Source organism: Henckelia pumila, chromosome 4 (genome assembly GCF_033568475.1).
Source record: "Henckelia pumila isolate YLH828 chromosome 4, ASM3356847v2, whole genome shotgun sequence".
NCBI lineage: Eukaryota > Viridiplantae > Streptophyta > Magnoliopsida > Lamiales > Gesneriaceae > Henckelia > Henckelia pumila.
In genome coordinates, this window is record NC_133123.1 from 130,354,656 (window position 1) to 130,415,603 (window position 60,948).

A 60,948-nucleotide genomic window follows, 5' to 3' on the forward strand; every position below is an offset into this window, starting at 1 on the left:
CGAATTAATCCATTGAATGAATTCAAAAATTATGTTCGGTAATTTAAAAATCCGATTTTAGTTCTAGAAAATTTTGGTTATTTCAGTTTGATTTTTTTTTTATGTAAAAAAGTTCGGTTAACCTAATTAACGAAATTATAAATAATTATATTTTTGTTTTTTATTAAACTTTACATATAATTTATGATATTTTTAAAATATTTATATATTTAATATTATACTTAATTTTTCTTATTTTTAATTTGCTAAGCATAATGTGTTTTATTATGATAAAAATCTCATATTCAATTATTAATTTTATGATTTTTATTGTTTAAAAAACAAATCGGTTAATATTTTTTAGAATTTAAATATAATTTATGATATTTTTAAATGTTTATATATTTAATATTGTACTTAATTCTTCTTATTTTATTTATGTTTAATGCAAAAAAAAAAATGTTCTCATGTGTTTTCATGACTATAGACATTTATTGGTGTAACAAAATACTAAATACATATAAATTATAAACCTATATAGTTTAAATTTGAGATGAGATAAACAAAAAGAAAAGAAAGTTGATGTTGTTTTTCATTAGACCCTATTTAAGGATTCTAAACCGAATGAATTCAAAAACTCGGTTCGGTTAATTTATACATTCGGTTTTAGTTCTAGAAAATTTCGGTTAATTCATTTTGATTTTTTATTTCTGTAAAAAATTTCGGTTAACCTAATTAACGAAATTATAAATAATTATATTTTGGTTTTTTATTAGACTTTACATATAATTTATGGTATTTTTAAAATATTTATATATTTAATATTATACTTAATTTTTCTTATTTTTAATTTGCCAAGCATAATGTGTTTTATTATGATAAAAATCTCATATTCAATTATTAATTTTATGATTTTTATTGTTTAAAAAACAAATCATTTAATATTTTTTATAATTTAAATATAATTTATGATATTTTTAAATGTTTATATATTTAATATTGTACTTAATTCTTCTTATTTTATTCATGTTTAATGTAAAAAAAAAAATGTTCTCATGTGTTTTCATGACTATAGACATTTATTGGTGTAACAAAATACTAAATATATATAAATTATAAACCTATATATTTTACATTTGAGATGAGATAAACAAAAAAGAAAGAAATTTGATGTTGTTTTTTATTTTCATTAGACCTTATTTACATATCAAATTTTTATTTCATTAAGGATTCTAAATAATATAATAGTATTCATGCATTAAGAAATTATATTATATCATTTTAATATCACTCAAAGTATATCATAACAATAAAATTTAAAACAAAAGAATTATTAATATTAAATTTTAAGATATTTTGTGTTTTATCTCAAACTTTGATAAAATTTTGGTAAAACAAAATTAAAGTTTCAGTTTTTATTATTAAAATTTAAGTTATATATATATATATATATATATATATATATATATATATATATATATATATATATATATATATTAATTTCTTGTCAAAGCGTAATTACCAAGAAAATAAATAATTATGATAAAAACATAATGATGATTAAAGTTTTTAAGTACCTATTTTTTGTTCCAAATTTTAAATTTGATTGAATGTTATCATTTAAATTTCAAATAATTTTTGTGTATCCATATATATGTGAAAATATCCATAATTTCTATCAATAATGATTTCGGTTCTCAATTTGAAATTTGATCGAATGTTATAATTAATTTTTTATTTCAACTAGTTTTTGTGTCCGTGTATCGTGAACATTTCTATAAATGTTAAATATGATAATATAAAAGTTTTCAGTTATATATTGATTGGATGTTATGACTTATGAGTACTTTTCTATGTATTATAATTATAATATACTAATTTTCATATTAAAATTGAAATTTGATAGGATGTTATCACAACTTTATAATTTCAAATAAATTTTTGGTGTGCATACATATTTGAAAATTTTCACAAATGATATATATAATAATGTTTTATTTTTTAATTTCATTTAATTTTTTGTGTCCACATATATATGTGAAAAGTTCATAAAATTTATATTTTATAGTATAAAAATTTTCGGTTCAAAATTTACAATTTGATCAGATATTATGACTAGTTTTAAATTTCAAGTAATATTTTTTTCCATATATATTTGAATATTTTCATAAATTTTATATGTTAGGAAATCACGTGTCTAAATTTCGGGGTTTGACAAACATCTCCGTACATCAATGAGAGCAACAGTAAATCGGAAGAGAGAAAGCGGAATAGTAGAAGAAAAAGAAGAATTTGGAGAGAAGAAAGTTGACCGGTAGTCAAAGCTGCGCAATTAAGCAAAGCATAAAAGAATTAATTCAGTAGGAGCAAAACAAAGGGGAAAAAATAGACCAGTCGAGTAGAGAAAAGTAGAAGCGGAAGAGCAGACAAGCAAAAGCTCTCTCTAAAAGAGTGAAATCTATTAACCCCAGAAGCATATTTCTCATTGAAATATTGTGGGGTATGCTCTGGGGGTTGGACCATGTTATTTTCTCCTTCAGGTCTCTGTCTTCTCGTGCACATCTCTCGATTTAAATTTCGCATGGACCGATGGGTCTCTAACTCATGCGATAATATTTAAAAATCTAATAAATTTATTATATCATATCAATAATTTTAGATAATTTTTTAAATACAATCTTTTCGTTTATACTAGTTGACATATAAAAAGAAAGTTTTTGTATTTGAGTTTTTAATTGAAATAAAAATTTTAACATTTAAGAAAAATATATTTGTTTTTAAAATATTATAATCCGTAAATTTATTCAATAAGCATATAAATGACTAAGCGAACCGAGTTTCAAAAACCATATAAAATAATATATATTCATGAGCCAACAAAATGAGCCGAGCCCAATCCCGAACCCAAGCTCAATCTTTGCCACTCAATGTACACAATAGGGGTATACTTTCCAAAATCCAAACTCGTAACTTGTTTAATATGATGATTTCTCATATTTATGGACTATCAGCGACTCTAATTCCACTCATATTTCAGAACATTTGAGTGCGAGATCGAGCACAACTAGTACGCAGAGATATGATAAATATTATTGATTCGAGAACAATCTGTTCCGATTGTAAGACACATATTGTGGGCCATGAGGGTCACACTCTCCTAGTGAAAGTGGCTTTGGATCAAAATGTCATGTATTAGGAACAATATCAGAATTATGCATAATAATCTATTTGATTTGGGGAACAAGAAGTCATGTCCATGTTAGCAAGCACCAAGATCCTATAAAACACTGCATCACACAAGTGCAGACGAGTTTTCAATACCTCGAGATTAGTGGAACCATCACCCGAGTGTTTGTCTTGTAATGTGTCTCGCCCTACTCTTGTCTAAGGTATAGGAGGAAGACATTGATCATTACCCAATGCGAGCACCATTTGTGGATGTTCATTGCCACTCAATGTACACAATAGGGGTATACTTTCCAAAATCCAAACTCGTAACTTGTTTAATATGATGTTTTCTCATATTTGAGGACTATCAGTTACTCTAATTCCACTCATATTTCAGAACATTTGAGTGCGAGATCGAGCACAACTAGTACGCACGGATGAGATAAATATTATTGAATCGAGAACAATATGTTCCGATTGTAGGACACACATTGTGGGTCATGAGGGTCACACTCACATTGACCAATCAAAAACTTTGACCACCATCTACCCCTCATTATTAAGCTCTGTCGGTACACTTCATCCCATCCACTCGCTTTTTGGTTCCAGTTTGGTTAGGGTTTTGCCTTTCAAAATAAAATTTCAGTTTTCAAGATCGAGCACAATGGAGATAAAGATTGCACCACAATGTCTATGTGGTTTCGGGGAAATGATATTACGAAGAGTCGGACCACGTTCAACCCGCCCAGGAGAGTTGTATTATCTATGTTCTCGTATCGATTTTTCTGGTACGATGATTATCACGGTGAATCTCTTCAGAAATCTTCTAAGTTGAAACCAACCCCAAGTAAGCATGGTAAAGAGAGTTGTTTGTATTCAATGCCTCAACAATCTGCATCCCCCTCCATCCATGATTCAACGGAACAACTAAATTACAAGCGTAATGAGCATTTGTCCTCTGATGCGCTACACAACCAGTCTATTAGTGCACCAGCGCCCGACCATATCATAAGAATATGTTGTTGTTTTTGTTGCACATGTTTTGTTCTTGTGCTAATATTACTTGTAGTTCTGTTTATTGTAATAATCAGACAATAAGTTTCAAATTTATGAAGCTTTATTCCATATTAAATACAAGTTGTTCAAAATACATATCAGTTAGTCTCTGACATATGAAAATTTAAAGCAACGACTTATTTGCTTAGTTAACTGGGAACACATTTTTCACTGAAACATTAATGACAAATATCATTTCTCAAATTAGAACATTACATATTTGTCCAATGTGTAGCATGATTGTTTTCCACAAACAAAGATGGTTTTAGAAGAACCTAAGACAACAAAATACACTTGACTACACTACAACCACAACTCAAGTTAAAATGACAAATCAGATGGTTCCACCAAAAGCCTGAAACCAAGCGCAATCCAGCAATGCTTCCACTCGAATGTGTATGCCTTTTCGATTGCAATTTGATGCTCGACCCACCTTTTAGTAATCGCTTTCTCCTGCATATTTGTAGAACAGTCAAGATTAATTTTTGAAAAAGTTTTATTAAAAATATTTGCTAATAAATAACAAATAATTGAAACACTATTTTTTTTGAAACAATTAAAGCTACTCTATAGGTTCCTTGCAACTGCGTCTGTTGTGTCCTCTCGCATGACAACAACCACGTGTTGAGACACGTGTATTAACTTGCGATGATATTCTCTTCGTACTTCTATGACCGGGCTTACTACGCACAGAAAGATCCTGGATTACATCGGATTCAGCAACACAAGACTCACTGATGTCAAAGGTTGGAATATGATTAATATGTACGCAACACGATACGCTTCGATCTTGAAATACTTGTCACAAAAATCATACACAGACAACACTTTCTTCTCAATGGCAGAGCAAACGTGCTTGCACGGAAGCTTATTGATCTGCCAAGCTCTACATGAACAAGACATATCCACTAAATCCACGACAAATGACTTTTCACCATCAACAACCTCAAACTTCCAATCACACGAACGCTGAACTCTTAATGTTCGGGATTCAATATATACATTTGCAACAGAATTTTCTTTTCTTAGACTTAATTTTCTGGTCATGAGTAAAGTTGATTCACGTCGTTGGTGCATCATTTTCATTATCTGCACGCATATGTGATCAACCATAGCAACAATAGGCAGATGACGAGCTGGCCTAACCCAACTATTCCAACACTCGGCTATATTGTTATTTATAACACCCTATCTATTACCAACAAACAATGTATTGACCCAACTCTGTGGATCAGAATTTACAATAAACCCTCTGGCAAGTGGCATTGACTCAAATATATTTTTTATATGTTGTTCGTACTCTTGAAAAGACGGAGCATACACAAATTTCTTGAATACCGAAGACCAATGCTTTTTGTTATGTCTGAGATAACTTCTCAACACCTAAAAATATTAATAACAATTTAGATTGAGCTTAAAAAATGATCATATAATATGAAAAAATTAAATTCAAATAGCTCAAGGATACGTAATTTCGAATGTACCTGCTTCACGAAATTATCCACTAAATGTCGGGAAAATTAGCGTTTTAGTCCTGTATCTTGGCTTTTTTTTGGTTTTGATCCTGTATATTAGCTTGTTTTGGAAAAGATCCTGTAACTCTGTTTTTTCTTTGGATTTAGTCCTATATGTTGATTGTTTTGGTTTTGATCCTATAAGTTGGCTTATTTTTTTGGTTTTGATCTTATACAAAGTCATGTTTTGAAAAAAAACACATTAATTTGGATTTTTTTAATTTGGATCTAATAGTTGACTTGTTTTTTATTTTGGTCATTGAAAAGATACGATTTTGACCAAATTAAGCCCGGTTAAGTTAGAATAAGCGTCTATGTTTTTTATTTTAAAATAATAAATTAAATTTAAAATTTAAATGTTGACTTTCCAACTTCACCGCTTAAATTTTTATAATAAATATTTTTTATGATTTTATAAATTAATTAATTAAGTTTAAAATTTAGATGTTGACCTTCTAATTATTTTTTAACATAATAATTATTTTCTAAAAGGTACAATAACTTGGTTTTTTTTTTTTTTTTGTATTTTTTCTCCGTCGCCGAAACTGGAGGGAGCAACAAGATTTTGTTTATTTGCAGTGTTCTAAAAAGCATGCTTAAGGATGTTTTAGTTGTTACTTTTTAAAATAACGAAAGTATGTTTTAAATATATTTTTAGTTTTTTTAGCTAATTTTGTTAATTTAGGTTGGAACTTATTTATGCCATATGATCATTAATAGGTGCTAAGTGGGCGACACTTAGTGCCAAATAAATAAAAAAATTAAAGTTACAGTGAGAACGATACAAATGAATGTTTGTTTGTTACTTTTTAAAAGAACAAAAGTATGTTACATTTAATACATTAAATTAACATATTTTAGATTTTATTAAATTATTTAGATTAAATAAAATTTAAGCGTAAAAAATATTTTTTTTATTAGTTAGTTGTAATTATCTCAAACCAATAAACAAATAAAACATGAAAGAATAAAAAATATTTTTTAATAAAAATAATTAGATATCAAATTCTAAATTTCAAAACATGATAACTTACAGGACAAAAACCAAAAAACAAACCAACTTACGGGACCAAAACCAAAATAAGCCAACATATAGGACTAAATCCAAAAACAAAACCGAGTTACAGGATCTTTTCCAAAACAAGTCAACATACAGGACCAAAACCAAAAAGAAGGCAACATACAGGACTAAAACGCTAATTTTCCCCTAAATGTCTCAAGTAATAAGCATGGCGACTCCCAACAAATACTTGATTCACTGCTTTGTTGATACTGGGATGTCTGTCCGAGAAAAATGTGATCTCGTCGAATGGAATGCATTGATAGTAAAGGAGCACATGACTCAAATGATAAAAAAACCAATCCCATTTCGAATCATTCTCCGCATCTACTATGACATAAGCAATTATGAACATATCATCGTTCGCATCTTTCGACACTGCAACTAAGATACATCCTTTATAATTATTCTTTATATGAGTACGATCCAAAAATATCAATGACCTACAACCACTAACAAAACCAACGACATATGCATGAAAACAAATGAACAACCGTCTGAATTTTTAGTCAAAAGTTCAATCTCACACTCTACAACACTACCAGGATTAGTCTTTTTAACAGCATCACAGTATCATCTTAATCTATCATAGCATCCTTCACCTGTGTCATGAATTTCATGCATCGCCAACTCTTTACCCTTCCACACTTTGCAATATTCTAACTCTACCCCAAAATCTCTTTGCAAGTCCATATGCATTGTACACGGACAATAAGAGGGCTCTCCTCTCAATTTTTCTTTCACAACATTCGCTATCTAATAATCATTGGCTCTAGGATGCCCTCTGCTACGTATATTATTCTCACCACATCTATGTTGCAGTTTACATTTTTTGATAGGAAAAAGATTGTCTCTTTTATGTTTCGAAGCATAAATTCTCCAATCGCAGCTCTTTTCACTACAAATCACAATAACCTTCTCGTTGTCATTTTTTTACATAAACAAATGAACGTCTTGCAGCAACAGAAAAGTTTTTCAAACATTTCCTAAATTCACGTGACCCTTGAATGTTTGTCCTACACCATGAAGGCAATTAATCCACGCATCTATAGTGTTGGAGCAAGGGGTCTGTTCAACCTCGTTACCACTCTTCGACTGCGTGTCTTCCTCATCAACCCTTATCAGTTTAATATACAATTAATAAGATAAAAAAGAACAATAACCACAAAAAAAAATTTAAAATTTTAAAAATTAATCTGGTTTCCAACGTCTAATTGATAATTTATACAAATCAATCTACAATATTTTAACTTTAATTTTTTTTATTAAACGTGTTACTAAACATATCAAAATAGGATAATGAAAATACGTCTAATAAAGTATTTTACCTCCCATCATTCAAGTTGTTGTAGTGTTCATTTCTTTTCTCTGCCCTCAATTCAATCTGTTGGAAAAATGTGTTCAGATCAATTAAGAATTGATACCCGGTGCAGCGAAAGTTTAAAAATTTTATTTTTATATATGGAACGATTCCATATCATGGGTATCAAAACTTTACGATTAAATTATGCAAGTAAAAATAAAATCACAATTAAATTTTTACCTCTTCAAGCAACGGCTTGATTATAGACACCAACAGAATTTAATCTGCTCTTTTTGTATATCCCGAGAACCGATGGCTTCACGATCAATCTCCGAAATCAGGTCCACGAACAAAAAACAGAAACCCTCTGATTGATTGCACTAGAAATCAATCAGATGTTTATCGATGAGAATAAACAGATTTGATCTGTCAATTCAGAATGTAATTTTCCGTAAAAATCACAAACTGAATTTTCTCAAAAAAGTGACAGAGGATTTCGAAAATCCCCTTGAAATAATATGAGTGATTTTCGAAAATTGCTAGAATGAATTCTTGTGATTTTCGAACACTACTCATCTATTTATAGATAATTTCTAGACTAGATTAAGTTATGATTGTATTAGGACTCTAACTCCTTACGGCCCACAATCCATAACTTAAGCCCAACAAGCCAAGCCCGTTATTATAGAAATTAATATAAAATTCATCATGACTCCGATTGATAAACCGATTTCACCAATGTGCACAGAAACCATTTCTGCACCTTTTATAATTTTTCTGAATTCGAATTCAGTGATTTCCAAAAATGCCCATCCCTATGTCATTTTAGGAAATTTCACTCCCTTTTAGTTAAGAAGTCCAACTTCTCTTTCATTAAACTTAACTCTTTAAATTTAACTATCTCAACGAGGTTTAGTAATCCATTACTTGTGTAACCCTCAATGGTTCAGGGATACAGCTAGCCATGGGCTCACAACTCCTTGTGACTCGGAACAACAATTTCCGACTTGCCCAACGAATCATGGTAAGAGCGTCTAGCAACATCGTCCCATGATTCCCTAGGTATCACTGATAGTGCCTGCAAGAACCAGTAGATTTTGGTTAGCGTACAGTACGGTCCTTTCATCCATATATCCCGATCGAATCAACAATCATTGGTGCATCGAGAGTCGTTCGAGATTCGATAACTATGCATTACATCTTGGAGATCAAATAGTGACATCGCATGTGTTACTAGGAAAACCGAGTAACCTAAAACACATCATGTACCCTGGCCAGAGATTCGTCACACTAATATCTCCTCAGATCGCATAGGATATCCACACTCGCAAGTATGTGGTGAATCCTTGACAACAAAGCATCGACTCCTATATGTGTCGTAACTGTACCCAATCCCGACACTTGTTGATCCCAATAGAGACGATAAACGAGTCAAAGTACAGTACTAGCATATAGAGTCTCAATGATGTTTCAAGTAGTAAGGACTAATGGTGTACAACCAAAACCGCGGACTTTATCCACTCGATAAGTGATAACCACTTGGAAAGTCCGAATAGGGTAGTTCGATCATTCATCATATGAATATCCATTTGCATGCTTTGAACATCTCCATGTCCATTACCAATGAAACATGGTACTTGACATCACAAATACTAGTCTCAATCTCGAGCGATCCTTATCCTTATTAGCAGACGGCTCAATTGACTAGGAACTGTATAGAATATACAGTGACTATAAGATGTGTTTCATAATAGTGATCTCTCTTTATTCACTATCTCATCTTACTTACACTATAGTATATTCAAGGTCTTTATCAAAACATCAATAGTATATCACAATATAACAATATGAAGAAAGACAAAAAAAATGTCATTAATGAATGTAAATTATATTAAACAAAGATTGTTTATACATAGAGTCACAAAAGCTCTTAGCCACAAGTTGGCTAACCGGGCACCCACTCTTTCAATCTCCCACTTGCCCTAAAGCCAACTAGTCACACTACGCAATCCCATTGCTTCGCGATGTTTGTCAAACAATGGTCTTGGCAAGGGCTTAGTAAGTGGATCAACGATATTGTCTGTAGAGGCCACTCTCTCGACAGTGATGTCACCTCTTTCCACAATCTTCCGGATGATGTGATATTTTCTCAATACGTATTTGGATCTTTGATGAGACCTTGGTTCCTTTGCCTGAGCAACGGCATCAGTGTTGTCGCAGTACACCGGAACTGAACCAACAGCTTCAGGAATTACGCCCAACTCTTGGACGAAATTCCTCATCCAAATGGCCTCTTTTGCAGCAGATGATACTGCAATGTATTCTGCCTCAGTGGTAGAATCCGCTGTGGTGTCTTGCTTGGAACTCTTCCAAGAGACAGCACCGCCATTGAGCATGAATACAAATCCAGAGGTTGACTTCGAGTCATTCACGTCGCTTTGGAAGCTACAGTCGGTATAGCCTTCCAATTTCAATTCTCTTCCTCCATAAACCATGAATATATTCTTAGTCCTTCTCAAGTACTTAAGAATATCCTTCACGGCTTTCCAATGCATTTGATCGGAGTTGGCCTGATATCTGCTCGTGACACTCAGAGCAAAGGCTACATCTGGTCTGGTAGATATCATCCCATACATAATACTACCTATGGCTGACGCATATGGTATGTGTGTCATTTTCTCTATCTTTTCTTCAGTCTTGGGACACATAGACTTGGATAGAGAAACTCCATGACACATAGGTAGATGTCCTCTCTTGGACTCATCCATAGAAAACCTTTTCAATATGGTGTCGATGTAGGTTGCTTGAGTGAGTCCTATCATTCTCTTAGATCTATCTCTATAGATCTGTATCCCTAGAATATAGGATGCCTCACCCAAATCCTTCATCGAGAATCTACCTGATAACCATATCTTTGTTGACTGCAACATCCCTACGTCATTCCCAATGAGTAGGATGTCATCAACATAAAGCACTAAGAACACCGCATCCTTAACTACTTTCTTGTACACGCACGGTTCCTCCGGGTTTTTGATGAAACCAAAGTCCTTTATTGTTTCATCAAATTTTTGGTTCCAACTTCTTGATGTTTGTTTGAGACCATAAATTGATCTCTGAAGCTTGCATACCTTATGCTCGCTTCCCATGGATGTGAATCCCTCGGGCTGCATCATATAGATTTCTTCCTTAATGCTTCTATTAAGAAATGCAGTCTTCACATCCATTTGCCATATCTCATAGTCATACCATGCTGCTATGGCAATAATGATTCTTATGGACTTGAACATTGCGACTGGTGAAAAGGTTTCATCATAGTCAACTCCTTGTCTTTGAGTATAACCTTTTGCTTCCAATCGTGCCTTGTAGGTAAGTACCTTACCATCAGGCCCAAGTTTTCTCTTGTAAATCCATTTACACCCTATTGAAACAATTCCATCGGGAGGATCTACTAAAGACCAAACTTGATTTGTATGCATCGAGTCTATTTTCGACTGCATAGCTTCAAGCCATAAATTAGAATCCGCATCAGAAATTGCTTCCTTGAAGTTTCTTGGATCACATCCAATGTCGGGTTCACTTTGATCCCCTTAAAAAAGAAGACCATATCGAATAGGAGGTCTAGATTTCCTCTCGGATCTCCTAGATATAGGCGTGTCCGTTGAAGGTTCTTGAGGTGTGTGGTCGTTATTTTGTATCTCGGGTTCTTCTCGAATTTCTTCGAGTTCCATCATCTTGTCTTTCTTATCTAATAAGAACTCCTTCTCCATGAAGGTGGCATTCCTCGAAACAAACACTTTTGTCTCATAAAGATGATAGAAATAATATCCGATTGAATTCTTCGGATATCCTACAAAATAACATAAGGTGGATCGACTATCCAACTTATCTCCCACTGTCTGCTTCACATAAGCAGGACATCCCCAAATCCTTAAGTACGAATACTTAGGAGCTTTGCCATTCCATAACTCGTATGGAGTTTTATCTACTGCTTTAGTGTGGACATTGTTCAACAACAATACCGCCATTTCAAGCGCATAGCCCCAAAACGAAGGTGGAAGCTTAGTGAAGCTCATCATAAATCGAACCATGTCCAACAAAGTTCGATTGTGACGCTCCGAGACACCATTTAGCTGAGGTGTCATAGGAGGAGTTTACTGAGAGAGAATCTCATTCTCTTTTAGATATCTCAAAAACTCGGTACTTAAGTATTCTCCACCTCGATCCGATCGAAGTGCTTTAATACTTCTACCTTGTTTTTTTTCTACTTCAGCCTTGAATTCTTTGAACTTTTCAAATGATTCAGACTTATATTTTATTAAATATAAATACCCATACCTCGAATAATCATCAGTAAAGGTAATGAAGTAGGTGTGTCCAAATTTAGTACCGATACTAAATGATCCACAGACATCTGTATGGATCAAATCCAACAGGTTTTGACTACGCTCAGGCTTCTTTTTGAAAGGAGATTTAGTCATTTTTCCTTTTAGGCAGGACTTACAAGTAGGTAGAGAGTTAATATCAGATATATCAAACATGCCCTCTCCCACTAGCTTGTTCATCCTCCTTGAGGAAATATAACCTAGCCTAGCATGCCAAAGGTTTTCCGGGTTTTGACTATCGTTTTTCCTTTTATTTGTTGTTACTATCAATATAATTAATTGGAACGTCTTTTAATTTTAAGTTATATAAATCATTTTCAAGTTGTCCATTTCCAATCAAACATTCATTCTTGTAAATATTGCAAATCCCATTCACAAAATTACAAAAAAAACCATCTCTATCAAGCATAGAAACAGAAATAATGTTTTTAACTAAATCTGGCACAAATAAAACATCTCTCAAAAATAACTTAAAATTGTTATGCAAAACTAAATAAACGTCTCCCACTACTTTGGCTTCAACTCTGGAACCATTTCCAAGCCTCAGCTGGGTTTCACCCATCCTAAGCTTACGACTTCTTGTCATCACCTGCAAATCATTGCAAATATGAGATCCACATCCGGTATCCAATACCCAAGAAGTAGTATTAAGTGAAACATTTATTTCAATGTAAAACATACCCTTTGCAGTTCGCAACTGCTCGAGGTATTCCTTGCAGTTACGTTTTCAATGACCGGGTTTCTTGCAGTGATGGCAAACATCTCCAGATATGTTCACGTTTGAAGCTTTTGTCTTGGCCTTCTTTTGTGGTACAATTTTTTTGGGTGGGGCAGAATGTTTCTTACCCTTTCCACTTGGCCCCTTCTTGGAGTAAGAAGAGGAGCCAACCAAGAGTACCGGTTTATCCTTCTTTAATGTGGCCTCATAAGACACAAGCATATTGACCATCTCTTCAAGGGTGGCCTCTATCTTGTTCATATTGAAGTTCACCACAAATCCGTCAAACGACGAAGGAAGGAAAAAAGCAACAAGTCCGCGTTTAGTTTATGCTCCAAAGTCAAATCGAGTGTTACCAATTTTTCAATGAGCCCAATCATGTGTACCCCATGCTCACGGACCGAAGTCCCATCTCGCATGCGGCATGTCATGAGCTCTTTGACGGTGGAATACCTCTCCGACCTTGACTGAGCTCCATAAAGTTTCTTGAGGTGCATGTGTATGTCAGCAGCATTCACGGCATCCTCAAATCGCCTCTGGAGTTCATCAGACATTGAAGCTTGCATATAGCATTTATCCTTGACATCATGGTCCCACCATTGATCAAGTTTTGCCAATTCTTCCGGACTTATATTAGCCGGTGCTTCCTTTGGAAGATTCTTTTCTAACACGTAGAAAATTTTCTTCGAGTTTAGAACAATCTTTAATTTACGGAACCATTCCGTATAGTTTGCGCCAGTCAATTTGTTTTGTTCGAGAATTGAGTATAGTGGATTGCGCGAATTCATTGTAATGAAATACTGAAAAAAAACAGACAATAATAAGTGATTGTTTAATTAATTTACTAAGACATAAAATATGACAAAATTTAATTTTATGAATTTCACTCCCACTATTTTAACGATTTCACTACCCTCTAGTGAACACGGAAAACTTGTTTCCTTAGTGGGAACATGGAGTCCAATTAACAAACTATAGTCCCGAATAATATTAGCTAACCATAATTTTCAAAAGGTAGAGCCCAATTGCTTCCAAAGCAACCCCCATGTTTTTACCTCATGTCCAATAAGGGCCCAATAATATGACGCCATTTAATGTGACATGTCAAGATGACCCATCAATATTAAGTTGTGATGGACGGTCGCCATGTGGATCCCCAATAATATGAGCCAATTCCATGAGAGTTCCACCCAACTTACAACATGTGTCGATCCAATGTACAGTTTTCCGACGAACGGGCCCCCCCCAATAATATGAGCCGGACCATGCCCGCGTGTAGCATCTCATACATTGATCGTTGATGGAAGGTAAGAATATTTAAACAATATTTCAATTCCCTTTTGTTTATTTTGATATCAATTTTAAATCATATTTAAAATGAGAGATTTTTAATTTTTGAAAATCTGTCTCATCATGCAATTTATGTATGCTTGCGGGATTCATACAATTTAGTCTAAACATGCATACATCAATAATATCATATATTATTTAAAGATGATCGATCCCATTATCTAATCGACCCGTGGTTGCCAATCACGAGTCTAAGTCCAATCCTAGGTGATATGCAAGTATGCAATGCAATCCTATTACATTGAGCTTCCATTTACATTTCTTCGGTCTTTATCGTCTGCTGGGCCCACCATTGTCTTCAAATCTTTATCTCCCACTAAGTCTAACAAATTTACAATAAATTTCGATGACTAGTAGGGGATACATATTTAAGGGGTGGGAACGGACCATAAACCAAGCCCACTTTTTATTACAAATGACAATTCAAATTGGGCTATAAACCAAGCCCATTAATAAAACCCAACAACAATAAAACCAAATGTAAATTACCTAACATACACCTAAAACATTGGTCATGACAATCGATCATCCCTTATCCAATAATTAAATAATTGGATAACATGCAATGTCATCATAATTAAAAGATAAAATTAAATTTTATCTTATCCTTTCATAAGATCATATCTTATCATCAATTGTACCAAAATAATTGATTTTATAAAATCTAATTTAACGGATAAAATTTATAAATTTTCAAAACATTCAAATTTATCCAAAAATCAATTTTAAAAATTTCGGACTCGAACAATTCGATCTGATGCCTCGTGAACCAATCAAAAACAATTTTCGATTGGACCAAAAATTACAATTTCAAAATTTCAAAATTTTAATTAAAAATTGAATTTTAATTTTTCCCGGATTGCCCGGGACATTCCCGGGCAGCCCCCTCCTCCACGTGGGACAGGGCTGCCCACATGGAGGCGGGCAACTTCGTCGGGCAGCGACGATCGCTGCCCGATGCCCCTGTTCCGTCAAAATTTTAATTTTAAAATTCGTTTTGTTTTTCAAAAAAAAAAACCGAGGCCAAATATTTTTTACAATCGATTAATTTAATCGTTTGATCTGAGCAACCTGTCTCTGATACCACTGTTGGAAAAACGTGTTCAGATCAATTAAAAATTGATACCCGGTGCAGCGAAAGTTTAAAAATTTTATTTTTATATATGGAACGATTCCATATCATGGGTATCAAAATTTTACGATTAAATTATGCAAGTAAAAATAAAATCACAATTAAATTTTTACCTCTTCAAGCAACGACTTGATTATGGACACCAACAGAATTTAATCTGCTCTTCTTGTATATCCCGGGAACCGATGGCTTCACGATCAATCTCCGAAATCAGGTCCACGAACAGAAAACATAAACCCTCTGATTGATTGCACTAGAAATCAATCAGATGTTTATCGATGAGAATAAACAGATTTGATCTGTCAATTCAGAATGTAATTTTTCATAAAAATCACAAACTGAATTTTCTCAAAAAAGGGACAGAGGATTTCGAAAATCCCCTTGAAATAATATGAGTGATTTTCGAAAATTTCTAGAATGAATTCTTGTGATTTTCGAACACTACTCATCTATTTATAGATAATTTCTAGACTAGATTAAGTTATGATTGTATTAGGACTCTAACTCCTTAGGGCCCACAATCCATAACTTAAGCCCAACAAGCCAAGCCCGTTATTATAGAAATTAATATAAAATTGATCATGACTCCGATTGATAAACCGATTTCACCAATGTGCACAGAAACCATTTTTGCACCTTTTAAAGTCAAGATAATTTTTCTGAATCCGAATTCAGTGATTTCCAAAAATGCTCATCCCTATGTTATTTTAGGAAATTCCACTCCCTTTTAGTTAAGAAGTCCAACTTCTCTTTCATTAAATTTAACTCTTTAAATTTAACTATCTCAACGGGGTTTAGTAATCCATTACTTGTGTGACCCTCAATGGTTCAGGGATACAGCTAGCCGTGGGCTCACAACTCCTTGTGACTTGGAACAACAATTTCCGACTTGCCCAACGAATTATGGTAAGAGCGTCTAGCAACATCGCCCCATGATTCCCTAGGTATCACTGATAGTGCCTGTAAGAACCAGTAGATTTTGGTTAGCGTACAGTACGGTCCCTTCATCCATATATCCCGATCGAATCAACAACCATTGGTGCATCGAGAGTCGTTCGAGATTCGATAACTATGCATTACATATTGGAGATCAAATAGTGACATCGCATGCGTTACTAGGAAAATCGAGTAACCTAAAACACATCATGTACCCTGGCCAGAGATTCGTCACACTAATATCTCCTCAGATTGCAGAGGATATCCACACTCGCAAGTATGTGGTGAATCCTTGACAACAAAGCATCGATTCCTATATGTGTCGTAACTGTATCCAATCCCGACACCTGTTGACCCCAATAGAGTCGGTAAATGAGTCAAAGTACAGTACTAGCATATAGAGTCTCAATGATGTTTCAAGTAGTAAGGACTAATGGTGTACAACCAAAACCGCGGACTTTATCCACTCGATAAGTGATAACCACTTGGAAAGTCCGAATAGGGTAGTTCGATCATTCATCATATGAATATCCATTTGCATGTTTTGAACATCTCCATGTCTATTACCAATGAAACATGGTACTTGGCATCACAAATGCTAGTCTCAATCTTGAGCGATCCTTATCCTTATTAGCGGACGGCTCAATTGACTAGGAACTGTTTAGAATATACAGTGACTATAAGATGTGTTTCATGATAGTCATCCCCATGTACTACCACATCTTACATACACTATAGTATATTCAAGGTCTTTATCAAAACAACAATAGTATATCACAATATAACAATATGAAGAAAGACAAAGAAAATGCCATTAATGAATGTAAATTATATTAAACAAAGATTGTTTATACATAGAGTCACAAAAGCCCTTAGCCACAAGTTGGCTAACCGGGCACCCACTCTTTCACAATCATCGTAAGCTTTACACGCATATGAAGATGAATCATATTAAGGACATTATCATCATCATTCAATGACACAAACATCTTATGCAATGGAGCTACGTATTGAAGAATAATGAATTTCGGAGATATTTCTGCACATTTTTTGCTCAGACTCGCAAAAACATCCATCAAGCTACAACCACTGAAGATTGAGATGACAAACAACTGCTTCTTGAATTTGCAGCAACCCAAAAACGAAAGATTGCAAGGACCACTTTCAGATTTCATTCTCATACTACAAAATGGGAATGTTCATCAATACAGTAAATCAAAGCATAATACATTCTTTCATAATATATTACACACAAACAGTACAAAATAACAATTTTTCAGAATATTAGATTTTAATTCTAATAATTTCATTCACGGAATAAATGTAATAGTACAACACTAAAACCCCCAAATTAAGAATTAAAATTTTATAATCGAGAACAATACGAAATATCAGCTAATCTATCACAAATGCTCATCAAATGAACTGCATTTCCAGCAACATACGTAAAAATTGATATTGGTAAGCTAATCTGTAAAACTAACCCAATGCACGAAAACTCAACACCACCTCTATAATCATAAAAAATCTCAAACAATTCTATCAATTCAACATTTTAAATTTGTAAGACATACATCAAGTTATGAAAATAATTTATTCGCCCAAAATTTAAAAGATTTCAAATCTTAAATCTAACCTGCAAATCTGTGAAAATTTCACCTTGAGCACAAAGATGGACAATTCCCTTCAACCCACGTCAATGCAGATCTTCAACATTGCCGGAGTAAACACAGATCTGCGATATTTTTGTTGAAGGATTAAAATATTAAGACTGACGGAGAAAGGCTCGAGAGAGGAGAATCAAGAAGAAGGATCGAGGGAAAGCAACAATTTCTCAGCAGAATAAGGTTTTTTTTTTTTTTTTAAAAAAAAACAATATCAGTGTATTTCGGTAAATTAGCCAAAATAGGAAGTTGAAACAAAGAGCAGTTTTTTGTCAGGGATTGAGAACAAAGTATTTCTCAAACAGGGACCGAGAAAGTATGTAAGTTTGCAATTAGAGATTTATCACAAATTTCTGAATTTTTAATTATATTTTTAATTAAATATTTAAAAATACTCTAGTTTTGTATATTCTGATTTATTGATGAATTTTATAGTATTAATATAAATGATAATACTATAACATAAATAAAGAGAAAAACTTCATTTTATTATATATTTATAAGTTTTTTATATATATTATTTTTGAATATATAATTTATCAACTGTTATATATATATATATATATATATATATACAATGATTACTATTTCTTTATTATAATATAAAATTTAAATAAAAACAAAATATTGAAATTAAATAATAATTGGGTTGGGCCTTCTTGATGTGTAAAAAAGCCTGCTTGATAAAATATTGTCCGTCGTTGTGACTGTGTCAAAATGGGTTAAGTTCGTCGGATAACCAGTTTTATTATGCAAAATTGATAGGTAAGGTTGACATTTTCTCAACTGGCCTAAAACGAGGGCCGACTGGCACGGTCCCGCTTAACCATAGGTTGTGGTGACCAATTTACACATAAGCTCGTAGAAATGGCTGGTCTCGTGATTTAAAATAGGTGAGTGAGTTGGGTTGGTGTTTGGCAATGCACCTAAAGTGAGCCGACCAATCTCGTTCGTTCTGACACCTCTAGTTGTCTTCATCGGTTTTACTTTCACGTACATGTGCTCTCATTCCCGTCTCCACGCAGCAGCCATGGAAGCAAAAATTAGGGCAATCGGATTTTCTCTCCCAAAGAACATTCCATTCGGAGAACCTTCTGTTCCAGGTATGAACTTTGTATCGGCCACTGCCGTTCCGGTTTTGGATTTGTTCGTTCTCGTTTTTTTTTAAAAATTGTGAATCTGTTTTTGATAACTATTCTCTTGCTCTATAGTTTGCGATTAAGTACCCATTAGTTTTTGTATCAATTCCCAGTGAATATGGTTTTTGGTGTTTCCTTTAGAGCTTAGCTGTTGTAAACGCAAATTCCAGATTGCACAAAAAACTCGAATCTCCATTTTCCAATGGATCGCACAGCTGAGTTTGAATCAAGACTTCAATCAGTAACTTTGAACGCAAGAAGTGATTCAAACTTTAATGCAACAAGAAGGTGGTCGAGTAGAGTGGAATAAATAAAAAAAACGATCAGTTTGAAGGGAATGAATTGTTATTGAGTTTTTCGCGAAACGCCTGTGATCCTATTCTCTGTTGAGTGCACGAAACTGAAAAATGAAGCATCTAGTTCAATTTTTTTCATTTTCAAGTAGTTTAATGAACTTATGTACCTATCCTTCTAGATTGTTTTTGGGAATTGCTTCATCTCAAACTATTTTAATGTCTGGTGCAGCAAAATCAACTTTTGAATTCCTACAGATTTATCCTTTTAGACTATCTGCATCTGCCAATCCAAGTCTCTGATTACTGGTGGCATGAAATATGCATCCACATGAGTTTAGCAAAGAAAAGTGCATTCACAGGTATCGGGTCCTTTTTAAGAACCAAGCTCCCTCCAAGAACCACCATTTCTTGCTCAATTTTGGACTCTTTACTGCAACAATGCCAAGATTTCAAGTCTTTCAATCAAATTTTGTGTCAGATGGTCAACACCGGGCTAATCAAGGACACTTATGCGGTGAGCAGAGTCCTTAAGTTTTCCACTGATTCGCCCTTTGTTCACATTGACTATTCTGACAAAATTTTCATCAACATTGAGAACTCGAATGGGTTCATTTGGAACACCATGTTGCGGGCATATGTGCAGAGAAAGAGTGTCCAAGATTCGGTCTTTCTGTACAAAACAATGTTAAAGAATGGTTTTTTGTGCATCGACAATTATACTTACCCAATCTTGATACAGAGCTGCTCTCTGGGTTGCTTAGAATTTGAGGGAAGAGAGTTGCATGATCATGTGGTGAAAATGGGTTTTGAGGATGATGCTTATGTGGTGAATAATCTCATTAATATGTATAGTGTGTGTGGTAACATCAGTGATGCTAGGAAGGTGTTTGATGGAAGTCCTGTGTTGGACTTGATTTCCTGGAATACTATGTTGGCAGGATATGTTTTGATAGAAAATATCGAAGAAGCAAAGATTTTTTATGCTCTGATGCCAAAAAAGAACGTGATTGCGTCAAATTCCATGATAGTGTTGTTGGGTAAGAGTGGCAGGGTGAGTGAGGCGCATCAATTGTTTAACGAGCTGGAGGATAAGGATTTCATATCCTGGACAGCATTAATTTCTTGCTATGAGCAGAATGGGATGTATGCAGAGGCTTTGGATCTGTTTGTCAATATGTTTTATAATGGTGTTGGTATAGATGAGGTCATCATTGTTACAGTGCTTTCTGCATGTGCACATCTGTTAAGTATCAGAATGGGGAAAACGGTTCACGGCATAGTCTTGAGAATCGGGTTTGAATCTTATGTGAATCCTCAGAATGCTTTGATTAACATGTACTCCAGATGTGGTGAGGTGTTGGAAGGACAGAAACTGTTTGATTCGGGCTGTGTACTGGACATGATTTCTTGGAATTCTATGATATTTGGATACATCAAATGTGGACTGATTGAAAAAGCTATGGAGTTATTTGATAACATACCTGAAAAAGATGTCGTTACATGGGGTTCGATGATATCTGGTTATACCCATCTTGGTAAATTCTCCGAGACTTTAGCATTGTTTAATGACATGCAGCGTGCAGGCGTTAAGCCTGACGATACCACTTTAGTTAGTGTGGTTTCAGCTTGTACCCACCTTGCTGCTCTTGACCAAGGTAAATGGATAGATGCTTACATACGAAAGAACAGGATGAGGGTTAATACGATTCTCGGGACTACTCTCATTGACATGTACATGAAATGTGGTAGCATAGAAAATGCAATGGAGGTGTTTCGTGGGATGGAGGAAACTGGGGTTTCTTCATGGAACGCTCTAATCCTCGGGTATGCCACAAATGGGCTGGCATTGAAGGCACTCGAGATGTTTGAGGAGATGAAGAAAAGTGGAACAGTGCCTAATGAAATCACCTTCGTTGCAGTTCTTGGTGCTTGTCGACATATGGGTCTAGTAGATGAGGGACGCCGATATTTTGACTCGATGGTTAAAATATACAACATTGAGCCAAACATTAAACATTACGGATGTTTGGTCGACCTTCTTGGACGCACGGGTTTGCTCAAGGAAGCTGAGGAAGCTATTGACACTATGCCAATGGCACCAGATATGGCCACTTGGGGTGCTCTACTCGGTGCTTGCAAAAAACACGGGGACAAGGAAATGGGAGAAAGAATAGGGAGGAAACTGATCGAACTTCAGCCTGAGCATGACGGTTTTCATGTTTTATTGTCCAACATATATGCGTCGAAAGGTAATTGGGTCGACGTTCGGGAGATCAGAGGGATGATGACACAGCAAGGTGTTGTTAAAACTCCTGGATGTAGCATGATTGAAACCAATGGTGGTGTTCATGAATTCCTTGTTGGAGATAAATTGCATCCTCAGATCAAGGAGATAGAGGAGATGCTGGATGAAATGGTTCAGAGAATGAAGAGACGGGGGCATACAATAGGTGCAGATGAAGTTCTAATTAACATCGATGAGGATGAAAAAGAAACCAATTTGTTCAGTGTTGGGTGGTAAAAGTTGCCTCCACTGTTTGTGTCGCTGTCCATGACACATCAGTTGAAAAGCGTAGTGCTTGGGCTAGTGGATCACATATTTTAAACCATGCCAGCAAGCTTCCGAAAAGCAACTGTTCTTCTTGAAGGAATCAGCCATGAGAATCAACCGCTTGCTGCTGGGTCATTGACTTATCATAGTGATGACCAAGATGTAACCGAGTGAATAATAGTCAACATGTGTGGTTATCCACTCTCCAGCAACTCTTTACCAAATGAGCGTCGTTGGAAGGGGAATTACCACATGCCACACAAAGGGCATAAAGTGTATGACCTTCAAGAAACATGCATGTATTGGTCAAATGGTTGTCTGATAAACAGTCGAGGAGCATTTATGGGAAGTTTAGAGGAAGAGAGATGTTCAACTTTGAGCCCTGCAAAGCTTAATGAAGTTTTGAAACTTTTTGAAGGGTTAAGTTCGGACTCTGCAATGGATATGGGCAAGAATGGAGAATTAGGGTTGACCTAGTTGAAGATTCTGGAGAAAAAAGATGCAGAATCTGGGGTAGTGTCTTTAGAGGAGTGGATAGACCTGCTAATATAATAGAACTATAGAAGGCTATGGAGAGGTCGGAGTTTGAAACTGCCACAACCAAATAATGTTGATGGAGTACAACATGATAAGTTTTTTGCCACCGACTTGCGTCAATTTCCTGTTGATCTATGTTAATTCTATTATCACTTCAACTGCCATAAAAAAAAATTGGCTTCATTTCTTGAATAATCCTCGTCATTTCTGCCTCTATTCTAACATGATCTTGGTTTATTATATGCCATTGATTCTCGTAGCATCATATTTGCACATTTGCTGAAACCAAAATATGTTGCTCAACTAGAGGATGCAGATCTTATTATTTGAACTTCACAAGTACTATAATCACTCAAGATGAGTATTGCATTTCGAAGACTGGTTCCCCAGTGAGAGCTGAAAACCGAAAGGAAAAGTGGGGTGCAAAGAAGTAAATGACCAGGGTGGCCCAATGCAAAAGCCAAACACTCCTTCGGGAAGCTTTGGAGAAGCAAGATCAAAGACGATCCTTGAAGAAAAGAATGCTGCTACAACAGATGACCCGCTTAAAGTTTCCGAAAACCGTCCAAGCCAAAATAAATCAGAACAGAAATGCTACAAAGGCAGGAAACAATTTAGGGAAAGAATCTAAAGGTGCTACTGCTGTTCTCTAGTCTTCTTTAAAGACTTCAGATTGTTACCTGGGAAGATGAACAAACGGACGGTAACGGTCTAAATAATCAGGAATGCATAGAATTTGAATATAATAAGGGAGCTGTTGGGGAACCATTTTCTTCAGACGAGCAAGTGGATGAAGATTCATATAGGTTTGCATCAGCAGAAGCTGTTGCATCAGGAAATCCTTAGTGCATCCACAGCCCGAGCTGTTGGGAGGAGCTTTTTCATCTGTCAAACAAAAGGGCTCACTTAGATTCAAGAGGCCTTTTGTCTTTTTTTTTTTTTTTTTTTTTAATATATTTAATAAAAAACTATTTTTTCTATTATTTAAAAATGGCGCCGTTACATATCACGTCAAAAAAAATGGCGTTACATATTTTTTTTTTCATCTTTTTTGTTTTTGTTTTATGACTGTTACTCTTCTGTTTTTGTTTTAATTTTTTGAAATTGTGACCATTGCAATTTTTGTTATTTTCTAATTAAAACTATTACACACAAAAACTTTCACTTTTTTCATATATTCTACGATTCTTTCATGGGTGAATTCTCTTTAAATCCCTAAACCCAAACTTGGTTTTGGGCTCAGTCCCTGCATCAGACTGTCTTATTCTCTAGTCCTCTACTCATTCAAGTTATGCGTTTAAACTCTCTAACTGAATATTTTACCAGTTTGCCCTTCAAATCTCACAAGACAAACAACTTCCCCTCTTTCTTCTTCATTTTTCTTATTTCTTCTCTTCGTTCCGACCGAAACATGTAAACTTTATGTTTGAAATCAAAATCATTTGAAGCATAATTATCGAAAATCGAAGGCCTGGGAAATTTTGTCAGTGACAGTCGAAACCCTGGAAGCAAAATACCAGAAATCGAATCCACTTGAATCTCTGTATGTTGAAATCGAAATCTTGGAAGTTTTTTTATTTTGAATCTTCTACTCCAAAGTTGTCTTATAATCCGAAGAACACGATCCCAGGCCCTCGAATTCTCGATTTTGAAAAAAATTAAAAGGTAAGGTAGAATTCGTAATATCAATTTTTTTTTTCTAATATTCCAGCAAATCCTTAAAGTTGTTTTGTATATAAGACAAATATATTTTAATAGTCCAGAAAATCTAAAGGCTTGTACAAAAGATTCTGTAATAGAAAATCTTTTGTAATATCAATTAATTCTGTATCGATTTTGAAAACTCTTGAAGTTGTTTGTTGTCTTCTTTTTAATCTTGTACTCCGAAGTGACTTTTTAACTCGTTTTTTAATTTTTTTATTTACCCAAAAAAACTTTAATTTTAATTTGTAGAATGAAATATGGAGTAGGGTCTTCTTCCAACCTTGCATGTTTTGGTTGCTATTAATTTAATGACAAATTGTTTGTGATATCAACTATGTGGCTGTAAATTTGAGGTAGTTGATTATGATAAATCATTTGTGGTTGGTTTGAATGAATGAAATTTTTCATGTAGAGCTTGACAGATCAACATTCTTTCATGCCAAGCATGATTGTGAAACTATTAAATCAAAGTCGATGTGGCTATATGCTTTTGTTATCAGTATTTCCATATTAAAATGTATTGTCAAGCATATAAAGGAATTATCAATCATATACCGACAATTCGACATGTATGAGCCCAATAATGATGAAGATCTGTAATCAATGTTCCAGATATACGCAGTCTACAAGATCGTTGGAAGACTATGCGGTTATTGTCTCAAGTTGAAACACGTGTGTCAAACAGTGTTCGTCGTCATAAGAAAGGGCACAACAAACATAGTTGCAAGAAGCCATATAAGTGTTTTTGGTTCATTGAAATATTATCCAATATTGAGTCTAGTTGTAATGATTTACTTGTCGATTTTTTTTTATATATTGTATTTATGAAATGTTGATTATTAATTATATTTTTCATACTTTCCCAAGAGAAATAGTACGCAATAAGGGTAATTAATCGTGAAATTACCTGCTAGGAAGCATACACGTTCTAGTGGTTTCTTTGTGATTTAATGTTGCGTTGATGGTTACATTTCGGAGACATATTGTAAAAGTGTTGTTTGTTTTTAGCCCGAACTTGTTGAACTTTTATTTTTGTAATTATGTTGATGTGTGGTATTTTTGTATTATGAAAAATTTATTGATATGCTTGTTATTGTTGACGTATAACATTAGTGTTTTTATTTGGTGTTATTGGAGAAATTAACACTGATGGTGTTATTTTTTTTGTACACATGGCTGGTTGTATAAATGACAACTGCATATCGTATTTTTGATAGAAAATAAGTACATATATTAGGAAATCAGGCACATTCAATCTATACATATGGTACAAAATACCTAAAATCAAGTATAAAAATTGAGTTTTCATTTATCATGGGATGTTTACACCAATCTCCTCTTGAAAAATTTTCCCAAAGTGTCAAAACAAGACAATTGATGTTAGTGTGACCTTTTTGTGTAACTACTGAAATTTTATAAATATGTGTTATATTCACCTTGTTATGTACTGTATTTTAATATAATGGTATATTATTTACTTGAATATGTATCCTCTTTAAGTGACTAATTAAAACTTAGATTATACTTGTGAATTAATATAAGTAAAACTTATATGAATAGATATATATGATTTTAGTATCTCAAACATATATCAAAATGAACCAATAATGGATGGACTATTGGTTTTTCTAGTTGAAATAGTATGTATACCATATTTGTACTTGGATGTACCCAGTTTACTTACATATATACCTTATTTAGCTTTTTCATTATTTATTTTTCAATTGATAATTAGTGTAGATTTTTTTGTATAACTACTGAATTTCATAAATATGTTCTATATACACCCCTTAATGTACATGATTTTAATATAATGGTACCTTATTTACATGAATGTACCCTCCTTAAGTGTGTAATTAATATATTATACTTGTGAATTGATATAAGTGGACTTTTTTGAGTAGATATTCTATAGTTTTAGTATCTCAAACATATATCAACACGCACCACTAATGATTGGAATATTGATTTTCTCTAGTTGAAATAGTATCATATAAACATTATATAGATATTAATGAATGAATTACCAAGAAATTGATCACTTATGCTCGAATCTTAATCTATGTTCTTGTGTGAAAATCTCATTTATAGTTCAATCTTTAAAATAACCATCTCTAATTAAGTTCTGTAACCAATGACATTCACGTTTGTCTGAGACCAAAATATTCCCATCGGATTCTCAATTTTGATGAGAATGTACTTTTTTGACTCCTATATGTACCCTATTTGTACTTGGATGTATCTGGTTTACTTACATATGTACCTTATTACTTATGCTCGAATCTTAATCTATGTTCTTGTGTGAAAATCTCATTTGTAGTTCAATCTTTAAAATAACCATCTCCAATTAAGTTCTGTAACCAATGACATTCACGTTTGTCTGAGACCAAAATATTCCTATCGGATTCTCAATTTTGATGAGAATGTACTTTTTTTACTCCTATATGTACCCTATTTGTACTTGGATGTACCTGGTTTACTTACATATGTACCTTATTTAGCTCTTTCATTATTTATTTGTCAATTGATAATTAGTGTAGCTTTTTTGTATAACTACTGAAATTTCATAAATATGTGCTATATATACCCCGTATTGTACTTGATTTTAATATAATTGTACCTTATTTACTTGAATCAGTACCCTCTTTAAGTGTGTGATTAAAAATTATATTATACTTGTGAATTGATTTAAGTGGAACTTGTTTAAGTAGATATTATATGGTTTTAGTATCTCAAACATATATCAACACGCACCACTAATGATTGGAATATTGTTTTTCTCTAGTTGAAGTAGTATCATATAAACATTATATAGATAATCACGAATAAATTACCAAGAAATTGATCACATATGCTCGAATCTTAATCTATGTTCTTGTGTGAAAATCTCATTTGTAGTTCAATCTTTAAAATAACCATCTCCAATTAAGTTCTATAACCAATGACATTCACGTTTGTCTGAGACCAAAATATTCCCATCGGATTCTCAATTTTGATGAAAATGTACTTTGTTGACTCCTATATGTACTCTATTTGTACTTGGATGTACCTGGTTTACTTACATCTGTACCTTATTTAGCTCTTTCATTATTTATTTTTCAATTGATAATTAGTGTAGCTTTTTTGTATAACTACTGAAATTTCATAAATATGTGCTAATATACCCCGTATTGTACTTGATTTTAATATAATTGTACCTTATTTACTCGAATCAGTACCCTCTTTAAGTGTGTGATTAAAAATTATATTATACTTGTGAATTGATTTAAGTGGAACTTGTTTAAGTAGATATTATATGGTTTTAGTATCTCAAACATATATCAACACGCACCACTAATCATTGGAATATTGGTTTTCTCTAGTTGAAGTAATATCATATAAACATTATATAGATATTCATGAATAAATTACCAAGAAATTGATCACTTATGCTCGAATCTTAATCTATGTTCTTGTGTGAAAATCTCATTTGTAGTTCAATCTTTAAAATAACCATCTCCAATTAATTTCTGTAACCAATGACATTCACGTTTGTCTGAGACCAAAATATTCCCATCGGATACTCAATTTTGATGATAATGTACTTTGTTGACTCCTATATGTACCCTATTTGTACTTGGATGTACCCAGTTTATTTACATCTGTACCTTATTCAGCTCTTTCATTATTTATTTGTCAATTGATAATTAGTGTAGCTTTTTTGTATAACTACTGAAATTTCATAAACATGTGCTATATATACCCTGTATTGTACTTGATTTTAATATAATTGTACCTTATTTACTTGAATCAGTACCCTCTTTAAGTGTGTGATTAAAAATTATATTATACTTGTGAATTGATTTAAGTGGAACTTGTTTAAGTAGATATTATATGGTTTTAGTATCTCAAACATATATCAACACGCACCACTAATGATTGAAATATTGGTTTTTTCTAGTTGAAGTAATATCATATAAACATTATATAGATATTCATGAATAAATTACCAAGAAATTGATCACTTATGCTCGAATCTTAATCTGTGTTATTGTGTGAAAATCTCATTTGTAGTTCAATCTTTAAAATAACCATCTTCAATTAATTTCTGTAACCAATGACATTCACATTTTTCTGAGACCAAAATATTCTCATCGGATACTAAATTTTGATGAGAATGTACTTTGTTGACTCCTATATGTACCATATTTGTACTTGGATGTACTTGGTTTACTTACATATGTACCTTATTTAGCTCTTTCATTATTTATTTGTCAGTTGATAATTAGTTTAGCTTTTTTGTATAACTACTGAAATTTCATAAACACGTGCTATATACACCCCGTATGTACTTGATTTTAATATAATGATACCTTATTTACTTGAATCTGTATCATCTTTAAGTGTTTAATTAAAACTTATATTATACTCGTGAATTGTTATAAGTGAAACTTGTTTGAGTAGATATTCTATGATTTTAATATCTCAAACATATATCAACAGACACCACTAATGATTGGAATATTGGTTTTCTCTAGTTAAAGTAGTATTATATAAACAATATATAGATTTTCATGAATAAATTACGAAGAAATTGATCACTTATGCTCGAATCTTAATTTATGTTCTTCTGTGAAAATCTCATTTGTAGTTCAATCTTTAAAATATCCATATCCAATTAAGTTATGTAATAAATGGCATTCACGTTTTTCTGAGACCAAAATATTCCCATAGGATACTCAATTTTGATGAGAATGTACTTTGCTGACTCTTATATGTACCTTATTTGTACTTGAATGTACCCGATTTACTTACATATGTATCTTATTTAGTTCTTTCATTATTTATTTGTCAATTGATAGTGTAGTTTTTTTGTATAACTACTAAAATTTCATAAATATGTGCTATATACACCCCATAATATACTTGATTTTAATATAATGATACCTTATTTACTTGAATTTGTACCATCTTTAAGTGTTTAATTAAAACTTATATTATACTCGTGAATTTTTATAAGTGAAACTTGTTTGATTAGATATTATATGATTTTAATATCTCAAACATATATCAACATGCACCTCTAATGGTTGGAATATTGGTTTCTCAAATTGAAGTAGTATCGTGCAAATATTCTAAAGATACTCATGAACTAATTGCCAAGAAATTGATCATATGTGCTCTAAATCTTAATTTAGGTTCTTGTGTGACTATCTCATTTGAAATTAGATATTTAAAATAACAATCTCCATTTATGTTTTGTAACAAATGACATCTACGTTTGTCGGATACCACAATATTCCTATCGGATGCCCCATTTTGATGAGATTGCGCTATGTTGGCTTCTATATGTACCCTATTTGTACTTGGATGTACATGGTTTAATTACACATGTATCTTATTTAGTTCTTTCATTATTTACTTGTCAATTGATATTAGTGTTGATTTTTTTGTGTGACTACTGAAATTTCTTAAACAAGTACTTTAACAATTATATCAACACAAATACCCTAGAAATTGGAGATAACTGAGTGAAAATTGAGTACTGCACCATAATTTCTAAACATCATCCATCTAATTCAACTGTTTGAAAGATAAATTTCAAAATATAACAAATGTAAATGAACACATTAGTAGAAACAAAATCCTAGAATTTGGGGAAGAATGATTAGCATACGAAAGAATAAATTAAATCATGAACATCACGCAACACCAACCAATCACAACACAAAACAATCCTCAAATATGGTTCAAATTCAAAAGAATATTATGTTATATATAAACCTACGTGAGATTTCATATATGGATGATCTTTTTTCGACTTCTTCTGCTTCTTTAACGCTCGGGATTTTCTTTTGCACTCGCATCTTTAGACAACCATTTCTTACCTCTCGGCATTTTATCACCAATTTTTTCTTGTACATTTCGGATTCTTGGAAAAAATTATGGGAAGAAAACTGGAGTGGAATACGTAATTGGCAATTGGAAACGAAAGAGATGATCCATCCTTTGATAGTTATATATATATATATATATATATATATATATATATATATATATATATATATATTAAAGGTTCTTTTAGGATTCCTATAAAAAAATAAGGTTTTTTTAGGATTTAAAATAAAAAATAAGGATATATTAATAATTTTCAATCTAAAAGGGAGTTGAAACTTATAAATGAAATGGGTAAGGGATCACAGAGTTACGTGGGCTGACATAGGACCTGACCCCAAAATAAAGTTTAGATTTAGGGATTTAATCCTAATTTACCGTTCTTTCATACACAAAATCATCAAGCAACTCCATCAATTTTACCGAAATGGATGAATTTTTTTTGGGTATTTTAGAAATTATTTGCATTTTGGAAATATTGAAGAAAAACTATTTCACAAAAATTTCTCAACTGGCCTAATAACCAATTTATTGGTCCCACACAAAACTCTCACAATTTTTTAAACATTTACAATATCCGCTTAATTTTCAAAGTTTTCAAAACTTGCCTAATTTTTCGATTAATGTCCCTCAAGCTCCATTTTATGTGTGTCAAATCAATTGGCTATCCATGGCTCGCCAACCATCGGTCATACATTCGAATGAATCAAGCCAAAAAGTGCAGATGCATATAAGGAACCTACAACACCATCCTTGATTCTACGTTCTCAGTTTCCTTCTTTTCGACGCAAAAGAAACTTGAAAACATTGTTCTTGATAAAGATAATGAGACAGATGAGAAACAAGAACCTTGGTCAGTTGATGAAGACAAGATCTTTGCAAGGTCATGAGCTATTATTAGCACGGATCCAATCATTTATAATGACCAGAAGGATCAAACTTTCTGGAATCGAATCACATTACTACAACAAGTATCGCTCTACTGGATTTAAGGAGAGAGGTAAAATTAAATTTTTATTTATTTCATCCTTTGGTAATGAGTTTTTTAGTATATATATACAATAATTTATATAATCATCGTCCGAGCAGATGGAGCGACGATGATGTACTTGTAAAAGCTAATGAAATGTGAAAGACAAATTATAATAGCAAGCCTTTTAAGCATGCACATGTGTGGAGAGTTTTTTAGAGTGTGAGAAATATGCTCCACAATCTATCATGCTAACAAAAAGGCTCGAGTCTCTGATTCAAGGGGCACAAGTTATAAACGTCGAAAAATGAGAAGATATAATGTACCATAGGTGGAAAAGGATGGAAGAGCAGATAATGGAACTTCAAAAAAGTGAGGCGGTGACCTGGGAGATTAAGGTCCTTCATAAGGATATCATAATTCTTATGAAATATATTTTTGATATGACACCGAAACATCTTAACATACATCTCAAAATATGCGTAAAGTTTAAAACGAAGCAATACATAGAGTAGATGTATTTTAGTTCTTTCTTAATATTAGTTGTAATTTATGTATGTCTTATTATCCACTGAAGCGTTATGCAGTCGAAATTTTAATTATTAATTAATGTTGAAGATTTTGACTATCTTATATTTAATATAATGAATTATTGTAAGCAATAGTTAAACATGATGTTGTATTCCTTATTTTAAAATCTATATATCTATACTATATTATAATAGTTTAAATCTTAGACTAACCGATTTTGATGTGTCGAATCACACAAAAAATTCTTTCCATTTTTTTAAAGCCTAAAAATTCTTTCCATTTTACTCATAAATTTAACACACATCTCTTTTATGTTAGATCTTAAATTACTAAATTATCCTCGCTTTTTTTTAACAGACTTATCTCTTTTTATCTTTATCTCTTTTTTCAAATTTCATCATTTATCAATTCCTATTAAATTATTTACAAAATTTTTTTACAACTTCTCTCTAATTTATGTATCAAATTATCAAGCACATAAATATCATGTGTCACGGTCGCTAATATATATTATATTGCACACGCTTTGCGGTCATTAGTTTGGATACTATTTTTATTTTTTTTGTTAAAAATTAAAATATATAAAATTCAGTTAATAAAATTATATTTATTGTATTTTATGAAATATATTTATTGAATATAAAAAATGCATTATATGTAAATTATATAAAAATATAATTATATGAAATATATAAATAATAGTTGAGATATGTGAATTCAGTGTATAGTTTATAAAAGAGTTGATTGAAGTTTTTATTATAGTGGAGAGTTGAATTGAATTAGTTTTTTTTTTTTTTTTTTTTTGATGTGGTGTTGATGTAATATAGTGGAAGACCACAGAAGAGTGGTTGTGTGACTTTTACTGCTGTGAACGCCTTTAGACTTTTGCACTGTCTTTGTCCATCCTTAGATTTCACTTGATGTCATACAACCTTAACATTTAGGGCATATTTGATATGTGAAAATGAGATGTGAATGAAATGTCATTCACATTTCATTTCTTACACCAGTGCTTGATATGACATTTGAATGAGCTCATTCAAGCCATTCCCATCCTTATTAGCTTAACTAATAATAATAATAATAATTTTTTATTGAAATAAAATTATTTTAAAAAATAAAAATACTAATAATAATAAAATTAAGATTAATAGTTATATTAGTTTTATGATTACAGTAATTGTATAATAATTAATATAGTATTAATATCTATAAATTTAATTATTTAATAATAATGATGCTGATAATAATAATAATAATAATTTTTAGTTATTATTTTGAGTTTTAGTTAAGAAATTATTTCATAATTAAAAATAATTTTATTTCATTCTTGTTTCGTTTTTCTGGTACAAATCATTTGAATAAAATAGATCTATCATTCCATTTATATTCTTATTCAATTCCAAAATTGATCTCATTACTATGTTATTTCATTCTAGTATAACAGTCATTAAACCACCTTAAGAGCAGATAAAAACATATATCAATAGAAAACTAGTGTGTAAAAAAAAAGACATTGAAGTATGTTCGCAATTGGAATTCTAATAATAATAATAGCGCGGCATACACACACTTGCAAAATTTGCTCTAAATTGATCGAGTCCTTTCACTTTGTTTTTATTTGGCTTTCCATCTTGATGACAAGGTATTGTACTTAAAGATTATGCTACGTGTACAATGAGGCTTATGCATTGAGTTACAAAGTGCATTTTTACAAAAATATTCTAAATATATTTTTGAAAGATTTTTTCTAAATCAAGTGTATGGATAATTTTGTAATTTCAAATGCAATTTGTAACCCAATTTGTAACTCTCATTGTACATATAACATTATTATGTACTTAAAGACCTTTAATCTATATTAAGTGTTTATTCTATAATAATAATAATAATAATAATAATAATAATAATAATAATAATAATAATAATAATAATAATAATAATAATAATAATAATAGTAATATATTTAAAAATAAAAATTAAATTTTAATTTCACATATGATTATCTATTGGACTATCCTTGTGATTACATAATATTTGCCATTTTTTTTATGTGGTTCTTGCTAGACTAGGGCAAAAGACAATTCTAATTTCTACATATAATATTAATATGGTACAAGACAAGGGGACAAAACTACTAGACTGATCAAAAATTGCACTCTAAAGACACATTTTTTAAGGGAGATGGCACTACTAACAAAAGTTTTCTAAATTATTGGAATATTAGATGCTAGAAAGAAAACATAAAAATAACCATCTCCCTTCGTATTCTCGTGGTTGTCACGTACTCTTCCATCACATCCCTATAATTACTTGGACTATTTATAATAAAAACAATAATTTTGGTCACGTATGTTTTTGTACGTGATTTTGATAATTTAAGTTGTTAAATTTCGATCATTATTTGTTATCTTCAATTTTTTTCGATTGCAGTAATTTTTCCGAAGTTACTCAACACTCTTTATGAGAGTTGACAAAAATTGATATATGTGAGAGTAAAACCCACTTTTGACAACATATAATAGTAAAATTACAAAGAGATAAACGTAAAACATATAAATTATAGTTTTTTTTTTCATGCTTAAAATTTTCAAATACTTTTTATTTCATTGCTAAAAGCGTCAAGTATTTCGCTCAGTACCTCGTTATAAAACATGTAATCAAAACTAAAATTCAATTCAATTTCGAAATTGGTAGACTCGATCCATATCTTACCAGAAAACCCATTCTCACAATTGAGTGGGTCGGTTTGAGGAGGATACTTAAATATCATCACACCCCACTAAGAAGCCGACCCCTCCGAAAAGCACCTTTATTCCCCTCATAGTTCTCTTAATACTGATAAAAAGGTTTTCAAAAAATTTCATCCCAAAAAACACCAAAAATATTTAAAAAATAAAAACCGGATCGGCTTATATCCAATCAGACACCAAACTTCAAATTTTGGGATGAGGTCTCGGACCCGAGAACTAATCGTAGAGGACCCTCTTTATAAAAAAGCAAAGACAAAAAACAAGTTGCTACTATCTATTCTAAGTGGTCACAACTGCACTTCCCAACTCCCTTCAACTTCCAAAAACGTGGCTTCAAAGCCTACAAAATTCTATAGCACCCACTAAACAAGACGAAAGTTGATTCTTGAGCTCAACCTTTTGTCAAAGTTTGTACTCCAACTTCACTTCATTCTATCCCAATTTCAAAGCCTATTGCATGCGCATGTTATTTATTGGAAGAGGCCAAGTTGTCTGGTGTCTTTTCTTAAATCCCTATAATAAGCCAGTTTCGGGACAAAATATATCTTGGGCTGATCATGGAGTTGCTGGGATATTTCGTGGTGTTTTTCGGTATCCCTTTATGTTTTTCTGCTCTTACAGCTCAATGCAGGCCTATGGAGTACTCGGAACTAATGAACTATCGCGAAGTTTCTCATATTTCGGTGTCGCCTTCTCCTGCGCCAGAGGCAGCTGCTTCTGCACCGGCATCAAGCGAAAATTCGCTGGATTCGGTGCAAGTTTTCAGTGTGTTATCATATGGTGCTGTAGGAGATGGTGAAACAGATGATACACAAGCATTTAAAACCGCTTGGGATTCCGCTTGCCAATACGAAAATCCGGCAGTCTTTCTTGTTCCTAAGCACTATAACTTCATGATACAGTCTGCAATCTTCACTGGTCCTTGTAAAAGTTATCTTGTTTTTCAGGTAATGCTCACATTTTCTCTAGTCTAATGTTATATAATTTTTCCTATAAATGAAATTACTTCAGCTTAACATTCTCTTGGAAAATATCGGCGTTTTTTTTTATTTCGTTATAAAATGCAAGATCGAAGGAAGTATGATGCCACCAGATGGACCTGATTCATGGCCTGCTAAACTCAGCAGGCGACAATGGCTCGTTTTTTATCGAATCAACGGAATGTCAATGCAAGGAGGTGGACTCATAGATGGCAGAGGAGAAAAGTGGTGGGGTCTTCCTTGCAAACCTCACAAAGTAACTTCATTGTCTTGCTTAGAAATTCTGATAAATTTATCAATCTTTTCTTTATGATAACTTACTATATGTTACAATTTAACAGGGCGTAAATGGTTCGACTTTGCCCGGTCCTTGTGACAGTCCAGTTGTAAGTCTAGGACAGAAACATATTCTGTTAAAAAAGAAAAATCAGATCACAGTCCATACTATTTTCGAGCATTTTCAAACATTTTCTCAACAAAGTAGTTGTGTTTACTGATTATAGGCCATAAGGTTCTTTTGGAGCTCAAATTTGACAGTACAAGGCATTAAAATCAAGAACAGCCCGCAGTTCAATTTTCGTTTCGACAACTGCCACGACGTTTACATCGATTCTCTATACGTAAAAGCTCCTTCTGGAAGTCCCAACACGGATGGGATTCATATAGAGAACACCAATAATGTCAAAATACATAATTCAGTCATTTCTAATGGTAAATTTCTTGAAATTTTTGTAAGGCTATAATCCATTTTCATCAATTTCTATTTGGGTTTTTGCAATTTATTTAAAATATATTTGCTCTATTGCATAGGGGATGACTGTGTATCCATTGGAGCTGGTTCTTTTAATGTAGATATAAAGAACATAACTTGTGGCCCTAGCCATGGAATAAGGTACATTCCTTTGACATTTCTTGATGTATCTCCCTCTGTTTTATGAAACTGTCACTTTTTGCAATACCCCAAACATACAATCTTTTAACCTTACTTGACACTATAGCCACCACAGTTTTTTTCTTGAGAACATAGAGTTTGTGTACAAAAGTTGCCTTTATCTTGTGGGCAGGGGACCAGCGGTCCCGAAAAGTCTAACTCTCCCTGCATGATCATTTCAACGCAAAACAATGATCCCGTCTATGGTCCCAACTCCCCAACAATATGAATGGATACTTCTATAGACTAGGTTAGCCATGCCGGGGCTCATCGTGCAACGTCTCGCTTACATTGTCTATGACAACGTAGACCATTAAAAACTAACATAATGACACAAGTTTGATTGTTTTTTAACTTTTATTACCATATGATATATGCAGCATTGGCAGTCTTGGGATCAGGAACTCGAGGGCATGTGTTTCGAACATCACGGTAACTGACTCAACTATCAAGCACTCCGACAATGGGGTCAGGATCAAGACATGGCAGGGCGGATTCGGAGCTGTGTCAAATGTTAAGTTCAACAACATCCATATGGACACGGTTCGGAATCCGATCATCATCGACCAATACTACTGCGACACGAAGAAATGCTTGAATCAGACTCCTGCAGTTTATATCAGGGACATTTCATACTCCAGCATCAAGGGAACTTATGATGTTAGAAGCCCACCGATGCATTTAGCCTGCAGTGACTCTATACCGTGCACGAATCTTTCGATTTCGGACATCGAACTCTTCCCTGCTCAGGGACAGAGATTCTTGGATCCATTTTGCTGGAATGCTTATGGAGATATTAAGACAATTACAGTTCCACCAGTTTTTTGTTTGTTGGAGGGATCTCCACAGTCTTTACCTGCTAATGATGTTGATAAATGCTGAAATATATTTTCTTAGGATCATAATATATAATAATATAGTTATGGCAAACTTGTATCTTATGGCTTGGAGCAATTGGTTGGAATGAGAACATTTTTTACCACAACAATAAGCTAGCCCTTATGGAGGAAAAAAAACTTAATATTGGTTGTTTTTTTTTTAAAAAAAATTGTAATTTAGGTCATGCATGTTTGTCACTTCACAATTTCGGTTCTCTATGTTTTCAGATTTCAGTTGTAATCTTGTATGTTTCGATTTTTGAAAATTTTAGTATTTTTTCTTTGAAAATTTTTATATGATACTATACATGTTTGCTCCACATTAGCAATGAATTGTCATATCAGCGCCAGAAAAAATAACTAAAATTGACAAAAGAGCAAAGATAGTGGACTGAAACTGAAATCATAAAGCATAAAAAATCGAAATCGCAAAGTGATAAACATATCGGACCATAAAAATTAATTTTTCTTTTTTTTATACATAAAATTCAATCGATAACTATTATTGATTGTGTACTTACGAAGAAATATTCTTAATCATCATCGCAGGAATTAATATTTTTATCAAACTGGAGTCTATTCATTTCTTTCTATTTTTGTTAGATGTTGGTGCTCCCTAAAAATGTAGGTTTATGTCTTCGTTATCACATCGAGATTTGTCCGGTTTAACTGGTTAGAGTGATTTGCAAAACTGTGCATCAATATAAAAATTTACATAATATACACCGAATAGAGGCTACATGTTGCATTATTGTGAAAAGAAAATAATAATAATAATAATAATATTCCCAATTTATTCGAATCTTGAACAAAATCCCGAATACATCTAACGTACGATTCTTGACATCAAATAAGTGGAAGGTCCAGAGTTTCATTCGAGGGGTTGCGGCGGTGGGGTATTTAGCTAAGGCCACGCACAAATATATAATATTAATATATGCTTTAAAAAATAGATAATATAATATAATAATAATAATAATAATATTATTATTATTATTATTATTATTATTATTATTAAGTGGGGAATGGGAATGGCAATGGCGTGGGTTTGTCAAGATAAGGGCCGGTGCACGAGATGCATTCCACTCCGTTGCCAAATCTAATCAGTTGACCTTTACAAGCTCTTGCGATCCACGTTCTCAATTGATTGGTGTCATTCACTCAACATATAAAATTTAACGGTCACACTGAGTTAATTTTATTGGTTAGATTTTTAATTGAATCACCAAAAAAATATTATATTTTGTTGGTTCCAGGTGCGGCATCACGACATAAAAATTATGAAAATTGAAAAATAAAATAGACACCAAGATTTACGTGGAAAACCCCCAAAAATTATTAGGGTAAAAACCACGGGTAAAACCAAAAGATTCCACTATAATATTTGAAGAATTGCAACCTCTCTCTGTGTTTCCAAAGAGACACTCACTCTCTTAATACAGGAGAAAACCTATATCACAAATATATATAGAAACACACTCAAATGTATTGAATGTTATTTAAGGAAGAGAACTCATAATGGGATGATCTTCATTCCAAGAGAATGTACATATTTATAGGTGCAATCCCTCGGTTATAAATGAGAAGGAAAATTCTACATTGAATTTTTCTTCTTTTTTATACCCACAAGTGTAATGCATCAAACCACTTGCTGCCACCTTCTGCCACATGCTGCCAACACTTCTTTTGTTTATTATTTTATTAATTGCTGACATTTCTCTCACTTGGAGATTTGATTGAGAATCAAACACATCTCCACGCAACCTTTCAATCTTGTCATTCCCGCTGCTTACGTTCCTACAAGGCCACTTGAAGATCTACACCATTCAAACTTCTCCGTGCTCACTGGCTTGGTCAGAATATCAGCAATGTTATCCTTCGTATGGATCTTCTGCATATCCACATTTTCTTCCTCTACTACTTCCCGAACAAAGTGAAATTGAACTCCAATGTGTTTAGTCCTGGACTGAAAGGCTGGATTTCTTACAATGTGCAAGACACTCTAACTATCACAAAACAAAGAAATCTTTTCTTGTTTGTGCCCAAGCTCCTCCAATAACCTTTTAATCCATATTGCCTCCTTGCAAGCTTGAGTAGCTGCAATGCATTCTGCCTCCGTTGTAGATAATGCCACAACTGTTTGCAGTTTTGAAACCCAGCTGACTGCACCTCCTGAAATTGTAAACACATAACCTGTAGTAGATTTTCTTTTATCTGAATCACCTGCATAGTCTGAATCCACATAGCCCCTGAGTGTAAAATCCGATCCTCCAAAACATAATGCAGCATCCGAGGTACCCTTAATGTATCTAAGGATCCTCTTAACTGTGCTCCAATGCTCTTGTCCAAGATTCGTCATATATCGACTGACTGCTCCCACTGCTTGTACAATCTCTGGTCTTGTACAAATCATAGCGAACATCAAACTTCCCACTGCTGATGCATACGGTACTCAAGACATCTCCATCCTCTCTGCTTCACTGCTAGGAGACATCGTAGAGGATAACTTGAAGTTAATAGGAAGAGGGGTAGAAATTGGCTTACTATCTTGAATGTTAAAGCGCTGCAAGACTTTCTTCAAATAATTTTCTGGGAAAGCCAAATCTTCTTATTACTTCTGTCTCGGTGAACTTGCATCCCTAGAATCTTGTTTGCCGGTCCCAAGTCCTTCATATCAAATTCCCTAGCCAACTGTGCCTTTAATTCTTGGACCCGAATCTTTGTTGGGGCCTGCTACCAACATGTCGTCCACGTACAACAGCAAAATAATATAATCATCACCAGACCTCTTGAAATACGTACAAGGGTCTGCACTGAGTCTGTTGTACCCAAGGCTCATGATATAGGAATCAACTCTCTTGTACAAATACCTCGGCGCCTCTTTGAGACCGTACAGAGATTTGTTCAACCTGCAAACCAAGTTCTCTTTGCCTTTTTCTGCAAAACTTTCTGGCTGGAGCATATAGATTTCTTCTTCAAGATCGCCATGAAAAAATACCGTTTTCACATCTAGTTGTTCTAGATATAGGTCAAACACCACACACATTGGCAATACTACTCTGACTATTGAAAGTCGAACCACAGGAGAAAATTCTCATTGGAGCCAATACCTTTTTTTGAGCGTATCCTTTGACAACCAATCTTGCACGATATCGCTCCACTTAGTTATTGCCATCACGCTTGATCTTATAGACTCATCTGTTACCGATAGCTTTCCTCCCTCATGGTATGTTCCTGTCCAATGCTTCCAATTCTTCCTGCATCGCTGGTGGTCTTCTCTCTCGAGTTGACTGCCTCACTTTGGAAATCTCTGACTCAACTTGTTCTTGTTCCTCATGCTCTAGTACTGCTCCACAAGAAACTTGATCTTCGTCTGTCTTATTTTCCACCTGAATGATAGTAGTTTCTGAATTCAGTGTGTCTTTGTCTCCCTTCACTTTATCTTCCTCTAAGATAATATCTCTGCTAATGATAAGCTTGTGGACAGTGGGATCCCATAAGCGAATCCCTTTTACTCCATCAGCATAGCCCAAGAAGATACACTTTCTGGATTTAGAATCCAACTTTGATCTTTCTTGCTCATTGTACATAACGTACACCGGACTTCCAAATGTATGTAGCCAAGAATAATCAGCTGGCTTGACAGTCCACACCTCCATCGGAGTCTTCAAATCAATCGCCACTGAAGGAGAACAATTGATGATATAAGAAGCAGTTTTGACTGCTTCTGCCCAAAATGACTTGGCTAGACCCGCAGTACTCAACATGGCTCTTGTTCTGTCCAACAAAGTTGTGTTCATCCGCTCTGCCACTCCATTCTGCTGAGGCATGTAAGCCATCATGAACTGTTTTTTGATGCCCTCATGCTGGCAAAATGCATCAAACTCATCACTGGTATATTCTCCTCCATTGTCAGTCCTCAAACACTTGATTTTCTTGTCAGAACCAAGTTCAACTCGCGCTTTGAAAACTTTGAAGACTTCGAAAACATCTGATTTCTTCTTGATTGGATACACCCAACATTTTCTAGAGAAATCATCAATAAACGAGACAAAATATCTCACTCCTCCTAGGGATACCACCGGTGCTAGCCAAACATCAGAATGAATCATCTCCAATATTCCTTTGCTCTTGGCAGTAGATGTGCCAAACTTTAATCTGTGTTGTTTACTGGTAACACAATGCTCACAAAAGGGTAAAGTCACTTTTGTAAGCCCCGACAACAGCTTCCGTTCAGAAAGAATCTTCATTCTTCGTTCTGACATATGCCCGAGCTTTCTATGCCACAACACTGTTGATTCTTCTCTCGAACCAATTGATGCAATTGCTAGTTCCGCCTCTTTGTGTGTTTCCCCCAACAATACATACAGATTTGCAGCTACCTTTTCCACCTTCATAACCACAAGCGCGCCTTTCAAAATCTTCATGATCTCTTTCTCGACACGGGTTTTGCACCCAATATCATCCAATTGCCCCAAAGACAAAAGATTATTTGTCAGGCCCTTCACATGTCGTACCTCCTATATGGTGCGAATAGTGCCATCAAACATTTTGATTTTGATGGTACCGATCCCAGCGAGTTCGAAGGCATGATCATTTCCCATGAATACAGATCCATCTGAGACTGGTTCATACTGATTGAACCATTCTCTCCTTGACGTCATATGCCACGTCGCTCCTGAATCCATAATTCATGCATCACAAAATTTGTGTTTGCCTTCCGCAACTGTTGCTGCTTCGCTGAATAATATTTCACCACTTTCTGAAGTACTGGCCACATTTCCTTGAGAACCCTATTTGATGCTCTTCGTACACTCTCTCTTGAAGTGCCCTTTACCGCCACATTTAAAGCATTAAATATTCTTTTTCTTACTTTTTGACTTGGATCTACCATATCTGTGGCTCCCACTGGAGTCACGCTCCGTCAATCTTCTTCTCGATATCGGTAAAGCCTCTGCTTGCTTCGACGTTGCCAACCTATCTTCCTTGTTCCTTCGACGACTCTCTTCTCCAAGAACCGCAGTTAAAACGTCGTCAAAATTTAAATTATCCGAAAGAACATTGTTGGTAACATTGATGATGAGCTGATCGTATGAATCTGGTAGACTTTGAAGTAGAAGCTCCGCACGTTCTTTTTCCTATATTTTATGCCTCATAGATATGAGCCGAAAAAATAGAGTATTCAATGTATTGATATGGTCGGTCATCGATGAGGATTCCGTCATTCGAAGAGTATAAAACTTTCTCTTTAGGAAAATTTTGTTGTGCAGTGACTTGACCTCGTACAGTTTTGCCAAAGTATCCCAAATAACTTTTGCGCTTTTTATTTCAGAGATACTTGATAAAACTTCATCCGCTATAGCCAAGTGCAAATTGGCAACAACTCTGATACCACTTGTTGGTCTTATTGAACTTTTCTATCTCGTATTTTGCCGTCATCTTGACTACAAGAATCTTGCCTTATAAAATCTTCAAAAAATCTTTTCTGATGTGGAAGATCAGTCACAGCTGCAACCACAGAGCATACTCAGAATTTTAAGAAATTTTATGTCAAGGCTCTGATACCACTTTTGATCGTCCGTGACGTCCGCCGGTATATCTCCAATAGCTTCCAAGCAACGCTCCTTTGTCAGAATTTCTTGCACCTTCAATTTCCACAGCAAAAAATTGTTCCCATTGAACTTTTCTATCTCGTATTTTGCCTTCATCTTGACTACAAGAATCCTGCCTTATAAAATTTTCAAAAAAATCTTTTCTGATGTGGAAGATCAGTCACAGCTGCAACCACAGAGCATACTCAGAATTTTAAGAAATTTTATACTAAGGCTCTGATACCACTTATTGGTCCCAGGTGCGGCATTACGAGATAGAAACTATGGAAATTGAAGAATAAAATAGACACCAAGATTTACGTGGAAAACCCTTAAAAATTATTAGGGTAAAAACCACGGGTAAGACCAAAAGATTCCACTATAATATTTCGAGAATTACAACATCTCTCTGTGTTTCCAAAGAGACACTCACTTTCTTAATACATGATAAAACCTATCTCACAAATATATATAAAAACACACTCAAATGTATTAAATGTTATTTAAGAAAGAGAACTCAGAATGAGATGATATTCATTCTAAGAGAATGTACATATTTATAGGTGCAATCCCTCGGTTATAAATGAGAAGGAAAATTCTACATAGAATTTTCCTTCTTTTTTGTACGCACAAGTGTAATGCATCAAACCACTTGCTGCCACCTTTTGCCACATGCTGTCAACACTTCTTTTGTTTATTATTTTATTAATTGTTGTCAATATTGTACGTAAAAATGTTATTATTCACCATTATTATGAATCAAATTAAGTTGTTAAATGTATAAATTTGTGAGATTGTTTCACAAAAAATATATTTATTATTAATTTACATTTTTTTCCAATTAAAAGGAAAAATCGTTATAATTTGATCTCCAAGTCCATGTCTCGTCCAAACATAAGTGTAATATCAATTGTATTATTAGTAGGGTTGTCAAACGAGCTAGCCGCCCCAACTCGTTTGGGTTGGATCCGTTTAAGCTCGTTTCCAAACGGCATTAAAACCCGGCCCAACCCGGCCCGCCACGCCGTGGGCTGTGGGTTAGGTGAGTCAATATGCCGATTTTTTTTAAAAATTAAAAATAATACAAAATAAAAAAAAATAAGTATTTGAGATTGGAAACTTATATTAACAATGTTAGATAATAAAACATAATAAATATCACAATAAAACTCATATAAAATTTTGATGTTAACTATTATATTTATATAAAAAATTAATTATCCAAATAATATGAATTACAAAAATAGATATTTAATCTTAAAAACTGATAATGTAAGATGACAAAAATACATCAAATACTAGGTTTAATTTTTTTAAAAAAACATATAATTTAAAATAAGTGTTTTTATGCTATAATTTTTTTTATAAAAATGAAATATTTTATTTTATTAAAAAACTAACGTGCCGACCCGCCTCGTAATGGCGAATCCAGGATTCTTAAACTACCCAAAATAAAATTTTAAACTCTAGAATTGTTTAATCTTTTGAATCGAACCACCCAAACTAATATCAAATTAATCCAAAATTTTTCAAAATTAATAAATAAATAAAATTTCAGGCCACCCGGGCTAAAGCCGGGGTTGCCACTACACCGTCTATAAGTGGCTCCACCCCGCCCCAACTCATCGCCCGTTCTGGGTTGCCTCCAAATGAGTCAGTAAACCATAACCTAACCCACAAGTTTTTTTTTTTTTTTTTTATGGCGGAATGGGTTGTCCCCACGGAATTGACCGGTTTTGACTGCGCTAATTATAAGTATCAACATTTGTAATTATTTTTAATATGAAACTAAATAAACGGAGTTTTAATTTGGAATTATCTTATTTTATATCGACATTGATATTTATTATGTATGTTAACCATACGTGTTATTTTAAAACGGTGTTTCGATAATATTGTTCATTTTTTATTAAATCATCATATTCATAATTTTTAAATTTATTTTACGGATGTTGTAATATCATTTTCACAAACTCCGATAGATCGTATCATGACTCAATTTTGTGTAACGAATTTTCGATCCAATTTGACTTATGAAAATGATTATGTTTTTTGTCAAAATATTAATTTCATTATATATATATATATATATATATATATATATATATATATATATCTCGATCTTTCTAACAAATATTGATTGCTGAAAAAATCTAAGGAAGAAAATTTTGGTTGATATTACATAAAGTTAGTTTTAAAGTAACGGACACAACTTACTAAGAGGTGCCGGTCAAAATTATTGAACAACAAACCTAGACTTGGGATCTAATCTAGATTAGATAATAGGAGTTACATAGGAAGTTTCATGAATGAGGTATGATTCCTCATACACATGGCAAAATATGCATGGAATGTTAAGACAAAATTAGACTAAAACCATCGTTTTGAAATATCAGAATCAGAAAAGCTCATATATATTATATCATTATCATACAATAACAAAATTATAAATAGCCGGAAGAATTAGGGGTGTAAACGAATCGAGTCGATTTGCGAGCTTTTCGAGTCGGCTTAACAAATATTTAATTCGTATTCGAACTTATCAAACTCGAGCCAAATCAGAACATCTTCGAACTTTTTTCGAGCCGAGGTCGAGCAAAAATTATTTTGATCGATAGTTCGCAAATAGTTCACGAGTTTTAATATTTTATTAATATAATATAATGATATAATAAATATATATACATTTCGAACTTTTTCGAACATTTCGAGCTTTTCGAACCATATATATGAGCAATATAGTTCACGAATATGTTCGAATATTTCAAGCCGAACTCGAACTTCATTTCGAACCGAGCTCGAGCCAAAATATTTGAAATTTTCGAGTTTCGAATCGATCTCGAACTCGAATATACTTAATTCGAGCCAAATTCGAGTCTTAAATTTTTTTCATTATTCAGCTCGATTTAGTTCGTTTTCACCCCTAAAAATAATAGTCTAAATTCATAATAATATCCATAATAATTGATGTTCTCGTAAATGTACATGTGTAATTGAGAAATCTTTAACGTTTTTGTTATGAAGATGGAATTCAAAATAAAATACAAATTTAATATTATTTGGATGGCGTAGAAACCTGAAATCGCTTGCACACCAGGTAAAATTTCAAAATCTAACACAATAACTTATAAATCGAACTATTCAAGTATTCGCACCAGATAAGTCGTCTATAAAAGTGTTGCCTGAATACATCAACACTATTTATTAAACATTTACCTTATTTCACAAAATCTTGAATTTAAATTTATTTAACAATCTCACGCGCCTAGTTTGGCCGGTGTACCACTAATCTTCGATAAAATTAATTGTATACGTTAGTCAAAATTTATGACCGATTTTTTGAGCAAAAGGACACGTTGCAGCCCCTTTGTGGGTCCCACCTATGTTCCACGTGTCTATCTATTTTTTGTATTTTAGGGACAGTTGATCGGTAACGGTTGCCTTATCACAAAACATATATGAAAATCTAACGGTTTTATTTTTGACAAAACGATATTTGAATCGATGGCGATGTGAAAGATCACTACTTTTATCCACGTATCTAAATATTGAATAGCAAGTATAGCACTGTTGTTTTTTTTTTTTTTGAATTGGTGAGGTGGTTGGTTTAATTTGATTTAAAATTCGATATCTGATCTTAAATTTGAAATATCGATAATAAATAAGCTATAAATCAATGTGACATTATCGTTATACAACTCATTATTATAAACAATGGTCCGAGTTGATCGGAGAACGATTTATAGTATAACTCATTTCAATTCGGAACCGATTATTAAGTCTATTATGCATGAGTCGACGATCAAATTGAATACGATGGTCTAATTCAATTGGATTGATTTTTAGAAACATGATTCCGAATCATTCCACGTTGTCCGGAATTATTGAGCTACAATTATTATGAGAAAATTATTTTATTGTAATATACTTTTTTAATCTTTTTAAATGCTTAAAATTTATTATTTTATGTGGAAAAAATGTGGTAAATTGATATTAAATGGTTTATAAATTAATGAATCTTCATGACATTTCCCCAGCACTTTCTTTGAAAGGACATTGTGTTACAATAAGTTTTTTTTTTTTTTAAATAAAATTTAATCGTTTGAGTACATTATTTGATAAAGAAATTAACTTAATGATTCAAAATATACTCAAGGTAATATTTTTCATTACGAAAATCCAAAATATCAAGATTTTCCCAAAATACTCTCTATCAATTTTGATTTAAAATAATTATATTTTATTGTAGATTTTTTTTAAGTGGAATTTTTTAAAAATAAAATATTAATAACCAGTAAATTTAACCGGATATGAAAATCGGTATAGTGAAAAATAAAGAATAAAAATTTAAAATATACAATCAATATATTATTTATCGAAAATTAATAAATAAATAATTGAACTAAGGAAAAATTTGTGATAAATCCCCAACAACTAACACATATATCTCGTCAGTCCCTGTTTCAGAAAATCTTTGTTCTCAATCCCTGACAAAAGCCTGTTCTTTGTTTCAACTCACTATTTTGGCCAATTTACCAAAATGTCCCTAAAATCATTTAATACCCAACACTACCCCTTACTCTTAATTTTTCAAATAAAGAAAAAACCAGAAAATAGGGATGATCGATAGTTTTCCTCCCTCACCCAACCGATTCTTCTTGCAGAAAAGTAGTGATCTTTGGCGACAAGGTTTTCAGCTCAGAAAATGGCACCGATGACGAGACGAAGCAGACATTCAAAAAATAAGTTAGTTGAAGGAGCTTGTGGAGTGAGGAAGAAAAAGAAATCGGGCACTGTGAAGAAGCCGAAGAAATAAAAAATAGGTGAACCCTATTTTTCATTTTTGAAATCGACCACTATATATGATTTGTCTCAAGTAACTGAGAAAATTTATCGTTTAGAAAAATAATTTTGGTCTTCATTGTATGAATTTTTAATATTTATGTGTTTTTATTATTTTTAGGGTTATGTAGTTCATATGTGTTGCTACCGTTCTTGTTTGCATATATTTGTCAAAATATTCGCATCATTATTCATAAGTTTCATATTTATTTTTGACAGTTCCTCAGTTTAAATATTTTATCCCCAATTTGTTGGATTTTGTTCTTGAATTTGTTTTTGAAGTATATCTTGGTGTAGAAGGATCAATTTTTGTAAATGAATGTTATATTGTTTTGAAATATGATGGTTTTGATTTTTTTTAATACATATTCGATAGTGTTATCTTGTTGAAGACAAATGAAAAATTTATGTACATAAGTACCCAATTATTCCCAAATTTGAAGTTTTTGATATTTTTCATGCAATATTCCTTTCTGTTATTTTTATAATGAAAATATTTTGTAATGATTTTGAAATATTAGAAATGGCCGATGAGGAGGAAATATGTGATGATGTTGAGTCGATGAAAAGTGGCAAGGTAATATTTACCCGATGTTTTCCTACTTATTGTAAAAAAAATTATGGAGGAGTTGAAGCTGGTTATAGGAAATGAACAATTGAGTAGAATAAAAGATATTCCAGTTGGTAAATGGATAAACATGCCAGTTCTACCTGTGAGTAGTGGCCAAGTAGAATTTCTTTTTAAAAAATTTGATAGGACTTCATGCTCGTTCATTGTTGGTGGTGATATTTCCATTTCTTTCACTTCAAGAGACTTCTCCATCGTGCTTGGTTTGAATCATAGAGGACAACAAGTTGATTTGGACCTCAAGTTGTTGGAAAACCGTGTTCAGATCAATTGAATCGATACCCGGTGCAGCGGAAGTTTAAAAATTTTATTTTTCTTTGATATGAAACAATTTCATATCATGGGTATCAAAACGTTTAACGATTAAATCACACAAGTAAAATAAATAATAATTAATTAAATATTTTACCTCCAATCTCGAAGCGAGATTATGGACACCAACAGAATTTAATCTGCTCTTCTTGTATATCCCGGGAACCGATGGCGTCACGATCAATCACCGAAATAAGGTCCACGAACAGAAAACAGAAACCTTCTGATTGACTGCACTAGAAATCAATCAGAAGTTTTGCGTAGAGAATAAACAGATATGATTTGTTAATTCAGAATTGTAATTTTTTCACAAAAATCACAAGTCTGAATTTTCTCCGGGAGGGACAAGGATTTCGAAAAACCCTTAGAATATTTATATTGTAATTTCGAAAATTATAAGACACAAAGTGTTTGATTTTCGAACCCAACACCTCTATTTATAGATAATTTCTAGTTATAATTGTATCACGACTCTAACTCCTTAAAGCCCACAATCCATAACTTAAGCCCAACAAGCCAAGCCCGTTGTTATAGAAATTAATATAAAATTCATCGTGACTCCGATTGATAAACTGATTTCACCAATGTGCACAGAAACCATTTCTGCATCTTTTAGAGTCAAGATAATTTTTCTGAATCCGAATTCAGTGATTTCCAAAAATGCCCATCACTATGTCATTTTAGGAAACACTCCCTTTAGTTGAGAAATCCAATTTCTCTTTTATTAAATTTAACTCTTTAAATTTAACTATCTCTACGAGGTTTTAGTAATCCATTACTTGTGTAACCCTCAATGGTTCAGGAATACAGCTAGCCGTGGGCTCACAACTCCTTGTGACTCGAAACAACAATTTCCGACTTACCCATCGAATCATGGTAAGAGCGTCTAGCAACATCGCCCCATGATTCCCTAGGTATTGCTGATAGTGCCTGTAAGAACCAGTAGATTTTGGTTAGCGTACAGTACGGTCCCTTCAACCAAATATCCCGATCGAATCAACAACCATTGGTACATCGAGAGTCGTTCGAGATTCGATAACTATGCATAACATCTTGGAGATCTATTAGTGACATCACATGTGTTACTAGGATAACCATTAACCTAAAACACATCATGTACTCTGGCCAGAGATTCGTCACACTAATATCTCCTCAGATCGCATAGGATATCCACACTCGCAAGTATGTGGTGAATCCTTGACAACAAAGCATTGACTCCTCTATGCGTCGTAACTGTACCCAATCCCGACACCTGATGGCCCCCATAGAGTCGGTAAACGAGTCAAAGCACAGTACTAGCATATAGAGTCTCAATGATGTTTCAAGTAATAAGGACTAATGGTGTACAACCAAAACCGCGGACTTTATCCACTCGATAAGTGATAACCACTTGGAAAGTTCGAATAGGGTAGTTCGATCATTCATCATATGAATATCCATTTGCATGCTTCGAACATCTCTATGTTCCCTACCAATGAAACGTGGTACTCTGCATCGCAAATGCTAGTCTCAAACTCGAGCGATCCTTATCCTTATTTTCGGACGGCTCAATCGACTAGGAACTGTTTAGAATATACAGTGACTATAAGATGTGTTTCATGATAGTCATCCCCATGTACTACCACATCTTACATACACTATAGTATATTCAAGGTCTTTATCAAAACAACAATAGTATATCACAATATAACAATATGAAGAAAGATAAAGTCATTGCCATTAATAAAATGTAAATTATATTAAACAAAGATTGTTTACACAAAGAGTCATAAAAGCCCTTAGCCACAAGTTGGCTATCCGGGCACCCACTCTTTCACAAGTTGGAATCGAGCTTCATGTCTCGACACTTTGGAGGGAAAATAAGCAATACTCACAGGATTGTTATCAAAGAGAAGCTTGTTTCACTTGCGAGGAGTAATGTACAAGCTGACATTGATGATTTTGTTCGAATGTTTATTTTATTCATATTTAATTCTGTAATAATCTCGACTGGTAATTACATTACTCCTGGTTTTATCTTTACTTATATTGATGAACTGAGCACATTTTTTGAGTTTGGTTGGGGAGATGCTGCGTTTCATTTTCTATATCGAGAATTAGATAATCAAGCAAGTAAATTTTATCTGGATGGTTGCACGGTGGGATTGATGGTGAGTATATAGCTATATGAGTTATTGTGCAATTAATTTGTTGAATTTGTTTACTTATATGATTTTTGGCTTAGGCTTGGTTGTATGAGAGAGTGTCGTCATTAGCTGTACCACGTGGTGTCCATATCTTTCTCCGCATGTTTCGTTTCGGAAAAAAAACAAGATCCATTTGGATGTTGTGAAAGCTGAAGCGGTTTTTGATGTCATATCTTCAACCAAGGTATCTTCAATATTACTTATCCTACTTCGAATGCTGGAGCATTATATATATATATATATATATATATATATATATATATATATAATATGCTTGGAAAACAAGGTAATTTGAGTAGCATCCTTTATTTCATGTTTTAGAAAAAAATATTCTTCATTAATTTTTTTTATTGTTGTAGATGTTGCTGCCGGTTTCGAAGGAACAAGGAGGCAGGAGAGATAATTGTGAACTCGAAAAAACTGTGAATAAACAAATGACTGAGATTAAAATGTTGAAACAAATTTGTGCACAGTTGAAACGTGAGAGAGTTTGAGCGAAAAGGAAGCTGGTTGATGCGAAAGAAAATCTGGTGTTGGAGAAAGAAGTTGCTCGAAATCGCAAAGGTAAGGATCTTGTAGTTGATAATGATCCGAGTGTTGATGACGTTGCTGATGGAATCAATGAGACCGATGAGGAAGAGGAGTTGAGTGTGAGACATGTGGTGACCTCCGGTGCTAATCTCATTTTAAGGGGTAAATTAACATTTAATCATAAAGGAATCACACTTGAACGAATAAAATCAAAGACTTAATTATTTTTTTTTGTTTTTTTAAAGGGCAGCTCACACACGGACCTTGGTCCGGACCCTGCATATAAAAATCAGTCTTCTTAAGCTATCAATTCTGAAAAATGATATAATCTATCATATAAGCTATTCAACATGATCTATAAAATTGACATGCATTTAAACATCAATCTACATAGCTGTAGTACATGAAATCTCAAGTATAAATCAATACTTGACAATAACAACAATATACAAAGGTGCTTGTTGTTCTAACATGTTTATCAAATTTATAAACTACATGTCATCTGCTTAAAAACCCGAGTCTCCACTTCTAATCTTTCAATCTCGTGCAATCCAAGCCAAGCCTGACTTGCTTATGCCCCAACCTGATGCAATGCACATATACAAACAAAGCAACAGCCGGATAACTCCGGTGAGAATAAATCTCAGTATGAACGACATGCATATACATCATTTAAGCATATTAAATCTATATGACAAATGAATCTTAAATCTCAAATCATGTAATAACAGGTAAAACATGATAGTATATTCGTTCATCTATAATAAAATAATACCAAGCATATAAACTCATTCAAATCTTGAATGTCATATACGAACATGCTAGCATTTATAAACGCATATTCTACACCATAGAAATTTCTAGGTTAATGCATAAATGCAATTCATGTGCCAAGGAATAGGCTATCAAATATGATATCAATAAATCGTAGTTCTGGGATACCGGGGAAATAAAATCTTTAACCGACCACCGACTCTTCCAATCGAGGTGGTGTTAAATATCTCAATTCCTCTGACTTTGGTGCAACTATAGTGAGTCATCTAGCTCTGGAAATAAATCTATATTTCGTGCCATGAGTCATCTGACTCTGGAAGTAAATCTACATTCCATGTCACTCAACTACAGTTCTCCAAACGTCATCTGCACTCTAAGCCTTTCAACCCTCTGTGCTTTTCAGGCTGGAGTTCAAGATGAATGCAATTTAATCTGGATGCATCAAATCACACATAAGCTAAAACAACATCTTGAACACATTAATCATATAATCATATGATCATATAATCACTCAAGGATACCGACAAATCTGTAAGCATCACATGGAATACGTAAAACATGTTCAATACAGAACATAATATAAATCAAAGAAGACAAGTAAACATTTACATAAATATTCTTGAAATTCAAGAAGATATCTATCTTGAATAATCTATCTCATTTATGCAAACGTAAACAATAGCATATATTAAACATGCATGTATGTGATTTTAGGCAACTCGATAATCAGAAATAATCTCGATTTATTCTGCTCATCTTATTAATGTCTATTCATACCTTTCCTTCTGAATCTGAGAAGCTCCAATTCTGGACAAATAACATCAAAGAACTTCTATCAAAATCTGCTCAAATCATTACAATCATTCAAGGCAAACTGGCTTCACACCTTCTTCAGTCTTTCTCGGTTCAACGGCTACCTTCTCGAGCTCGTCGACTCCAAATCGATATGTTGCAATTCAAATATGAAATGCATTGATATATACTTCAAGATGAGCTTTCAATATCATTTCATTCTTATTTAGGATCAAACAATCTAATAACTTGATCCCGTGATCGAAATTCAAACCGACGGCGTAACGGATCAAATTCGATATTTTCAAAAGCATAACATCAATCTTATTACTCATCTCAACTCAATACCAACATCAATTCATCAGCACAATTTCGAAATCCCATAGCTAAAAATTTCATAATTTCAAAAATCATTCCATAATTCAAAAACATGCTCAAACGACGATCTTTTCTCGATCCGTCTTAGATATGCTATCGTCGTATATGTTAAAACATGTTTATACAATCAAATCTTAATTCTAACAACATCATAAAATTCAAACATGGTAAAACTTCATAAAACTTACGTCAAAACGTAGCACTCGGAGCTGTGATTGCAAATATATGCTTAATCGAAAATTCTACCGGGCGGATCAAAAGATATGGAAGCTTAAAAGATCAAAAATGGACTTGGAACCCTTGTTTCCCCATTCTCTCGTTTGCTTCTGCCCAATTCTGATTCTCACGTGTAATCTGATGAAAAAGGGTTGAGAGAAGATATATATAAGCCAAATTGCAGTTTAGTCCCTGAACTTTGGCATATTTGCAAATCAATCCCCGGACAAGCGATTTAATTCAATTTCAATCCTAAATAATTTAAGAATAATTTAATTTAATTCTAAACTCTAAATATTTTCAAATTAAATATTCTCAAATTAAAATTAAATCATTTCGAATCTTATCGCATTTTAGTCCTTGAACTACTCAATATTCGCAAATTGGCCCTTGCTCGGATTTCATCCTCAAATTAAATCTGTGATATTTATAATCTTAGAATTTACATCTTAAATTACATAAATATCAATTCAAATATTTTTAATATTTTAATTTAAGAATTCCAGATATTAAAATCTTAAAATCCAAAAATCCTCAAATTAAATAGTTTTGACCCGAAATTAAAATCTCTAATTTCCATAAATTCTTAAATTCATCTTTTCACACTTATTTGGAATTTAAATCTTAAATCCCTTCATTAAAAACTTAATATTTTCGGGCCTTACAATTCCTCTCCTCTAAGGAATGATTTCGTCCTCGAAATCGCATTCGATCTTACTGCTGATTCTCGTAAGCTGTATAGCTGACTGAAGTAATACTGACTTCAATTCTCTGAGCTTTCTAGGGAGGAATGATTTCGTCCTCAAAATCGCATTCGATCTTACTGCTGATTCTCGTAAGCTGTATAGCTGACTGAAGTAATACTGACTTCAATTCTCTGAGCTTTCTAGTATCTTATTCTTCTTTCTGATCGCTTCTGCAATCATATCTATTCTCATTAACATATAATCACTGAGTCAACTTAAATCTAAGTTTCTCTTTCTCGTGATCTAACTCTGCATCAGTTAGTCGGCTTCTCTTAAAATCTTATCTGCTTCGATTTTATCTGAATTGAATGCACATACATATTCTAACTGATATTCTTCAGCCAATGCATATGGATAACAAGTCATATGTCTGACAATTAAAAATTGAGTATTAATTAATAAGCTAGATCAAATACTCACAGGGATAAATTATTGATGTACTTCTGCAATCTCTTTCTGAATCTAATGATGCTCGGGAAAGAACTTTTTTTCTGATCATTCTGTTCAGGCTTCAAAATCTATATCTATTGCTCATTTGCTAACTCTGTTTCTGCTGCTCTGTTCTTATTCTATTCAAATCAATCTTCACATTCTCTATCTTTTCTTGACTCATATCTGGTCTGATAGTTGATACTTCTGACATATCGTTTCAATATAAAGACAATTCTGTTTTTCTTATCAATCAATCATCAAAATATTGTCTCTATATATATCAGATAGCTGTCATAGGAATTATAGTAATCAAGTGGCACATAATCAATCAATTAGTAACGAATCTAGTACTATAGTTCTGAGCATATCCTCGGAAATCTGGATAATCACATTTGATAGTCCATTAATCGGAGGATGGTATAATGAAATCTCATACAACCAAACACTCAGAATATCTGACAATCAGTGCCACAATCTAGAAAACAAATCTAAAGTCTCTATCTCGACAATAGATTTCAATAATTCCTGTCATCTGATCATCTTGCTAAATTCATAACAAGTATCTCTTTATGTTTGTATCATATCTAATAAAACATATTCTTGAATCTGTCGAAATCTACGTCAATCTAAATCGCAAAATCATGACGATTTGAGTAGATTCGAACTCAATCTTTCGAAAAGTTGATCTTCTTTCAACTCTTATGTAACTAATCTGTTATAGACACCACTTGGGTTCTTCTTTTCTGCTTCTTTTACTGGAAATTTAGTATTGGTAATATCAATTGTGTCGTATCTGTTTTCCTTTCTTTCACCAATACTGATTTCCAGGTAATGAGTACATGTAAGTCATACATGTTTAGACAACTTAATGGATTTTCAATCTGTTGTCATATGTCTCTTTCAGAATCTGATATTCCATATCTAGAATATTTGGAATACTCAAACGATTATTCACCGCAAAATTTATCTGTTCTGATCTGCTGTCTTATCTCTTATCTTAATCTAGCATTCTCAATCAAATTTTCATTGCTTTATATAATATCCATGTTGCTTTTATCTTTCCAAACTAATTGAGTTTAGCTTGGATTGCAACAATTCTGATTGTTTGAGCATCTGTCTAGAAACTCAAGCACAAACATACAACAAGTACAGATGCTCAAACAATCAGAATTGTGAAACTCAAGCACAAACATACAACAAGTACAGATCTGTACTCAATCAATCAAGCAATTATCTAAAACCCATAAATCTTGCTGATGGTCTGAATCTTAATTTCTATCAGTTACAAGCCAAATACTTCAAGATACACTGAATAGACACATCAAATAATCAATAATTCTCACATTTCAAATCAAAGGAACTCGCTCAAGTCAAGGTCACCCAAAATCAAATATTCTGAATGACAAAATCTGCACAATGAAAACAACTCACTTGCATATCAAAACTTAAAGCGATTAAATCAAATCAGAATCTAGCAAATGAATAAGAGTCAATCAAACTCGATCGAGGTCGAATACAAAAACCTCATAATCGATAGCAAGAAAGTCAAGAATTGTGATTTCTATGATGTAATAGCTTCAGCAAAATTGAAGAGAAAGCTCAACTGTAACTGATTTTTCTTATTCTCTTATGGACATGAGTTCATTTATTAATTCTCAGCTGACAATAGTCGAATATAATTTTTTTCGACTTAACTTATTGTCATAGAATTAATCATCAATTCAGTACTAAATAACTCTTTTCTACTCAATCTTCTAGCTGTTTCTGGAGTTCGTCAGTTCAAGTAATGCTCTTCTATACGAGTTGTCATTAGACTTTCATACTAGACATTAATTTCTATAGAACTCCTTTCATTTCGTAGAAAAGTCGGAATATGTCTTCTGAATATTTCTGGATATTCTAACCACTGACATATCTGTCAATTCTAGGTTAGTTCTATACGAATTCAGTACATCGACTAAAATTCTTCCGACGTTTTCATCTTGGTATAACCAGTACCGAAATAAGATAAAGTTTATTTTCTAAAACTCATATCCAATAGATCAATACTCATTTCTATTGCTTAATCAGTGCACAGATTCAATCAGATGTTAACTGGTACTCAGTTATTGCTTTAATATCTATAATGCATGCTAGCTTAACATCTCACGCCTGATATAAGCACATTCAATCTTATTTCCTAAATTTTGTATTTCATCTTCTATGACTAATCTTGCAAATGTGTTCCATCTACTCAAAGGCAAAATCTCATCAAATACGATGAATAAAGGCTCATCAGATACAGATTGTAGCATAACAAATCACTGATCTATAAATGTATGCTATGCAATCAATATATAAGCGGTTAACTAGAATTAACTCACTTACCTGTAATATTCTTATCTGATACAACTTGAGCCTTATTTTCTTTATTGGCTTATTGCCTATGAAATTATCTGCCATGCAATTGTTCTCTTGATCTATTTCATCTAGGGGAGCTATGCTTATATTTCTTCATCTGCTGGCGTTTAGGCTAAATTGATCTTTGCTGATATTATCATTATCTCTTGCTTCATAGCTATACTACTATGGAAGTTGTAGTGGAGGTGGTTATAATAGTTTTTCACAATTACAGAGTCGTGAATAAAAATTCAACTCTGCCTCGTACTATTGGTTCGTGATTTCGTTATTCTATTACTGGCTTGAAATCAACTCATTAAAGTTGTTATGCTTCTATTCTGCAAAGTCTGCTTTTCTATCTTCTTTATCATATACGGAAAGAAACAATTCTGTTTACTTACCTGCCAAACATTTCAATACTTCTGCTCTTCCATAAGTTCTTCTGGCAACTTCACCAACTTCTTGCTAAGTCCTGGAGTTGATATAAATCAAGCTAATTCTATGTTTATCTGAATATTCTTCTCTTGAACAACTGATCCAGCTCTTCAAATCAACCCCTTTCTAGACATAGCATATTATGTATCTTTCTGAGTTGATGATTAATAGCTTTGGAGTTGTTCAACTAATATACTCCTCAGTGCAATCATCATATCGATCGGCTCAAAAACGTACCTCAACACTGTTCTGTTCTGTCTGCGGTTCTGTTCTATCTGAGGTTCTCATGCTATCTGTACAATCTGTCTTATTCAATAACAGAAGCAATATATATATTTCAGAGATTATAAAATAGCATTTCAGTATAACATACATATAATCTCATGCTTCTGAATAGAACACATGCTTACAATTTCTCATGCTTTTCAAATAATACATGCTTGCAACGAATTCATTTATTCTAATAAATTCAAGAAATCAGGCATACATATAAGCATATAAGGATGTAATTCTCATCTCAGTAAAGCAAGCAGTGTTCAATCAAGCAATCATAGTCGCATACAATTATGTAAAGCAAGTAAAACATACTCATGCAATACTATAAATGCATGCGACTCAATCTACCCAGCTCAACTTCTATCTTAGTCCAAGACTTTACGCTCTGATACCACCTGTTGTGGGGACCTCGGGTGCTAATCTCATCTTAAGGGGCAAATTAACATTTAATCATAAAGGAATCACACTTGAACGAATAAAATCAAAGACTGGATTTTTTTTTTTGTTTTTTTAAAGGGGCAGCTCACACACGGACCTTGGTCCGGACCCTGCATATAAAAGTCAGTCTTCTTAAGCTATCAATTTTGAAAAATGATATAATCTATCATATAAGCTATTCAACATGATCTATAAAATTGACATGCATTTAAACATCAATCTACATAGCTGTAGTACATGAAATCTCAAGTATAAGTCAATACTTGACAATAATAACAATATACAAAGGTGCTTGTTGTTCTAACATGTTTACCAAATTTATAAACTACATGTCATCTGCTTAAAAACCCGAGTCTCCACTTCTAATCTTTAAACTCGTGCAATCCAAGACAAGTCTGACTTGCTTATGCCCCAACCTGATGCAATGCACACATACAAACAAAGCAACAGCCGGATAACTCTGGTGAGAATAAATCTCAGTATGAACGACATGCATATACATCATTTAAACATATTAAATCTATATGCCAATTGAATCTTAAATATCAAATAATGTAATAACAGGTAAAACATGATAGTATATTCGTTCATCTATAATAAAATAATACCAAGCATATAAACTCATTCAAATCTTGAATGTCATATACGGACATGCTAGCATTTATAAACGCATATTCTACACCATAGAAATCTCTAGGTTAATGCATAAATGTAATGCATGTGCCAAGGAATAGGCTATCAAATCTGATATCAATAAATCGTAGTTCTGGGATCCCGGGGAAATAAAATCTTTAACCGACCACCGACTCTCCCAATCGAGGTGGTGTTAAATATCTCAATTTCCCTGACTTTGGTGCAACTATAGTGAGTCATCTAGCTCTGGAAATAAATCTATATTCCGTGCCATGAGTCATCTGAATCTGGAAGTAAATCTACATTCCATGCCACTCAACTACAGTTCTCCAAACGTCATCTGCACTCTAGGCCTTTCAACCCTCTGTGCTTTTCATGCTGGAGTTCAAGATGAATGCAACATAATCTGGATGCATCAAATCACACATAAGCTAAAACAACATCTTGAACACATCAATAATATAATCATATGATCATATAATCACTCAAGGATACCGACAAATCTGTAAGCATCACATGGAATACGTAAAACATGTTCAATACAAAACATAATATAAATCAAAGAAGACAAGTAAACATTTACATAAATATTCTGGGAATTCAAGAAGATATCTATCTTGAATAATTTATCCCATTTATGCAAACGTAAACAATAACATATATTAAACATGCATGTATATGATTTTAGGCAACTCGATAATCAGAAACAATCTCGAGTTATTCTGCCCATCTTATTAATGTCTATTCATACCTTTTCTTCTGAATCTGAAAAGCTCCAATTCTGGACAAATAACATCAAAGAACTTCTATCAAAATCTGCTCAAATCATTACAATCATTCAAGGCAAACTGGCTTCACACCTTCTTCAGTCTTTCTCGGTTCAACGACTACCTTCTCGAGCTCGCCGACTCCAAATCGATATGTTGCAATTCAAATCTGAAATGCATTGATATATACTTCAAGATGAGCTTTCAATATCATATTATTCTTATTTAGGATCAAACAATCTAATAACTTGATCCTGTGATCGGAATTCAAACCGATGGCGTAACGGATCGAATTTGATATTTCCAAAAGCATAACATCAATCTTATTACTCATCTCAACTCAATACCAACATCAATTCATCAGCACAATTTCGAAATCCCATAGCTAAAAATTTCATAATTTCGAAAATCATTTCATAATTCAAAAATATGCTCAAACGACGATCTTTTCTCGATCCGTCTTAGATATGCTATCGTCCTATATGCTAGAACATGTTTATACAATCAAATCTTAATTCTAACAACATCATAAAATTCAAACATGGTAGAACTTCATAAAACTTACGTCAAAACGTAGCACTCGGAGCTGTGATCGCAAATATATGTTTAATCGGAAATTCTACCGGGCGGATAAAAAGATATGGAAGCTTAAAAGATAAAAAATGGACTTGAAACCCTTGTTTCCCCATTCTCTCGTTTGCTTCTGCCCAATTCTGATTCTCACGTGTAATCTGATGAAAAATGGTGGAGAGAATATATATATAAGACAAATTGCACTTTAGTCCCTGAACTTTGGCATATTTGCAAATCAATCCCCGGACAAGCGATTTAATTTAATTTCAATTCTAAATAATTTAAGAATAATAGAATTTAATTCTAAACTCTAAATATTCTCAAATTAAATATTTTTGGATTAAAATTAAATCATTTCGAACCTTATCGCATTTTAGTCCTTGAACTGCTCAATATTCGCAAATTGGCCCTTGCTCGGATTTCATCCTCAAATTAAATCCGTGATATTTATAATCTTGGAATTTACATCTTAAATTCCATAAATATCAATTCAAATATTTTTAATCTTTTAATTTAATAATTCCGGATATTAAAATCTTAAAATTCGAAAATCCTCAAATTAAATAGTTTTGACCCGAAATTAAAATCTCTAATTTCCATAAATTCTTAAATT

The 60,948-nt window shown here is 33.1% G+C and overlaps 2 protein-coding genes across 3 annotated transcripts; both read left to right on the forward strand.

Annotated features, from left to right (window-relative positions):
- The first annotated feature begins 19,169 nt into the window (after positions 1-19,169).
- LOC140863041 (pentatricopeptide repeat-containing protein At2g22410, mitochondrial-like) lies at positions 19,170-23,822 on the forward strand. Its single transcript, XM_073266148.1, has 2 exons — positions 19,170-19,365; positions 19,927-23,822. The coding sequence occupies exon 2, from the start codon at positions 20,026-20,028 to the stop codon at positions 22,216-22,218; it is 2,193 nt and encodes a 730-aa protein (XP_073122249.1). The 5' UTR covers positions 19,170-19,365; positions 19,927-20,025; the 3' UTR covers positions 22,219-23,822.
- An 11,353-nt stretch (positions 23,823-35,175) lies between these two features.
- On the forward strand, positions 35,176-37,410 carry LOC140866089 (polygalacturonase At1g48100-like). 2 transcript variants are annotated; one of them, XM_073270974.1, is made up of 7 exons: positions 35,176-35,369; positions 35,520-35,564; positions 35,686-35,853; positions 35,939-35,983; positions 36,101-36,308; positions 36,408-36,489; positions 36,909-37,410. In XM_073270974.1, the coding sequence occupies exons 1-7, from the start codon at positions 35,253-35,255 to the stop codon at positions 37,408-37,410; spliced, it is 1,167 nt and encodes a 388-aa protein (XP_073127075.1). In that variant the 5' UTR covers positions 35,176-35,252. The 2 variants fall into 2 exon arrangements, with proteins under 2 accessions (XP_073127075.1, XP_073127074.1); XM_073270973.1 differs by having other exon boundaries at positions 35,176-35,564.
- Positions 37,411-60,948: the final 23,538 nt, after the last annotated feature.

Bases quoted from the DNA above. Each gene is read 5' to 3' on its own strand.
- LOC140863041 (XM_073266148.1), top strand. From the start codon at position 20,026: ATGAGTTTAGCAAAGAAAAGTGCATTCACAGGTATCGGGTCCTTTTTA.
- LOC140866089 (XM_073270973.1), top strand. From the start codon at position 35,253: ATGGAGTACTCGGAACTAATGAACTATCGCGAAGTTTCTCATATTTCG. The intron at 35,565-35,685 runs GTAATGCTCACA...ATAAAATGCAAG, and splicing joins AAAGTTATCTTGTTTTTCAG to ATCGAAGGAAGTATGATGCC. The intron at 35,984-36,100 runs GTAAGTCTAGGA...TACTGATTATAG, and splicing joins GTCCTTGTGACAGTCCAGTT to GCCATAAGGTTCTTTTGGAG.